Source organism: Ranitomeya imitator, chromosome 7, assembly GCF_032444005.1.
Source record: "Ranitomeya imitator isolate aRanImi1 chromosome 7, aRanImi1.pri, whole genome shotgun sequence".
Classification (NCBI taxonomy): domain Eukaryota; kingdom Metazoa; phylum Chordata; class Amphibia; order Anura; family Dendrobatidae; genus Ranitomeya; species Ranitomeya imitator.
In genome coordinates this window covers 77,699,654-77,771,742 of record NC_091288.1, presented here as the reverse complement: position 1 = coordinate 77,771,742, position 72,089 = coordinate 77,699,654, and positions in this window count along the sequence as shown.

The following is a 72,089-nucleotide window of genomic DNA, read 5'->3' as shown; positions in this document are numbered from 1 at the left end:
ACCAACTACATTGCCCAATTCTCCCATATGAAACAATGCCTTGAGAAAGCATGGCCTATACTACAAACAGATCCAATCCTCAAAAAGATTCTCCCTGAAACTCCTAGTGTGGTTATTCGGCGGTCTAAGAATCTCAAAGACTGTCTTGTTAGGAGTCACTATCAAGTTATCTCAAGGTTCAGCTTTATTGATGTCAGAGGTCCCAGGTGTGGATGTGTGCCTTGTGGCCGGTGTGTCGCCTGTGCTAACATCGATTGCATTGACACATTTACTAATTCCTCGGGAGCGAGGGTATATGAGATCAGGAAGCACATCACATGTAACACCTGTAATGTGATTTACGTCGCTACATGTCCATGCAACCTTATTTATATTGGGCTCATGACACGGCAACTTAAAGTTCGCGTGCGTGAGCATGTACTTGGCATTCAGGCGGCCGCCGGCCATGACGACACATCCACACTTCGTACCCTGCCGCGTCATTTTAAATTGTTCCACAATTGTGACAGTACCACACTTAGAGTAAGAGGGATTGATGCCATTGACCCAGGGATTCGGGGTGGTAGAGTTAGCTCCAGACTGGCACAAAAAGAAATCAGATGGATCTGGATATTGGATACGGTTTATCCCAAAGGATTGAATGAAAATATAAGTTTTGTACCATTTTTATAAACTTCAGCTGATGCAATGAAGACACATGTTCTTTGTTTTTGGTTTTAATTTCATTGTTTTTATTTAGCCCCTCTAGTCTCTTCCTATCTACGGTGATTCACGCAGAATTTCGGATGTTACCTCATTTTCTCCATATCTACGCTTCTATATGTTGATCCCTTAATCGTCATCACAAGTATTACCAGCATTCAAACAGTATATAAACTCATGGCGGATATAACATCGTATCAAGATGGATTATATTTCTGACATGTCTTCTGCACATATGCCTCTTATTTTTTATTATGCAATTACTTGAGTTGTCTTTTTCTGTATTTTATACCTACATAGAGACCCTCTGTAGCATATGTTTGATTAATGGCTTTATTGCTGGTCCTTTATTTGTTATATAGATATCTAATGTTTTTTCTGTTTGAACGCATAATATATTATATATATGCCTTTACATTAATTATTACCCTTATATTTAGCTCTGTACAGCAGCTGCTCCAAAGTATTATATATTCCATCTAGCACTCTCTGTTTGCGGGCATTTGGCTACTCTGTTACCGCAGTACGCATACGGACCATGGCCCCGGCTCCCTTGTCGGCTTGCGGCGTCTTTCTGCACCATGACTACGGTCACGTGACATCGCGTCATGCGGTGCATGATGCCGCCGCCGCCGAGGCATCCTGCTGCCATGGTACCGCATGCGTCACAGGAAGCAGTCATAACATCGCGGGATATTGGAGGTGTGCAGTGTTACACGGTGTGCATTATCCACATCTGTTGTTAATCACCTAAATCGCGTACTAGGTTCTGATTGGTTTAAGGGGCTTTTTATACCCGCACTTCCACTGTGTTGTTATCCCTTGAGAAAGGCCACACCGCCGAAACGCGCGTTGGGAAGGACGCTCACAGTTATATCTCCGGTTCCATTGGTAATTATAACAGCCTTTCGGCTATACTTCTACTTGCTATATATGGTTGCCGGATCTTTTCTATAGGCTATATGGGCTAATGTGCAATAATGTTTTGTTTACTTTAAATTAGTTTAAACCCATAGACCTTTTTATAATATATATTTCTGTGGGCGTCTGACTCTGACATGTTTGAGAGGGTGTATTTTTCTCTTTCCCTCCCCCCCTCTTTTCTCCCATGTCATCTGTATCTGATCACTTTAATAAAATTATTTTTTGCAATTTGTGGCTTTTTCTATTGGAAGTTTTTTTGTCGTGGTTTGTTCTTTGTTGCTCATTTACTGTGCGACATATTTCCAGTTCATGTCCATTGACATCACACGATTTTTATATCCCATATAGTAACTATTGTGATGTTTTCTTACATAAGGTGTGTTGAACAATCTATGGATGGAAGGCTGTTAAGTGTCATCATAAAGAGAGGTGGCTATATTGGTTACTAATTTTTGGGGGTTTTGTTTATTTCTAAATTTTGTGCAGTGATATTGGATTACCTGGTGAAAATAAACAATTAAGATTGGAATATATTTTGTTTTTATTAACCCTCCGTCACATACAACTGATCTGACAGGCGCTTCTCTTTTACTTTCATTTCTCCTTCCTCACCAGATTGTGAGGAAACCCCCTCCCTCCAGGTAGTCTCCTGTCTCTTGAAGGTCTGTGAAACCTGATATCACAGTTGGATTTCAGAGCTTCAGGGGAGAGGATATAGCTGCACAGATCTCTCAGGCTCATTGTATGTGAATACGTCACATTCAGTAAGGTTGGTATTTTATGTTTTTATTCATCACAATAGTTTATTTAGCTTGTTTTATGAATGTATAGCACAAAATGTGAGGATATTTCATAGAAATAAGGGAGATTTTATAAAAGAAAGTGTGCTGCTCAGGCATATACAGTAGTTCCCTAACATATTCCTTCTCTTGCTTCAGATTATCTGCTGAAATGGAGAGGAAAATGTACAATTTATCCAAACAACTTGATGTTGAGGAAGTAACAAACATGCTGTTAGATTATAGAGACCTCACACTGAATGAGGATTTAGGAGAGGAAAGTGAGATTGATTCTCATGATGAGGTGGAAGAATGTGTCCTGGATTCTGAAACAGAGCAAGATGGTGACAGTGGTGAGGATGAAGAAGTTGGATCATATTATATTGGAAAAGATAAAAATACTAAATGGAACAAGAAGCCATTCCAGAAAAAATGTAGGGAACCTTTAAACATTATTACTCACCTTCCTGCAGTAATAGGAACTGCACGTAATGCAAAAACTGCAGTTGAATGCTGGAACAGTATATTTACAGATTACATACTGGACTCTATTGTCACATATACCAACCAATATATAGACATTATAAAGGACAAGTACATCTGCAACAGAACCATCAAGCCCACAGATGAAATAGAACTGCGTGCTTTTTTTGGATTACTGTACCTTGCAGGAGCTTATAGGGCAAATAGACAAAGTTTGGAGGAACTTTGGGGTAAAGATGGGGATGGAGTTGAAAAATTTAGCCTTGTTATGTCCATAAACAGATTCAAGATTCTAATTCGTTGCCTTCGGTTTGACGACAGAACTACCCGAACCGAACGCAAAACACATGACCGACTTGCTCCAATTCGTGATATATTTCAAAGATTTGTTGTAAACTGTAAACAAAGTTATTACCCTGGAGAGAATCTCACTACTGACGAAATGCTCCCTGGTTTTCGTGGTAGATGTGCCTTTCGTCAATATATTCCATCAAAGCCAAACAAATATGGAATAAAAATTTATGCCCTTGTTGATGCCAGTAAGACCTACACTTACAACCTGGAAGTTTATGCAGGAAAACAACCAGAAGGTCCTTACTGTGTGAGCAACAAACCCATTGATGTTGTAAAAAGACTGGCTGAACCCTTATTTGGATCGGGTCGCAATATTACAGCTGACAATTGGTTTACAAGTTGTGATCTGATTGATTATCTGAAAATTCAGAAGCTGTCATATGTGGGAACTGTAAGAAAAAACAAAAGGGAATTGCCGCCACAGTTTGTAAGTGTGAAAGAGAGACAACAGTACAGCAGTATGTTTGCATTCCATAATGGAAAGGCTTTAGTTTCCTATGTACCACATGCCAAAAAAATCGTACTTCTTCTATCAACACTTCATGATGATGCTGCCATCGATCCTGGGACTGGGGCAGAAAAAAAACCCGGAGATAATTACATTTTACAATGCCACCAAAGGGGGTGTGGATACAGCAGATCAGATGTGCTCCACTTTCAACGTCAGCAGAAACATCAAACGCTGGCCAATGGTCATATTTTTTGCTATGTTGAATTTGGGTGGTATAAATTCACAAGTAATTTATCTTGAAAACAAGCTTGAACCACTCCGTAGACGATTGTATCTGAAAAAATTGGCCCATGAACTAGTACTTGGAGAGCTACGCAGGAGAAGCGTGATAACAATCGGTATCCCCTCTCGCCTTCAAGTTCAGCTCAAAAGGTTCCGCCCAGAAGATGATGGTGAAAAGTCACCATCTGCACCACCTCACAAAAGAAGGAGATGCACCACCTGCCAAACGGAAAGCGGAACCAGAAGGCTTTCAAATTATGAATGTCTCAAATGTCATAAAGCAATTTGCCTGACACATGCAAAAATGGTGTGTAATTCTTGCTATTTGCTCTGCAAGTGTGACTTTTCTGGGGAAACCTCAGCATCTACTTCTGATTGAATATGTTTTTAATAGTACTTAAGGTACCTTAAAATTAAGTTTGTGTTCAAAAATTTTCTTTGTACATTTTTTCGAGAGAGTCGAACTGGGGACTATTTGGCGGGAGTTTTGAAAAGTTTGTATTTCATAGTTATTAGTTTTATGTTAAGTAAATGTTTTTTTTGCAACTGATTATGTGTAGTCTCTTTTATTACATCCCTATGAAGGTCACTGATCACTTTTAGAGCACTGAAATTGCAAACATTAGATATTATAGGTATTTTTCCAGCAGGCGCCTGACAGGCACATTGTATGTGAACTCGTTAATCCGAATATTGTATGTGACGGAGGGTTAAGTTGCCTAATAATTCTGCACAGTAATAGTTACCTGCACAAACAGATATCCTCCTAAGATAGCCAAGTCTTAAAAACCCCACTCCAACTTTATATATATATTAAGCTTTAATATTTATGAGTCTTTTGGGTTGATTGAGAACATAGTTGTTGATCAATAACAAAAATAATCCTCTAAAATACAACTTGCCTAATATTTGTTACGGATCTGCAACACAGGACTAAGATAGAAGGTGGAAAACTGACCCTGCACTATGACCAGGCTGAAACCCTACAATGGAGTGGGCGACCCATTCCTTGCAATAGACCCACTGACGATCCTAGGTTAATCTCAAGTGAAGACCTATAGATAACTGCACAAATAGCACACACAGAACACAAAGCAAAGCACCAAGCTAGAGCTCAAGCAGATTAACACTGTTGTCCAGCAAGGAATGGGAGGCAGGTGCTGGTTAATAAAGGGTGATACAAACACCTGACTCAAGACAAACCCAGCACCAGAGAAAAAAGACCAGCAGCCAGAAATCCACAAGAAAATGGCGGATAGTCCCGAACTAAACAGATTCTAACAGTACCTCCCCTTTAACGAGGATCCCCCGGATCCTCTAGGCTGGGCCTTATTCGGAAATCTCATGTGAAAAGCCTTAATTAACCTGGAGGCTGAGACGTCCACAGCTTTCACCCAGGAATTGTCTTCGGGACCAAAATCCTTCCAGGATGCAAGATACTGCAACCCCCTTCTATGCCACCTGGCATCAAGAATACATGAAATCTCAAACTCGCAGTCCTCATCAATTGGAGGAGCAGACGGCATAGCCACCTTATCTGGCATGTCAATCTTCTTCAGCAAAGATACATGAAAAACTATTAATTTTCCATGACGAAGGAATATCTAATCTCACCGCTGCCGAGTTGACAATGTGAACCAGTTTGAAAGGTCCTACAAACTTTGGCCCCAACTTTTTAGAAGGGTTCTTCAAACACAGATTCCTAGAGGACATCCAAACCATGTCCCCAACAACAAACCTCGCCTCTCTTTTTCTCTTGTCAAAATATTTCTTAGACCTCCTATTAGCCTGCGTAAGATCATGGTGCACACTGGTCCAAACCTTTTCCAAATTTCCTGAAAAACTCTCCTCCCCAGGCACCGCCGCCCCAATCCTAGAAAAAGGACCGAAAGATGGATTCTACCCAGTAAAACAAAAGAAAGGAGAACACCCAGCCAATGAAGACGTATGATTATGGAGAGAAAACTCAGCTAATGGTAGATATTCCGACCACATCTCCTGATTGTCCGCTACAAAATATCTCAAAAACTGCTCAACGTCCTGGTTCTTCCTCTTGGTCTGTCCATTGGACTGCGGATGATAACCCGACGAAAATGACAAATGAACCTTAAATCTGTCACAAAAGGCACGCCAAAAGCAAGCCACAAACTGTGGTCCCCTATCAGAGACAATGTCCGTGGGAACACCATGGAGTCTGACAATCTCTATCACATATACCCTGGCAAGTGTCTTAGCGCAGGGTAATTTATTGAACGGGACAAGATGACACATCTTACTAAACCGATTCACAACAACACAGATAACAGAAAAACCCTCAGAGACTGGCAGGTCGGTGATAAAATCCATTGCAAAATGTGTCCATGGAGAACTAGGAACCTCTAACAGGAAAGCAACTCTGTTGCCAGAGCATGAGATGCCTTAGACCTAGCGCACACGGTACACTGATGCCCCCACTTGACAATTTCTCTTAGCCACCCCGGCCACCAGAAACTCTGACCAATCGACTTTCTTGTTTCGGCAATCCCTGGATGACCAGCCAAAAAAGACTCATGACATTCTGTAAACAAAGCTCTCCTTAGGGCTTTAGGCACAAATAATTTCCCATACGGAGTGTTAGTTGGTGCCGTATCCTGGGCTTTAAGAATGCTATTTTCCAACTCAGAACCCTAATGCTTCCACCACCACCCCTCTCTGCAGAATAGATTCTTCCTTTTCAGTATTAACCGCTGGGGAGAAACTTTGAGACAAAGCATCAGCTTTAACATTTTTGTCCCATTGATATGTCACGGAGAAATGGAACTGGGCAAAAAACAATGCCCATCTAGCTTGACGGGCATTCAAACGTAGATCAGGTTCTTATGATCAGTAAAGACTTGTATAGGATGTCTAGCGCCCTCCAAAAAATGTCGCCAATGCTCAAACGCAAGCTTAATAGCCCGCAATTCTCAGTTCCCAACTTCGTAGTTGAGCTCCGCCTCTGAAAATTTCTTAGAAAATAAAGCACAGGGATGGACTCCATCCTCTCCCTCCTGGGACAGAACAGCCCCCACTCCAACTGATGAGGCGTCCACCTTTACCAGAAAGGGCTTAGTCTCATCTGTCGGGATCAAAACAGGAGCAGAGCTAAACCTCTCCTTGGGATGCCCAAAAGCCTTGACATCCTCAGGGGACCATTGGACAGTATTAGAACCCTTCTTTGTAAGATCAGTAAGGGGTTTTGCGATAACAAAAAAATTCTTCATGAATTTTCTATAATAATTAACAAACCACAAAAATCTCTGAATTGACTTCAAGCATTCAGGTTTAGGCCACTCCAAAACCGCATGAACCTTCACGGGGTCCATCTCAAAACCATCACAGGAAACAAAGTACCTCAAAAAACTAATTTTCTGTACCGCAAACTTGCATTTCTCCAGTTTAGCAAAGAGTGTGTTTTCTCTCAGAATCTGCAGAACCTCACGAAATCTCTGCCAGTGCGTTTCCATATCGGGTGAATAGATCAAAATATCATCCAAATAAACAATCACACTCCTATCGATCAACGGCCTCAGGATGCCGTTAATGACATTTTGAAAGAACGCTGGAGCATTTGTAAGGCCAAAAGGCATAACTGGACACTCAAAAAACGATCTAATGTTAAAAATAATTAAAAAAATAAAAAATCATCATATACTCACCTTCCGGCGCCTTTCCCGCTCTTCGCGATGCTCCGGTGACCGGTCCATGCATTGCGATCTCGCGAGATGATGACGTAGCGGTCTCGCGAGACCGCTACGTCAACATGTCGCGAGAACGCAATGCACTCTTGAGACCGGAGCGCGCGAGGAGCGTCGGTAAACGCTTCCTGGATCCAGGGGCCAACGGAAGATGAGTTTATAACTATTTTTTATTTTAATTCTTTTTTTTAACAGGGATATGATGCCCACATTGCTATATACTACCTGGGCTGTGCAATATACTACGCGGGCTGGGCAATATACTACGCGGACTGGGCAATATACTACGTGGGTGGGGCAATATACTACTTGGGCTGTGCAATATACTACGCGGGCTGGGCAATATACTACGCGGGCTGGGCAATATACTACATGGGCTGGGCAATATACTGCGCGTGCTGGGCAATATACTACGCGGGCTAAGCAATATACTACACGGGCTGTGCAATATCCTACGCGGGCTGTGCAATATCCTACGCAGGCTGGGCAATATACTACGCAGGCTGTGCAATATACTACGCGGGCTGTGCAATATACTATGCAGGCTGTACAATATACTACGCGGGCTGGGCAATGTACTACGCGGGCTGTGCTATATACTATGCACGCTGGGCAACATACTACGTGGGCTGTGCAATATACTACGCGGGCTGGGCAATATACTACGTGGGCTGGGCAATATACTACATGGGCTGGGCAATATACTACTTGGGCTGTGCAATATACTATGCGCGCTGGGCAATATACTACATGGGCTGTGCAATATACTACGCGGGCTGTGCAATATACTACGCGGGCTGTGCAATATACTACGTGACTGGGCAATATACTGCGTGACTAGGCAATATACTACGTGGGCTGTGCAATATACTACGCGGGCTGGGCAATATACTATGTGGGCTGGGCAATACACTACATGGGCTGGGCAATGTACTACATGGGCTGTGCAATATACTATGCACGCTGGGCAATATACTACGTGGGCTGTGCAATATACTATGCGGGCTGTGCAATATGCTACGTAACTGGGCAATATACTGCGTGACTGGGCAACATACTACGTGGCTGGGCAATATACTATGTGGCTGGGCAATATAGTACGTGACTGGGCAATATAGTACGTGACTGGGCAATATACTATGTGGCTGGGCAATATACTATGTGGCTGGGCAATATACTATGTGGCTGGGCAATATAGTACGTGACTGGGCAATATACTACATGACTGGGCAATATACTATGTGGTTGGGCAATATAGTACGTGAATGGGCAATATACTACGTAGCTGGGCAATATACTACGTGGCTGGGCAATATACTACAGTATGTGGCTGGGCAATATACTATGTGACTGGGCAATATAGTATGTGACTGGGCAATATACTACGTGGTTGGGCAATGTACTACGTGGCTGGGCAATATACTACGTGGGCTGTGCAATATGCTACGTGGACATGCATATTCTAGAATACCCGATGCGCTAGAATCGGGCCACCATCTAGTACAACATACATACATACAACATACTACATACATACTACATACATGCAACATACATACTACATACATAAAGTACAATATACATACATGCAACATACATACAACATACATACATACATACAACATACATACAACATACATACAGCATACATACAACATACTACATACATACAACATACTACATACATACTACATACAATAAATTCATACATTACATACAATACATACATATAGACATACAGTACATAAAACATAGAGTACATACTCACCATCACTTGTCGCTTTGTTCCCCGAAGCCAATGTCATCTGTAACAAATATTAAAATAACAACAACCAATATACTCCCTGATCCACAGAAATCCACGAGTGTCCCACGACGATCTCCCGTGGAGAACAGCAGCATCAGCTGATGCGACGGCTCTCTAGGGGCTCCAGGAATACAATGACGGGAGGAAGGTATCCTTCCACACTGTATTCCTCCGCCACTGTAAAAAAAAGTCCCTAGGCTCACTTTTGGTGTGTGAGAAAGTTCCCACACAGCTTTTGCCATAAAGTGAGACCAGTGAACTAGAGTAACCTCTCAGTGATGCACTGCATGAGCCATTGTCTCCTGTCAGTGTGTCACTGAGGGTCATATGGAGCAGTGACATCACCCGATGTCACTGTTCTATAGGGGAGATCATCGTGGGACACTCGTTATTAATTGGACTATGGCGGACAGGTAGTATACGGTTTATTATTTTAATTTTTTGCAGGCGCTGAGATATGGTAAGTATGGTTAAATTAAGAATATTAAAATACTTTTTTCACCCGAGAGGCCCGTACTGGCCCCAGCAGGCCCACACAGACCCCCGAGAGGCCTGTACAGGCCCTGGCAGGCCCGCACAGACCCTCGAGTGTCCCGTACAGGCCCCGGCAGGCCATCACAGACCCCGAGAGTCCCGTACAGACCCCGCCAACACACACAGACACGCACAGTCTCCGCCCGTGCTCCATCTCACTTATATAGCTCCATTATTTCCACAGCACTTTATAGACTTTATTGGCACTACCCTATTGGGGCTCACAATCTAAATTTCCTATTAGATTTCCTTTGGAGTGTGAGAGGAAACTGAACTACCCAGAGGAAACCTGTTATGACCTGGTGGTCAGGACAATAATGGACCTGGTGGTTAAGAGCACACGGAATGACCTGGTAGTTACTAATAATATAGGACGAGCTCTGAGACGTGGGGACTCTGCTGACCGCAATCCCTAATCCTATCACACACACTAGAAATAGCCGTGGAGCGCTCCTGACGCTCCCTAGGTGCCTCGTCACAGCCTAAGGAACTAGCTAGCCCTAAAGATAGAAAAATAAAGCCTACCTTGCCTCAGAGAAATTCCCCAAAGGAACAGGCAGCCCCCCACATATAATGACTGTGAGTAAAGATGAAAATTACAAACACAGAGATGAAATAGATTTAGCAAAGTGAGGCCCGACTTACTGAACAGACAGAGGATAGGAAAGGTAGCTTTGCGGTCAGCACAAAAAACTACAAAAAGACCACGCAGAGGGTGCAAAAAGACCGTCCGCACCGACTCACGGTGCGGAGGCGCTCCCTCTGCGTCCCAGAGCTTCCAGCAAGCTAGACAAAAATCAAAATAGCAAGCTGGACAGAAAAATAGCAAACCAGAGAAAAACAAGCAGGAACTTAGCTTCTGCTGGGAAGACAGGTCACAAGAACGATCCAGGAGAGAACTAGACCAGTACTGGAACATTGACAGGTGGCATGGAGCAATGATCTAGGTGGAGTTAAATAGAGCAGCCAGCTAACGAATTAACCTCGTCACCTGTGGAAGGAACCTCAGAAGCCGCAGCCCCACTCACATCTACCAGAGGAAGGCCATGGACAGAACCAGCCGAAGTACCATTCATGACCACAGGAGGGAGCTTAATAACAGAATTCACAACAGTACCCCCCCCCTTGAGGAGGGGTCACCGAACCCTCACCAGAGCCCCCAGGCCGACCAGGACGAGCCAAATGAAAGGCACGAACCAGATCGGCAGCATGAACATCAGAGGCAAAGACCCAGGAATTATCTTCCTGACCATAACCCTTCCACTTGACCAGGTACTGGAGTTTCCGTCTCGAAATACGAGAATCCAAAATCTTCTCCACCACATACTCCAACTCCCCCTCAACCAACACCGGGGCAGGAGGATCAATGGATGGAACCACAGGCGCCACGTATCTCCGCAACAACGACCTATGGAATACATTATGGATGGCAAAAGAAGCTGGAAGGGTCAAACGAAATGACACAGGATTGAGAACCTCAGAAATCTTATACGGACCAATGAAACGAGGCTTAAACTTAGGAGAGGAAACCTTCATAGGAACATAACGACACAACAACCAAACCAAATCCCCAACACGAAGTCGGGGACCCACACAGCGCCGGCGGTTAGCGAAACGTTGAGCCTTCTCCTGGGACAATGTCAAATTGTCCACCACATGAGTCCAAATCTGCTGCAACCTATCCACCACAGTATCTACACCAGGACAGTCCGAAGACTCAACCTGCCCTGAAGAGAAACGAGGATGGAAACCAGAATTGCAGAAAAACGGCAAAACCAAAGTAGCCGAGCTGGCCCGATTATTAAGGGCGAACTCAGCCAAAGGCAAAAAGGACACCCAATCATCCTGATCAGCAGAAACAAAGCATCTCAAATATGTTTCCAAAGTCTGATTAGTACGTTCGGTTTGGCCATTTGTCTGAGGATGGAAAGCCGAGGAAAAAGACAAATCAATGCCCATCCTAGCAAAAAAGGATCGCCAAAACCTCGAAACAAACTGGAAACCTCTGTCCGAACCGATGTTCTCCGGAATGCCATGTAAACGAACCACATGCTGGAAAAACAACGGCACCAAATCAGAGGAGGAAGGCAATTTAGACAAGGGTACCAAATGGACCATCTTAGAGAAGCGATCACAAACCACCCAAATGACCGACATCTTTTGAGAGACAGGGAGATCCGAAATAAAATCAATAGAAATATGCGTCCAGGGCCTCTTCGGGACCGGCAAGGGCAAAAGCAACCCACTGGCACGAGAACAGCAGGGCTTAGCCTGAGCACAAGTCCCACAGGACTGCACAAAAGAACGCACATCCCGCGACAAAGACGGCCACCAAAAGGATCTAGCCACCAAATCTCTGGTACCAAAGATTCCAGGATGACCAGCCAACACCGAACAATGAACCTCAGAGATAACTCTACTAGTCCATTTATCAGGGACAAACAGTTTCTCCACTGGGCAACGGTCAGGTCTATCAGCCTGAAATTTTTGCAGCACCCGCCGCAAATCAGGGGAGATGGCAGACAAAATTACCCCCTCTTTGAGAATACCCGCCGGCTCAGGAACACCCGGAGAGTCGGGCACAAAACTCCTTGACAGGGCATCAGTCTTCACATTCTTAGAGCCCGGAAGGTACGAAACCACAAAATCAAAACGGGAGAATAATAGCGACCAACGAGCCTGTCTAGGATTCAACCATTTGGCAGACTCGAGATAAGTCAAATTCTTGTGATCCGTCAAGACCACCACACGATGCTTGGCTCCTTCAAGCCAATGACGCCACTCCTCGAATGCCCACTTCATGGCCAACAACTCTCGATTGCCAACATCATAATTGCGCTCAGCAGGCGAAAACTTTCTAGAAAAGAAGGCACATGGTTTCATCACCGAGCCATCAGAACTTCTTTGCGACAAAACAGCTCCTGCTCCAATCTCAGAAGCATCAACCTCGACCTGAAACGAAAGCGAAACATCTGGCTGGCACAACACAGGGGCAGAAGAAAAACGACGCTTCAACTCCTGAAAAACTTCCACAGCCGCAGAAGACCAATTGACCACATCCGCACCCTTCTTGGTCAAATCAGTCAACGGTTTAGCAACACTAGAAAAATTACTGATGAAGCGACGATAAAAATTAGCAAAACCCAGGAACTTTTGCAGACTCTTCACAGATGTCGGCTGAGTCCAATCATGAATGGCCTGGACTTTAACAGGGTCCATCTCGATAGTAGAAGGGGAAAAAATGAAACCCAAAAATGAAACCTTCTGAACTCCAAAGAGTCACTTAGACCCCTTCACAAACAAAGAATTAGCACGAAGGACCTGGAACACCATTCTGACCTGCTTCACGTGAGACTCCCAATCATCCGAGAAGACCAAAATATCATCCAAATATACAATCAGGAATTTATCCAGGTACTCTCGGAAGATGTCATGCATAAAGGACTGAAATAGTGATGGAGCATTGGAAAGCCCGAATGGCATAACCAGGTACTCAAAATGGCCCTCGGGCGTATTAAATGCTGTTTTCCATTCATCGCCCTGTTTAATACGCACAAGATTATACGCACCACGAAGATCTATCTTGGTGAACCAACTAGCCCCCTTAATCCGAGCAAATAAATCAGACAGCAGCGGCAAAGGGTACTGAAACTTGACTGTGATCTTATTAAGAAGGTGGTAATCAATACAAGGTCTCAAAGAACCATCCTTCTTGGCCACAAAAAAGAACCCTGCTCCCAATGGTGACGACGACGGGCGAATATGACCCTTCTCCAAGGATTCCTTTATATAACTCCGCATAGCGGGGTGTTCTGGCACAGATAAATTGAACAGTCGGCCCTTAGGAAACTTACTACCAGGAATTAAATTGATAGCACAATCGCAATCCCTATGAGGAGGTAGGGCACTGGATTTGGGCTCATCAAATACATCCCGGAAATCCGACAAAATCTCCGGGACTTCAGAAGGGGTGGATGACGAAATAGACAAAAATGGAACATCACCATGTACTCCCTGACAACCCCAGCTGGACACAGACATAGATTTCCAATCCAATACTGGATTATGGACCTGTAGCCATGGCAACCCCAAAACGACCACATCATGCAGATTATGCAACACCAAAAAGCGAATATCCTCCTGATGTGCAGGAGCCATGCACATGGTCAATTGGGTCCAGTACTGAGGCTTATTTTTGGCCAAAGGCGTAGCATCAATTCCTCTCAATGGAATAGGATACTGCAAGGGCTCCAAGAAAAAACCACAGCGCCTAGCAAACTCCAAGTCCATCAAATTCAGGGCAGCGCCTGAATCCACAAATGCCATAACAGAATAGGATGACAAAGAGCAGATCAGAGTAACGGACAAAAGAAATTTCGACTGTACCGTACCAATGGTGGCAGACCTAGCGAAACGCTTAGTGCGCTTAGGACAATCGGAGATAGCATGAGTGGAATCACCACAGTAAAAACACAGCCCATTCCGACGTCTGTGTTCTTGCCGTTCAGCTCTGGTCAAAGTCCTATCACATTGCATAGGTTCAGGTCTATGCTCAGATAATACCGCCAAATGGTGCACAGCTTTACGCTCACGTAAGCGTCGATCGATCTGAATGGCCAAAGACATAGACTCATTCAGACCAGCAGGCATGGGAAATCCCACCATGGCATCCTTAAGGGCTTCAGAGAGACCCTTTCTGAAAATTGCTGCCAGGGCACATTCATTCCACTGAGTGAGTACAGACCACTTCCTAAACTTCTGACAATATATCTCTACCTCATCCTGACCCTGACACAGAGCCAGCAAGATTTTCTCTGCCTGATCCACTGAATTAGGTTCATCATAAAGCAATCCGAGCGCCAGAAAAATTGCATCAACATCACGCAATGCCAGATCTCCTGGCGCAAGGGAAAATGCCCAGTCTTGAGGGTCGCCACGTAACAAAGAAATAATGATTTTCACTTGTTGAACAGGGTCACCTGAGGAGCGAGGTTTCAAAGCAAGAAACAATTTACAATTATTTTTGAAATTCAGAAACTTAGATCTATCCCCAAAAAACAAATCAGGAATAGGAATCCTAGGCTCTAACATCGGATTCTGAACCACAAAATCTTGAATGTTTTGTACCCTTGCAGTGAGATTATCCATACAAGATAACAGACCTTGAATGTCCATATCTACACCTGTATCCTGAACTACCCAGAGGTAAAGGGGAAAAGAGAGACAAAACACACTGCAAAGAAAAAAAAATGGTCTCAGAACTTCTCTTATCCCTCTATTGAGATGCATTAGTACTTACGGCCACCTGTACTGTTATGACCTGGTGGTCAGGACAATAATGGACCTGGTGGTTAAGAGCACACGGAATGACCTGATAGTTACTAATAATATAGGACGAGCTCTGAGACGTGGGAACTCTGCTGACCGCAATCCCTAATCCTATCACACACACTAGAAATAGCCGTGGAGCGCTCCTGACGCTCCCTAGGCGCCTCGTCACAGCCTAAGGAACTAGCTAGCCCTAAAGATAGAAAAATAAAGCCTACCTTGCCTCAGAGAAATTCCCCAAAGGAACAGGCAGCCCCCCACATATAATGACTGTGAGTAAAGATGAAAATTACAAACACAGAGATGAAATAGATTTAGCAAAGTGAGGCCCGACTTAGTGAACAGACAGAGGATAGGAAAGGCAGCTTTGCGGTCAGCACAAAAAACTACAAAAAGACCACGCAGAGGGCACAAAAAGACCCTCCGCACTGACTCACGGTGCGGAGGCGCTCCCTCTGCGTCCCAGAGCTTCCAGCAAGCAAGACAAAAATCAAAATAGCAAGCTGGACAGAAAAATAGCAAACCAGAGAAAAACAAGCAGGAACTTAGCTTCTGCTGGGAAGACAGGTCACAAGAACGATCCAGGAGAGAACTAGACCAGTACTGGAACAATGACTGGTGGCATGGAGCAATGATCTAGGTGGAGTTAAATAGAGCAGCCAGCTAACGAATTAACCTCGTCACCTGTGGAGGGAACCTCAGAAGCCGCAGCCCCACTCACAACTACCAGAGGAAGGCCATGGACAGAACCAGCCGAAGTACCATTCATGACCACAGGAGGGAGCTTAACAACAGAATTCACAACAGAAACCCACACAAACACAAGTATAACACAAGTATAACATACAAACTGCTTGCAGCTGTTGCACTGCAGCCACTGTGCTTACAATATGCTTTATGGTTGTTAACTGGGAGCCATATAGTGTGACATCTGATAAAATGGTCTGCCCTTTTGATATTTAAGACTGGAAGATGTCCATGGAGGAGCTTGTGGAGAATGTGAAGGAGGTGCACAAGCACCACGTGGTGTAAGCTGTCTCCAGCCACCACGTGACCTGCTTGCAGTAGTGCATCACTACGATCTAAAAAATGTAATTGGTGCACCATGAAAGACATGTCCTGTCTTTGGCTGTAATTGCCGGTATTGATGGTGAAGTGCACTTAAGAGCACAGAGACATTTCCAAGGAACAGACCACAGTGTTTGTCATGTGGGAATATAAAATAAGGAATGGATTTCTTCAAGTAATAATAACTAGCTATCGTATGTGAAGGCTGAGAGGGGCATATCTGGGGATGGCAGCCAAGGCATTTGCCCCAGAACAGTCAGCAGGAGCCATTGGCCAGCTTAATGTGACGGTCAAAGGTGTCTCCCAGGTGGCAACATCTTAATGCCCCTCAAGAGTTAGATTTGTTCACAAGCCGGTTGTGAAACTGCAGCTGGCTCTTTGAAAACAATTGTACTCACATCTTTCAGGTGCTAGTCCAATTGAAGCTCTGACTGCAGGCACATCTGAATCAGAGCGGTATCAGCAGTGTGATCAAGTCAGCTGATCATTCAGTTGTACTAGGCTTTCCCGCTTAGCTGTTCTGCCGCTGAAGCTCACAAACTGGTTCTTTAATTTTTGCTTATTTCAGTTTAGAGCATTCATCTCTGGTCTTCTGGGGGTAACATGATGTACGTCATTGACATGCATTGCACTCAACATGACTGCAAGAGATCTAGTAGTCAATGACATGAAGCTTAGCAACTGCTGGAAGACCCAAAGAAAAGACTGAAGACCAATGGTTGGAAGTAGATTCCAAGACTAATATTGACCTCTCAGATTCAACTTGAATCTAAAAATCTTTCAATGAACAGTATCTTTGTGAAATTTAACAAATTATTTTCTTAATACATTAACCATTCATTTAGTAAGTAAAAAAGTGAAAATTACTGACATTGTCCGAAAATATATGTTAAGCTATTTTCACGCTCCATGTTCACCTGAGGTTAGTCAGCAGAAGGTGCCAGAAGCACTGCCCCAGGGGTGCTGCACTCCATACAGAACCTCATAGACTTCACCCTGACACTCTGACAGGGCTTTTAGACACAGCTGCCAGATTGTGAAGTGTCTCTATAGAGAGTAGAACAGCTACCATAAAGCTGCACTAACTGCAAAATTGACATTGTAGGAAAAGCTATTAAGTAGGTGACACCTAATGTACCCAAGCTGTGTCATCATCCAGCAAAATTGTCCTTTTAACACAAGATATTATTATTATTATTTATTGTTATATGCGATATCCTTTGTGTATTACACAACATGTACGTCTTACATTAACGTATACATTTTTACTGCATCTAACCCAGTAAATTGTTGTGGGCCTAGTAGCAGTGTATGCACGTCAGCGGAGTAGCCCGCCTGTGACGCTAGCTACACCACCTGTGTATCTAATAATTTTTTACTGCATCTAACCCAGTAAATCGTTTTGGGCTTAGTAGCAGTGTCTGCACCTCAGCGGAGTAGCCCGCCTGTGAAGCTACACCGCCTGTGTATCTAATAATTTTTTACTGCATGTAACCTAGCAAACCCTTTTGGGCTTAGTAGCAGTGTCTGCACGTCAGCGGAGTAGCCTGCCTGTGAAGCTAGCTACAACTCCTGTGTATCTAATAATTTTTTACTGCTTCTAACCCAGTAAATCGTTTTGGGTCTAGTAGTAGTGTCTGCACATCAGCGGAGTAGCCCGCCTGTGAAGCTAGCTACACCACCTATGTATCTAATAATTTTTTACTGCATCTAACCCAGTAAATCATTTTGGACTTACTAGCAGTGTCTGCACGTCAGCGGAGTAGCCCGCCTGTGAAGCTAGCTACACCGCCTGTGTATCTAGTAATTTTTTACTGCATCTAACCCAGTAAATCATTTTGGGCCTAGTAGCAGTATCTGCACGTCATCGGAGTAGCCCACCTGTGAAGCTAGCTACACCGTCTGTGTACCTAATAATTTTTTACTGCATCTAACCCAGTAAATCGTTTTGGGCCTAGCAACAGTGTCTGCACGTCAGCGGAGTAGCCTGCCTGTGAAGCAAGCTACACCGCCTGTGTATCTAATATTTTTTTACTGCATTTAACCTAGTAAATCCTTTTGGGCCTAGTAGCAGTGTCTGCACGTCAGCGGAGTAGCCCGCTTGTGAAGCTACACCGCCTGTGTATCTAATAATTTTTTACTGTACTGTATCTAACCCAGTAAATCATTTGGGGCTTAGTAGCAGTGTCCGCACGTCAGAGGAGTAGCCCGCCTGTGAAGCTAGCTACACCGCCTGTGTATCTAATAATTTTTTACTGCATCTAACCCAGTAAATCCTTTTGGGCTTAGTAGCAGTGTCTGCACGTCAGCGGAGTAGCCCGCCTGTGAAGCTAGCTACACCGCCTGTGTATCTAACAATTTTTTACTGCATCTAACCCAGTAAATCCTTTTGGGCTTAGTAGTAGTGTCTGCACATCAGAGGAGTAGCCCGCCTGTGAAGCTAGCTACACCGCCTGTGTATCTAATAATATCTACTGCATCTAATCCAGTAAATCGTTTTGGGCCTAGTAGCACTGTCTGCACGTAAGCGGGGTAGCCCGCCTGTGAAGCTAGCTACACCTCCTATGTATCTCATAATTTTTTACTTCATCTAACCCAGTAAACCCTTTTGGGCTTAGTAGCAGTGTCTGCACGTCAGCTGAGTAGCCCGCCTGTGAAGCTAGCTACAACTCCTGTGTATCTAATAATTTTTTACTGCTTCTAACCCAGTAAATCGCTTTGGGTCTAGTAGTAGTGTCTGCACATCAGCGGAGTAGCCCGCCTGTGAAGCTAGCTACACCGCCTATGTATCTAATAATTTTTTACTGCATCTAACCCAGTAAATCATTTTGGGCTTACTAGCAGTGTCTGCACGTCAGCGGAGTAGCCCGCCTGTGAAGCTAGCTACACCGCCTGTGTATCTAGTAATTTTTTACTGCATCTAACCCAGTAAATCATTTTGGGCCTAGTAGCAGTGTCTGCACGTCAGCGGAGTAGCCCACCTGTGAAGCTAGCTACACCGCCTGTGTATCTAATAATTTTTTACTGCATTTAACCTAGTAAATCCTTTTGGGCCTAGTAGCAGTGTCTGCACGTCAGCGGAGTAGCCCGCCTGTGAAGCTACACCGCCTGTGTATCTAATAATTTTTTACTGTACTGTATCTAACCCAGTAAATCATTTGGGGCTTAGTAGCAGTGTCCGCACGTCAGAGGAGTAGCCCGCCTGTGAAGCTAGCTACACCGCCTGTGTATCTAATAATATTTACTGCTTCTAACCCAGTAAATCGTTTTGGGCCTAGTAGCATTGTCTGCACGTCAGCGGAGTAGCCCGCCTGTGAAGCTAGCTACACCGCCTATGTATCTAATAATTTTTTACTGCATCTAACCCAGTAAATCCTTTTGGGCTTAGTAGCAGTGTCTGCACGTCAGCGGAGTAGCCCGCCTGTGAAGCTAGCTACACCGCCTGTGTATCTAACAATTTTTTACTGCATCTAACCCAGTAAATCCTTTTGGGCTTAGTAGTAGTGTCTGCACATCAGAGGAGTAGCCCGCCTGTGAAGCTAGCTACACCGCCTGTGTATCTAATAATATCTACTGCATCTAATCCAGTAAATCGTTTTGGGCCTAGTAGCACTGTCTGCACGTAAGCGGGGTAGCCCGCCTGTGAAGCTAGCTACACCTCCTATGTATCTCATAATTTTTTACTTCATCTAACCCAGTAAACCCTTTTGGGCTTAGTAGCAGTGTCTGCACGTCAGCTGAGTAGCCCGCCTGTGAAGCTAGCTACAACTCCTGTGTATCTAATAATTTTTTACTGCTTCTAACCCAGTAAATCGCTTTGGGTCTAGTAGTAGTGTCTGCACATCAGCGGAGTAGCCCGCCTGTGAAGCTAGCTACACCGCCTATGTATCTAATAATTTTTTACTGCATCTAACCCAGTAAATCATTTTGGGCTTACTAGCAGTGTCTGCACGTCAGCGGAGTAGCCCGCCTGTGAAGCTAGCTACACCGCCTGTGTATCTAGTAATTATTTACTGCATCTAACCCAGTAAATCATTTTGGGCCTAGTAGCAGTGTCTGCACGTCAGCGGAGTAGCCCACCTGTGAAGCTAGCTACACCGCCTGTGTATCTAATAATTTTTTACTGCATTTAACCTAGTAAATCCTTTTGGGCCTAGTAGCAGTGTCTGCACGTCAGCGGAGTAGCCCGCCTGTGAAGCTACACCGCCTGTGTATCTAATAATTTTTTACTGTACTGTATCTAACCCAGTAAATCATTTGGGGCTTAGTAGCAGTGTCCGCACGTCAGAGGAGTAGCCCGCCTGTGAAGCTAGCTACACCGCCTGTGTATCTAATAATATTTACTGCTTCTAACCCAGTAAATCGTTTTGGGCCTAGTAGCATTGTCTGCACGTCAGCGGAGTAGCCCGCCTGTGAAGCTAGCTACACCGCCTATGTATCTAATAATTTTTTACTGCATCTAACCCAGTAAATCCTTTTGGGCTTAGTAGCAGTGTCTGCACGTCAGCGGAGTAGCCCGCCTGTGAAGCTAGCTACACCGCCTGTGTATCTAACAATTTTTTACTGCATCTAACCCAGTAAATCCTTTTGGGCTTAGTAGTAGTGTCTGCACATCAGAGGAGTAGCCCGCCTGTGAAGCTAGCTACACCGCCTGTGTATCTAATAATATCTACTGCATCTAATCCAGTAAATCGTTTTGGGCCTAGTAGCACTGTCTGCACGTAAGCGGGGTAGCCCGCCTGTGAAGCTAGCTACACCTCCTATGTATCTCATAATTTTTTACTTCATCTAACCCAGTAAACCCTTTTGGGCTTAGTAGCAGTGTCTGCACGTCAGCTGAGTAGCCCGCCTGTGAAGCTAGCTACAACTCCTGTGTATCTAATAATTTTTTACTGCTTCTAACCCAGTAAATCGCTTTGGGTCTAGTAGTAGTGTCTGCACATCAGCGGAGTAGCCCGCCTGTGAAGCTAGCTACACCGCCTATGTATCTAATAATTTTTTACTGCATCTAACCCAGTAAATCATTTTGGGCTTACTAGCAGTGTCTGCACGTCAGCGGAGTAGCCCGCCTGTGAAGCTAGCTACACCGCCTGTGTATCTAGTAATTTTTTACTGCATCTAACCCAGTAAATCATTTTGGGCCTAGTAGCAGTGTCTGCACGTCAGCGGAGTAGCCCACCTGTGAAGCTAGCTACACCGCCTGTGTATCTAATAATTTTTTACTGCATTTAACCTAGTAAATCCTTTTGGGCCTAGTAGCAGTGTCTGCACGTCAGCGGAGTAGCCCGCCTGTGAAGCTACACCGCCTGTGTATCTAATAATTTTTTACTGTACTGTATCTAACCCAGTAAATCATTTGGGGCTTAGTAGCAGTGTCCGCACGTCAGAGGAGTAGCCCGCCTGTGAAGCTAGCTACACCGCCTGTGTATCTAATAATATTTACTGCTTCTAACCCAGTAAATCGTTTTGGGCCTAGTAGCATTGTCTGCACGTCAGCGGAGTAGCCCGCCTGTGAAGCTAGCTACACCGCCTATGTATCTAATAATTTTTTACTGCATCTAACCCAGTAAATCCTTTTGGGCTTAGTAGCAGTGTCTGCACGTCAGCGGAGTAGCCCGCCTGTGAAGCTAGCTACACCGCCTGTGTATCTAACAATTTTTTACTGCATCTAACCCAGTAAATCCTTTTGGGCTTAGTAGTAGTGTCTGCACATCAGAGGAGTAGCCCGCCTGTGAAGCTAGCTACACCGCCTGTGTATCTAATAATATCTACTGCATCTAATCCAGTAAATCGTTTTGGGCCTAGTAGCACTGTCTGCACGTAAGCGGGGTAGCCCGCCTGTGAAGCTAGCTACACCTCCTATGTATCTCATAATTTTTTACTTCATCTAACCCAGTAAACCCTTTTGGGCTTAGTAGCAGTGTCTGCACGTCAGCTGAGTAGCCCGCCTGTGAAGCTAGCTACAACTCCTGTGTATCTAATAATTTTTTACTGCTTCTAACCCAGTAAATCGCTTTGGGTCTAGTAGTAGTGTCTGCACATCAGCGGAGTAGCCCGCCTGTGAAGCTAGCTACACCGCCTATGTATCTAATAATTTTTTACTGCATCTAACCCAGTAAATCATTTTGGGCTTACTAGCAGTGTCTGCACGTCAGCGGAGTAGCCCGCCTGTGAAGCTAGCTACACCGCCTGTGTATCTAGTAATTATTTACTGCATCTAACCCAGTAAATCATTTTGGGCCTAGTAGCAGTGTCTGCACGTCAGCGGAGTAGCCCACCTGTGAAGCTAGCTACACCGCCTGTGTATCTAATAATTTTTTACTGCATTTAACCTAGTAAATCCTTTTGGGCCTAGTAGCAGTGTCTGCACGTCAGCGGAGTAGCCCGCCTGTGAAGCTACACCGCCTGTGTATCTAATAATTTTTTACTGTACTGTATCTAACCCAGTAAATCATTTGGGGCTTAGTAGCAGTGTCCGCACGTCAGAGGAGTAGCCCGCCTGTGAAGCTAGCTACACCGCCTGTGTATCTAATAATATTTACTGCTTCTAACCCAGTAAATCGTTTTGGGCCTAGTAGCATTGTCTGCACGTCAGCGGAGTAGCCCGCCTGTGAAGCTAGCTACACCGCCTATGTATCTAATAATTTTTTACTGCATCTAACCCAGTAAATCCTTTTGGGCTTAGTAGCAGTGTCTGCACGTCAGCGGAGTAGCCCGCCTGTGAAGCTAGCTACACCGCCTGTGTATCTAACAATTTTTTACTGCATCTAACCCAGTAAATCCTTTTGGGCTTAGTAGTAGTGTCTGCACATCAGAGGAGTAGCCCGCCTGTGAAGCTAGCTACACCGCCTGTGTATCTAATAATATCTACTGCATCTAATCCAGTAAATCGTTTTGGGCCTAGTAGCACTGTCTGCACGTAAGCGGGGTAGCCCGCCTGTGAAGCTAGCTACACCTCCTATGTATCTCATAATTTTTTACTTCATCTAACCCAGTAAACCCTTTTGGGCTTAGTAGCAGTGTCTGCACGTCAGCTGAGTAGCCCGCCTGTGAAGCTAGCTACAACTCCTGTGTATCTAATAATTTTTTACTGCTTCTAACCCAGTAAATCGCTTTGGGTCTAGTAGTAGTGTCTGCACATCAGCGGAGTAGCCCGCCTGTGAAGCTAGCTACACCGCCTATGTATCTAATAATTTTTTACTGCATCTAACCCAGTAAATCATTTTGGGCTTACTAGCAGTGTCTGCACGTCAGCGGAGTAGCCCGCCTGTGAAGCTAGCTACACCGCCTGTGTATCTAGTAATTTTTTACTGCATCTAACCCAGTAAATCATTTTGGGCCTAGTAGCAGTGTCTGCACGTCAGCGGAGTAGCCCACCTGTGAAGCTAGCTACACCGCCTGTGTATCTAATAATTTTTTACTGCATCGAACCCAGTAAATCGTTTTGGGCTTAGTAGCAGTGTCTGCACGTCAGCAGAGTAGCCTGCCTGTAAAGCTAGCTACACCGTCTGTGTACCTAATAATTTTTTACTGCATCCAACCCAGTAAATCGTTTTGGGCCTAGCAACAGTGTCTGCACGTCAGCGGAGTAGCCTGCCTGTGAAGCTAGCTACACCGCCTGTGTATCTAATATTTTTTTACTGCATTTAACCTAGTAAATCCTTTTGGGCTTAGTAGCAGTGTCTGCACGTGAGCTGAGTAGCCTGCCTGTGAAGCTAGCTACACCGCCTGTGTATCTAATCTTTTTTTACTGCTTCTAACCCAGTAAATCATTTTGGGCCTAGTAGCAGAGTCTGCACATCAGCGGAGTAGCCCGCCTGTGAAGCTACCGTATATACTCGAGTATAAGCCGACCCCCCTAATTTTGCCACAAAAAACTGGGAAAACTTATTGACTCGAGTATAAGCCTAGGGTGGAAATTCAGCATTTACCGGTGAATTTCAAAAATAAAAATAGATCATTATTTCCCCATAGCTGTGCCATATAGTGCTCTGCACCGTTCATTATTTCCCCATAGCTGTGCCATATAATGCTCTGCACCGTTCATATTGCCCCATATCTGTGCCATATAGTGCTCTGCACCGTTCATATTTCCCCATAGCTGTGCCATATAGTGCTCTGCACCGTTCATATTGCCCCATATCTGTGCCATATAATGCTCTGCACCGTTCATATTGCCCCATATCTGTGCCATATAGTGCTCTGCACCGTTCATATTTCCCCATAGCTGTGCCCCATATAGTGATCTGCACCGTTCATATTTCCCCATAGCTGTGCCCCATATAGTGCTCTGCACCATTCATATTTCCCCATAGATGCTCCACATAAATCTGTGACGCTGCTGCTGCTGCAATAAAAAAAAAAAAAAAAAAAAATACTCACCTCTCTTGATTGCAGCTCCCAGCGTCTGGTCCCGGCGTCTGTCCGCTATGACTGATCAGGCAGAGGGCGCCGCGCACACTATATGCGTCATCGTGCCCTCTGACCTGCACAGTCAGAGCGCAGATAGACGCCGGGAAGATGGAGCGGCGCCGGGAAGATGGAGTGGCGCCCGGCGGCTGGAACGTGGACAGGTGAATATGACATACTTACCTAGTCCCAGCGATCCTGGCGCTCCCCGCCTGTCCCACGGTCTTCTGTGCTGCAGCCTCTTCCTCTATCAGCGGTCACCGGCACCGCTGATTAGAGAAATGAATAGGCGGCTCCACCCCTATGGGAGGTGGAGACGCCTATTCATTTCTCTAATGAGCGGTCCCACGTGACCGCTGAAGAGGGGAAGAGCTGCAGCACCGAAGACCGTGGGACAGGCGGGGAGCGCCAGGATCGCTGGGACTAGGTAAGTATACCTCAGCGCCCTCTCCCCCTCACCCGCCGACCCCACCGCTACCGTGACTCGAGCATAAGCCGAGAGGGGCACTTTCAGCCCAAAAATTTGGGCTGAAAATCTCGGCTTATACTCGAGTATATACGGTAGATACACAGCCTGTGTATCTAATAATTTTTTACTGTACTGTATCTAACCCAGTAAATCGTTTGGGGCTTAGTAGCATTGTCTGCACGTCAGAGGAGTAGCTCGCCTGTGAAGCTAGTTACACCGCCTGTGTATCTAATAATATTTACTGCTTCTAACCCAGTAAATCGTTTTGGGCCTAGTAGCAGTGTCTGCACGTCAGCGGAGTAGCCCGCCTGTGAAGCTAGCTACACCGCCTATGTATCTAATAATTTTTTACTGCATCTAACCCAGTAAATCATTTTGGGCTTACTAGCAGTGTCTGCACGTCAGCGGAGTAGCCTGCCTGTGAAGCTAGCTACACCACCTGTGTATCTAATAATTTTTTACTGCATCTAACCCAGTAAATCGTTTTGGGCCTAGTAGCAGTGTCTGCACGTCAGCGGAGCAGCCTGCCTGTGAGGGTATGTGCACACGTCAGGATTTCTTGCAGAAATTTTCCTGACAAAAACCGGACATTTCTGCCAGAAATCCGTATGCATTTTAACGCGATTTTACCACGATTTTGACGCGTTTTTGACGCGTTTTTGTGCGTTTTTTCCCAAATGCATAGAATTGCGGGAAAAACGCAGAAAATCCGCAAAAATAATGAACATGCTCATTTTTTTACCGCAATGCGTTTTTTTCGCGGAAAAAAACGCATCCATGTGCACAAAACATGCAGGTTGCATTCTAAATGATAGAATGCATAATGTATGCGTTTTTAATGAGTTTTTATAGCATTTTTAGCGTGAAGAAACGCGAAAAATACGCGAAAAAACCTGAACGTGTGCACATGGCGTGAAGCTAGCTACACCGCCTGTGTATCTAATAATTTTTTACTGCATCTAACCCAGTAAATCGTTTTGGGCCTAGCAACAGTGTCTGCACGTCAGCGGAGTAGCCCGCCTGTGAAGTTAGCTACACCGCCTGTGTATCTAATAATTTTTTACTGCTTCTAACCCAGTAAATCGTTTTGGGCCTAGTAGCAGTGTCTGCACGTCAGCGGAGTATCCCGCCTGTGAAGCTAGCTACACTGCCTATGTATCTAATAATTTTTTACTGCATCTAACCCAGTAAATCGTTTTGGGCTAGTACCACAGTTTGGCCTCTCAGCTCTGCTCGGTTTCCATCCATCACTTTTTGTGCCAACAACTACAGAGTTCCCAATTAGTTAAGCACCAAAATGAGTGGCAAAAGGCCTGCTGCTGGTGGAAAGGGGAATAGGCGTGTTGGAAAGGGGAAAAAAAGGTTGTGTCCGTGGTGTAGGTGTTAAAGCAACAGTAACATTTGCAGAAGAAAGACTGTGTTCCAGCCAAAGTAAGATGTCTACTTCTTTTCGTGGACATTCTGATATGATCACGTTCTTACGACCATCGCTACGAGCATCGCTGCAAAGTCCAGATGAGGAACAAAAAGAGCAGGTGTTTGAACGGATATCAAGTGCTCCTTCAAGTGGGCTCTCCTCCACCTCAACTTCAACATCACAAATACTCCAGTTCTCAGAGGTGTTACCCCAATCGCACTTGCTTTCTCACAGCTCCCAAGTCTCCAGTCTCCTGTCTGAGTATGGGGTAACACAGATGGTTGAGTCTGCAGAGCTGTTTACTCATACTATAGCCTGGGAATCAGAGGTCTGCTCCAGAGCTTCTGTGAATCCAGACGAGGAAATGATCTGCACTGATGCCCAGAATCTTTGTGAGTCGGATCCAGGCCCAGATGAAGAAGGTTCTGAGCATAATGTAGACCCTCGTTCCCAAACTGTAACTCCTTTAGGTGGAGACAATGAGGAAGATGATGATGAGACTGAGATACCTGATTGGAACAAAAATCGGTCAGGGCAGGAAGAGGTTGGCTCTTAGGACGACGGGTGTGAGAACACACAGGGTGATGATGACGAGGTTGAAGACCCTACTTACTGTCAACCCACAGTCTTCCAGTCCATGAGGTCCGCAGAGTAGCTGGAGAGGGATGCCAGTGAAGATGAGGTTAGGTTGCGCCTTCCTGGACAGAGATGGAGTACTGGAAGCACGTCAACAACTGTATCCTCAACCACAACTGTGCCTCTGAGCACAAGTCGTGGTGGCTCTTCAGGTCGCATGGGCTCTAAGCCTTGCATAGCCTGGGCATTTTTCGAGATCGCAAGGGATGATCCAACTCATTTTGTCTGTAAGATTTGTCACCAAAATCTCAGTAGAGGCCAAAAAATGAATAGTTTGAGTACTTCATGCATGAACCGTCACATGGATATGAGGCATAAGTTGCAGTGGAAAGCTCATTGTGCTACAATGCGGCCAACCACCGTCTGCTCCATCAAGTGCATCTGTGGCCTCTTCATCCTCTGTGACTGTGGGAACAGCAGTTGCACATGGTTTTGGACGCAGATCTTCCACCTCTTTACCCGCAACAGCCAGTGTGATTGGCAGGTTGTCAGTACATTTGCAAGTGGAAGCACCTGCTGGTGTTGAGTGCTCTCCGACATCGAGACCACCACATTTTGATCAAGGCAACATAAGATCTCTGCCTGCACCTTCCTCACAGACCATCAGTTTGCTAGGGACACCCTACTCAACCCTGTCTAAGCACGGCAGCCAGCCCTCGGTCCCTCAGATGCGGACAAGTAAAAGACCATTTCCTCCTAGCTATGACAAAGCAAAGAGGTTGAATTTCAACATCTGCAAGCGGTTGGCTACAGAAATGCTGCCTTTCCGCCTGGTGGACACAGGATTTTTGAGAGCTTATGTCCGTCGCAGTGCCCCAGTACCAGATGCCCAGTCGCCACTACTTCTCAAAGAAAGCTGTGCCTGTGCTACACCAGCATGTCACACACAACATCACTGCTTCCTTGAGAAACTTTGTGTGTGACAGGGTGCATTTCACCACAGACACTTGGATGAGTAAACATGGACAGGGGCATTACATGTCGGTAACTGGGCACTGGGTAACTATGGTGACAGCAGGGGAAGGGGCTGTTGTCCAAGTCTTGCCATCCCAAAGAGTTGCGCATCGATCCTCTGTATCTATAAGTTCCCCCACTGATTCTGCCTCCTCAACCTCCTCTTGGTCCTCCACCTGCACCCAAAGCCTGTCTGGTAGTGCCACCCTGTGTTCTAACTGCGCAGAAGGAATCCTGCACACCTCCTTACTATGCTGTCACCAGGACTCAAAGGCATCAGGCAGTGTTACCTTGAAATGTCTGGGAAATGTGAGTCACACAGCTGAGGAGTTGTGGTCAGCTCTGGAGACCGAGTTCCATCAATGGTTGACTCCACTTAACGTGCAGCCAGGGAAGGCTGTGTGCGACAATGCTGCAAACCTGGGTGCGGCCCTTCACCGGGGCAATGTCACACACGTGCCTTGTATGGCTCACGTTTTGAACCTGGTTGTCCAGCAATTTTTATCCCACTATCCCGGACTAGATGGACTTCTGCAGAGGGCACGGTCACTGTGTGCTCACTTCCGCCGTTTGCATCCCGCAGCTCAACGACTTACATCTCTACAGAAGTCGTTAGACCTGCCAGTTTACCAGCTGAAATGCGATGTGCTCACACGGTGGAATTCAACTCTGCACGTGTTGCAGTGACTGTGGCAGCACCGACGAGCCGTGGTGCATTATGTTATGACGTATAGCCTGGGCCAATGAGATTCAGAGGTGGGGCAAATCACGCTGCAGGAGTGATCTCAGATCAGGGACCTATGTACCCTTCTGCACAGTTTTGAAATAGCGATGAAGATGTTTAGTGCTGACGATGCCATTATCAGCATGACTATTCCAGTCATTTACATGATGGAGCACATCTTAAACAGTATTCAGAGTCAGGTGGTGGGACAAGAGGAGGAGGAACAGGAGGAGTCGTATGCGGAAGGGATAATATCTCCAAGGTCCAGATGGTCGGCAGCACCAAGGCGGCTGGCATTGGAGGGTGGGGGAGAGAGATTGCCGAGGGCACATGGTAGCAGCCAAACTGTTGAGGAAGGTGCAGGAGCCGAGGAAGAAGTGGAGGACAAACTGGCGCTGGGCATGGAAGACTCATCAGATGAGGGAGACCTTGATCAAATTTCTGTTGTGCGATGTTGGGGGGAGAGGGCAGAGGAAGGAAGCATGATTCTCACCTCGCTACCACCAAGACAACAAGGACTTGGTCCTCCTAGATGCGCAAGACACATGAGTGCCATCTTGCTGCACTACCTGCAACATGACCCTCGAATTGTCAGAATCCAACGTAATGCCAACTACTGGGTTGCCACACTCTCAGATCCCCAGTACAAAAGGAGTATCAGCAAAGACTGTTACAGAATCTTACATTTGCTTTTCCATGAGATGCACGTAGTGAATCTCTGAGTTCTAACTTGCCAAACATGGGACTGTCGAGTAGTGTTGAGCGATACCTTCCGATATTGGAAAGTATCGGTATCGGATTGGATCGGCCGATATTCAAAAAATATCGGATATCGCCGATACCGATACCCGATCCCAATGCAAGTCAATGGGACCAAAATATCGGAATTAAAATAAACCCTTTCTTTGCTTGTAGGTTCATTCTACATGAAGGAAAACAACTAAGAATAATGTAGGATGTATTTGGTGAGGTGGCGGAGACATTAAAGGCATAGAGGTTTAGCCCAATCAAATAGAATAGCATGATTTTTTTTTTTTTTTTAAAGACGTTCGGAGTGACAAAGATATTGACTATGTAAATTTTTTTTTATTTTGTCCGATATTGATATTTCACTATTCCATGCCCTTCCCCTTCTTTTTTTTTACTTTTCCCACACTTTCATCTTCATCATCATCAGCATCTTTGACATCAACTTCTTCTTCACCTTATTCATCTTCTTCTTCATCTTCTACCTATTATTTTTTTGGATTACATTCTTCATATTAATTTTATTCAACTATTATTAATCTTCCTATTCTACTTCTTCATCATATCCTCATTTGTGACAGGCATTGCCGTAGTTGTTATCTATAAAAGTTTGAAGATTACACCTTCCGTTCTGCCTGTCACAAAAGTTACATTTGTCCGCGTTCAGTTTGGCCTGCAGCATCAGACTTTATCCAGGGGCACCACGAGGAGGAACGGACTCACCCCCATACACTGCTTAGTCTTCTTCTGCATATAATTTAGATAATATCTTTGCTCTGATATTAAGTGTTATGCTTAATGTTCTTCTGCTCTTTGTTCTGCAGCCTCTTGTTCTTCTGCTTCTCGGTCTTCCATGTCGTCGTCTCCAGGGTCGTCGTCTCCAGGGTCGTTGTCTCCGCCGTCGTCGTCGTCATCTTAGGGGTGGTCTTCTGGGTCGTCGTCTTTAGGGTCTTGAACTTGGAAATGTAGCAGAAGGTACAAGAAGGCTGAGAAAATGCCGAGAACCAGCTGATGGAACTGGAACGCGGATGGCTACCCGAAGGTCAAAGAGCCAATGGAACTACCGAGGACCAGCTGACGTTACTGGAACCCGGTTACTAAGCAGGAGGTACCCATGCTAAAAAGCACTACCAAGTACCGCCTGACGTTGGCGGAACTCAGATACCCAGAAGGAGGCACCTAAGCCAAAGGCTCTGCCCGGAACCAGCTAACGTTACTGGAACCAGGATGGGGAGCAGAAGGTACAAGAGCAAAAGACACTGCCGAGAACCAGCTGACGGAACTGGAACCCGGATGGGTAGCCGAAGGTCCAAGAGCCAATGGAACTACCGAGGACCAGCTGACGTTACTGGAACCCGGTTACTAAGCAGGAGGTACCCGTGCTAAAAAGCACAACCAAGGACCACCTGACGTTGGTGGAACTCGGATACCCAGAAGGAGGCACCTAAGCCAAAGGTTCTGCCCGGAACCAGCTGATGGTACTGGAACCAGGATGGGGAGCAGAAGGTACAAGAGCAAAAGACACTGCCGAGAACCAGCTGACGGTACTGGAACCCGGATGCGTTGGCCAACTGTGCAAGAGCCAATGGCACGACCAAGGACCAGCTGACGGTGCTGGAACCCGGTTACTAAGCTGTAGGTGCCCGCGCTTAAAAGCACTACCAAGGACCGCCTGGCGTTGGCGGAACTCGGATACCCAGGAGGAGGCACCTAAGCCAAAGGCTCGGCCCGGAACCAGCTGACGGTGCTGGAACCAGGTGGTGGACCAGAAGGTCCACAGGAGAGGAGAGAACAGCTAGGCCGCGAGGCAGCCGCAGTTACCGAACCCCAACAGTCCTACAGGGGGAGCTTGGCCTACTGGCACTACAGAACCAGCCTTGACTGCCAATTCACGCAGCCCACATAGGAAGCTCCTAAATTTGAGGCACCCTGGAGTTGGCTAACCCGACCGCAACATGACGGGGCAAGCATAGGCGTCTCAGTGAGGTTGACACTACCCGGAAACAGCTGACGGTGCTGGGACCAGGCTGGGCACGAGGGAGTACCCGTGTCAAAAACACTGCCGAGAACCAGCTGGCAGTGCTGGAACCCGGATGCGTTGCCCCAGTGTGCAAGAGCCAATGGCACGACCGAGGAACAGCTGACGGTGCAGGAACCCGGTTACTAAGCTGTAGGTGCCCGCGCTTAAAAGCACTACCAAGGACCGCCTGGCGTTGGCGCAACTCGGATACCCAGGAGGAGGCACCAAAGCCAAAGGCTCTGCCCGGAACCAGCTGACGGTGATGGAACCAGGATGTGGACCAGAAGGCCCACAGGAGAGGAGAGAACAGCTAGGCCGCGAGGCAGCCGCAGTTACCGAACACCAACAGTCCTACAGGGGGAGCTTGGCCTACTGGCACTACAGAACCAGCCTTGACTACCAATTCACGCAGCCCACATAGGAAGCTCCTAAACTGGAGGCACCATGGAGTTGGCTGGCTAACCCGACCGCAACACGACGGGACAACGTATAGGTGTGTCAGTGACCTTGACACTACCCAGAATCAGCTGACGGTGCTGGGACCAGGATGCGTTGCCTATTAAAGATTGTCTTCCTACAGCCCCAACTAGCGGTGTTGGAGCAAAGGGTAAGCAGGGGGAGCAGAGTGTAGGCCGAAGCCTGCACTGGAGGCAGCTTTGTGTCTGCGTTGCGTTTGCAGGACACTTTGCCGGCTACACAGTGGGGGAACAGCTGGCGTTGCTGAACCCCACTGACACAATGGCGGGTGTTTTCTCTGTGCAGCCTGCACTTCCAGGCACCAACTGGCGGTGTTAGAGCCCAGGGTCTGAAGGAGGAGGAGAGGAGCAGAGTGTAGGCCGAAGCCTAGTTGAACCAATTTCAAAGGAAACCTTTAACCCCCCCTCAGGTGTTACAAAGTACAAGAGCCACACCTTGTGCAGCATTAATGCTGCACAAGTCAAAGGTTGCTCTATGAATTTTGCAACTTGCACACACTGACACAATGGCGGGTGTTTTCTCTGTGCAGCCTGCACTTCCAGGCACAAACTGGCGGTGTTAGAGCCCAGGGTCTGAAGGAGGAGGAGAGGAGCAGAGTGTAGGCCGAAGCCTAGTTGAACCAATTTCAAAGGAAACCTTTAACCCCCCCTCAGGTGTTACAAAGTACAAGAGCCACACCTTGTGCAGCATTAATGCTGCACAAGTCAAAGGTTGCTCTATGAATTTTGCAACTTGCACACGCTGAATGAAAGACGTACACAATTTAGTCCATTCTACAGTCAAACTGTAGTGGAGGCGTGACTTGTCTTTTTAAGGAGACGCAGCACAGGTGTCCCAAATAACGCCTTGGTGCTGGGCGCAGCTTCCTGAGCGTTGTTATTTGCTGTACAGAAGTCTGCGCTCTTATGTTATCCCTTGGTAGGGTTGAGCGACCTTGACCTTTTTAGAGTCGAGCCGTGTTTCGCGAAACCCGACTATCTCAGAAGTCGAGTCGAGTGGAATCGGCCGATTATCGCGAAAAGTCGGGTATCGCCCGAAACACGAACCCAATGCAAGTCAAGGGGGGAGCATAGTCGGCAGTGAGTGGAGGCCAGGAAAACACCTACACTGCCCATTTTAATGGCAAAAACATCCATTCTTGTTACAGAAGCTTGTCAATCGTAATTTACCTTATAATAATTGGAAGGCATTTGAAATTGGGGGTCATTTGGCTAAAGTTGTGGGGGGTAGGGCTGGTTCAAGTAATTAGTGGGCCCAGGAAATCTGGAACACGTCACGGCAGTGGAGCAGGGAGAGGTAAGTATTTCAACTTTGCAAGTGCTGAGATTCTGAGCAAGCAGGGGGGGCCCACTCGTTGGCATTGGCACTGGCACAGGGCCCCTCAAAGTACAGCAGAGTGTTTGCACGGCGGGGGCGCCTCCCACCGGCAGCAACACTTTTGCGTACTATGAGAGGCCCTGTGCCAGTGACATCGCCAACTAGTATTCCTCCCCTCACCTGATGAAGGAACCTGCACTTTCATCTGCACCTTCCTCTTTGTCCCCATGTAAGGTGGTATGGTATGCAGGAAGAGGAACCTGACTTTCAGCAGGGTCACAATCTTGCTGTGTAGCGTGCACGGTGAATTTTGCGTTATGGGTCAATGTACCAGCAGACTCATCTATCACTGGCTGGGCAATGGGCAGGATGAGGAGGAAACACAGATATAGGCCCAAAGAATAAAGTGGGCTAAATGCAGTTCAAAATTGGTAACACAGGACTAACCAGGGGGCATTGCAGTGGAGGACAACTGGAATGAGAGGCTGACACAGAGAGTAGGCCCAAATCAGTAAGTAGTCGAAATGCAGTTCAAAATTGGCAACCGTAGTAAACAGGCGGCACAGCTTTGTTCAGTGGAGGAGAACAGCAAGGAGTGGCAGACACCGATAGTAGGCCCCAACCCAACTAGTAGGCCAAATGCAGTCTAACATTAACAACTACTTAACGAGAGCCTGAAAATGGAATTTCAGGACAGGAAACCAGGAGAACAGCAAGGAGCGGCAGACACTGTTAGTAGGCCCCAAACCAACTAGTACGCCAAATGCAGTTGTTCCATTTAACCACTATTTAATAAGAGCCTGAAGATAGAAGCTCAGGAAAGGCAACCTGGAGAACACCTTGGAGTGGAACACACCATCTCTCTACACCCCACACCCAATTTGTAGGCCTAATGCAGCGTAGTTTCCAACAACTACTAAACGAGAGCATTAAGATCGAAGCAATGTGGACGAAACCTGGGGAACACCTTGGAGTGGAACACACCATCTCTCTACACCCCATACCCATTTTGTAGGCCTAATGCAGTGTAGTTTCCAACAACTACTAAACGAGAACCTGAAGATAGAAGCTCAGGAAAGGCAACCTGGAGAACACCTTGGAGTGGAACACACCATCTCTCTACACCCCATACCCAATTTGTAGGCCTAATGCAGCATAGTTTCCAACAACTACTAAACGAGAGCATTAAGATCGGAGCAATGGCGAGGAAACCTGGGGAACACCTTGGAGTGGAACACACCATCTCTCTACACCCCATACCCATTTTGTAGGCCTAATGCAGTGTAGTTTCCAACAACTACTAACCGAGAGCCAGAAGATCGAAGCAATGGCGAGGAAACCTGGAGAACACCTTGGAGTGTAACACACCATCTCTCTACACCCCATACCCAATTTGTAGGCCTAATGCAGTGTAGTTTCCAACAACTACTAAACGAGAGCATTAAGATCGAAGCAATGGCGAGGAAACCTGGGGAACACCTTGGAGTGGAACACACCATCTCTCTACACCCCATACCCATTTTGTAGGCCTAATGCAGTGTAGTTTCCAACAACTACTAAACGAGAGCCTGAAGATAGAAGCTCAGGAAAGGCAACCTGGAGAACACCTTGGAGTGGAACACACCGTCTCTACACCCCATACCCAATTTGTAGGCCTAATGCAGTGTAGTTTCCAACAACTACTAAACGAGAGCATTAAGATCGAAGCAATGGCGAGGAAACCTGGGGAACACCTTGGAGTGGAACACACCATCTCTCTACACCCCATACCCATTTTGTAGGCCTAATGCAGTGTAGTTTCCAACAACTACTAAACGAGAGCCTGAAGATAGAAGCTCAGGAAAGGCAACCTGGAGAACACCTTGGAGTGGAACACACCATCTCTCTACACCCCATACCCAATTTGTAGGCCTAATGCAGCGTAGTTTCCAACAACTACTAAACGAGAGCATTAAGATCGAAGCAATGGTGAGGAAACCTGGGGAACACCTTGGAGTGGAACACACCATCTCTCTACACCCCATACCCATTTTGTAGGCCTAATGCAGTGTAGTTTCCAACAACTACTAAACGAGAGCCTGAAGATAGAAGCTCAGGAAAGGCAACCTGGAGAACACCTTGGAGTGGAACACACCATCTCTCTACACCCCATGCCCAATTTGTAGGCCTAATGCAGTGTAGTTTCCAACAACTACTAAATGAGAGCATTAAGATCGAAGCAATGGCGAGGAAACCTGGGGAACACCTTGGAGTGGAACACACCATCTCTCTACACCCCATACCCATTTTGTAGGCCTAATGCAGTGTAGTTTCCAACAACTACTAAACGAGAGCCTGAAGATAGAAGCTCAGGAAAGGCAACCTGGAGAACACCTTGGAGTGGAACACACCATCTCTCTACACCCCATACCCAATTTGTAGGCCTAATGCCGTGTAGTTTTCTACAACTACTAAACGAGAGTCGGAAGACCGAAGCAATGTGGACGAAACCTGGGGAACACCTTGGAGTGGAACACACCATCTCTCTACACCCCATACCCAATTTGTAGGCCTAATGCAGTGTAGTTTCCAACAACTACTAAACGAGAGCCAGAAGATCGAAGCAATGGAGAGGAAACCTGGGGAACACCTTGGAGTGTAACACACCATCTCTCTACACCCCATACCCAATTTGTAGGCCTAATGCAGCGTAGTTTCCAACAACTACTAAACGAGAGCATTAAGATCGAAGCAATGGCGAGGAAACCTGGGGAACACCTTGGAGTGGAACACACCATCTCTCTACACCCCATACCCATTTTGTAGGCCTAATGCAGTGTAGTTTCCAACAACTACTAAACGAGAGCCTGAAGATAGAAGCTCAGGAAAGGCAACCTGGAGAACACCTTGGAGTGGAACACACCGTCTCTACACCCCATACCCAATTTGTAGGTCTAATGCAGTGTAGTTTCCAACAACTACTAACCGAGAGCATTAAGATCGAAGCAATGGCGAGGAAACCTGGGGAACACCTTGGAGTGGAACACACCATCTCTCTACACCCCATACCCATTTTGTAGGCCTAATGCAGTGTAGTTTCCAACAACTACTAAACGAGAGCCTGAAGATAGAAGCTCAGGAAAGGCAACCTGGAGAACACCTTGGAGTGGAACACACCGTCTCTACACCCCATACCCAATTTGTAGGCCTAATGCAGTGTAGTTTTCTACAACTACTAAACGAGAGTCGGAAGACCGAAGCAATGTGGACCAAACCTGGGGCACACCTTGGGGCGGCAGACACCGTTAGTAGGCCCTACCAAAGTTGTACCCCCAATGCAGTTTTAAAATTCCTAGAGGCTGAAAACAAGACTATTGACGCTCAGCTTTTTTCAAAGGAACACAGCTGAATTGAGTGGCGCAGACAGACACAGGTAGTAGGCCTTAAACCAAAAATTGTGGCTCACTGCAGCTTAAAAAAGGTTACAGGGGTACACAGGCAGCATTGCTCTGGGCAGTGGAGGACAATTTCAATAGTGGACCGCAGACAGACTTTGTACGCCTACTATTAAAAAAAGGATGCTCTATGCAATAAAAAATAGGTTCCAGGGGTACACGGGCAGCAGTGGTCTGGTCAGTGTAGGAGTAGTAGAAAGAAGGGACCGCAGACAGGCTTCGAAGGCCTAACATAACAAAATAGGGCTGTTGGCAATTTAAAATTGGTTCCAGGGGTACACGGGCAGCAATGGTCTGGTCAGTGTAGTAGTAGTAGAAAGAAGGGACCGCATAGAGGCTTCGAAGGACTAACATAACAAAATAGGGCTGTTGGCAATTTAAAATTGGTTCCAGGGGTACACGGGCAGCAGTAGAATGGTCAGTGGAGGCCTTGTGGAAGGAGGGACCGCAGACAGGCTTCGAAGGCCTAACATAACAAAATAGGGCTGTTGGCAATTTAAAATTGGTTCCAGGGGTACACGGGCAGCAGTAGAATGGTCAGTGGAGTCCTAGTGGAAGGAGGGACCGCAGACAGGCTTCGAAGGCCTAACATAAAAAAATTGGACAGGCTGTAGGCACTTTATAATTGGTTCCAGGAGTACACGGGCAGCAGTAGACAGGTCAGTGTAGTAGTAGTTGAAAGAACGGGCCGCAGACAGGCTTTGAAGGCCTAACATAATAAAAAGGGCTGGCTGTAGGCAATTTAAAATTGGTTCCAGGGGTAGACGGGCAGCAGTGGTCTGGTCAGCGGAGGCCGATTGTAATGAGTGTCTGCCAGTTAGTAGTCCAAAACAATAAATAAATGTGAATGTCTCGCATTAAAACAAAACGAAAACACTAAAGGGTGCAATCATTAGGTTCAGAGGTGGGATCCTCTGCGTAGTTTCAGACCTACTAATTTAGCGCAAAGTATTTACTGTGGTAAATAGAGGACACTGCCCCTGACTATGTTAAGTACCATCATACATGTCAACACAATGGTATTGTCAGTGGCAGGAATGGAAGGATGTCAGCGCATAGACTAAACATTGGTGGAACTGTGAGAGATAACTGTGGAAGTGGTAGAGCAATGTTTGACCTGGGGTTGGGTGAACTCTCTTGTGGCCGGCGGTACAGGCCCAGGGCCCCTCATGTTACAACAGTGTGTCTGATGTTGGGTGCGCACCACCACCGCCAGAGACACTTTATTGTACTATGAGGGACCCAGTGGCAGTGCCGTCGACCAAAAGCGGGCACACCCACCTCTTCAGACAAACAGCACTCTCACGGGTGCTTGCGCCAAGTCGCGATACCACGGCCCCGTGTGGGGAGTTTGGCCATTTAGGGAGGTGTAAACATGTCATATGCTGGACAATCAGCTGCAGCAAATTAGACATTCGAAAAGTAATTCACAGTAGTCCACAGGCAAGAGCTTTTCGTAGGAAAGCTAGGTGTCAGCCGGGCAAGGTGGGGCAAAAGAATTCGAAATCCTATTGTGGTTCATTTTAATGAATGTTAGATCATCAACATTTTGGGTAGCCAGACGAGTTTTTTTTTTGGTTAATATTGAACCTGCAGCACTGAATACTCTTTCTGATAGGACACTAGCTGCCGGGCAAGCAAGCTCCTGCAATGCATATTCTGCCAATTCTGGCCAGGTGTCTAATTTTGATGCCCAGTAATCAAATGGGAATGACGGTTGAGGGAGAATATCGATAAGGGATGAAAAATAGTTACTAACCATACTGGACAAATGTTGTCTCCTGTCACTTTCAATTGATGCAGCAGTACCTGTCCTGTCTGCGGTCATAGCAAAATCACTCCACAACCTGGTCAGAAAACCCCTCTGTCCAACGCCACTTCTGATGTGTGCACCCCTAACACTCCTGGTCTGCTGCCCCCTGGAGCTCGTGTGAGAACGATCACGGGCGCTGTGTGCTGGGAATGCCTGACGCAAACGGTCAACAAGAGTTGATTGTTTGGTTGCTAATATTAGTTCCAAGTTCTCATGTGGCATAATATTTTGCAATTTGCCTTGATAGCGAGGATCAAGGAGGCAGGCCAACCAGTAATCATCATCGTTCATCATTTTAGTAATGCGTGTGTCCCTTTTGAGGATACGTAAGGCATAATCCGCCATGTGGGCCAAAGTTCCAGTTGTCAAATCTGCGGTTGTGATTGGTTGAGGGGCAGTTTCAGGCAAATCTACGTCACTTGTGTCCCTCAAAAAACCAGAACCCGGCCTTGCCACGCAACCAATTTCCAGTGCCCGCGGGAAAGCTTCCTCATTAAAAATATACTCATCCCCATCATCCTCCTCGTCCTCCACCTCCTCTTCGCCCGCTACCTCGTCCTGTACACTGCCCTGACCAGACAATGGCTGACTGTCATCAAGGCTTTCCTCTTCCTCTGGTGCAGACGCCTGATCCTTTATGTGCGTCAAAGTTTGCATCAGCAGACGCATTAGGGGGATGCTCATGCTTATTATGGCGTTGTCTGCACTAACCAGCCGTGTGCATTCCTCAAAACACTGAAGGACTTGACACATGTCTTGTATCTTCGACCACTGCACACCTGACAACTCCATGTCTGCCATCCTACTGCCTGCCCGTGTATGTGTATCCTCCCACAAAAACATAACAGCCCGCCTCTGTTGGCACAGTCTCTGAAGCATGTGCAGTGTTAAGTTCCACCTTGTTGCAACGTCTATGATTAGGCGATGCTGGGGAAGGTTCAAAGACCGCTGATAGGTCTGCATACGGCTGGAGTGTACAGGCGAACGTCGGATATGTGAGCAAAGTCCACGCACTTTGAGGAGCAGGTCAGAGAACCCAGGATAAGTTTTCAATAAGCACTGCACCACCAGGTTTAAGGTGTGAGCCAGGCAAGGAATGTGTTTCAGTTGGGAAAGGGAGATGGCAGCCATGAAATTCCTTCCGTTATCACTCACTACCTTGCCTGCCTCAAGATCTACTGTGCCCAGCCACGACTGCGTTTCTTGTTGCAAGAACTCGGACAGAACACTTCATAGCCAATACAGCCTGCTGACACTTGCAAGTAGCTGGCCCATAATGGGACAACTGGTGTGCAACAGTATCAGCTGCCGATGGAGTGGTTGGCCGACTGCGGTCTGTGGAAGAGCTGTCGCTTCTGCAGGAGGACGAGGAAGAGGAGGAGGGGGTGCGAACGCCTACAGCCAACTGTTTCCTAGACCGTGGGCTAGGCACAACTGTCCCGAAATTGATGTCCCCTGTGGACCCTGCATCCACCACATTCACCCAGTGTGCCGTGATGGACACGTAACGTCCCTGGCCATGCCTACTGGTCCATGCATCTGTAGTCAGGTGCACCTTTGTACTAACAGATTGCCTGAGTGCATGGACGATGCGCTGTTTAACATGCTGGTGCAGGGCTGGGATGGCTTTTCTGGAAAAAAAGTGTCGACTGGGTAGCTCGTAGCGTGGTTCAGCGTACTCCATCAGGGCTTTGAAAGCTTCACTTTCAACTAACCGGTAGGGCATCATCTCTAACGAGATTAGTCTAGCTATGTGGGCGTTAAAACCCTGTGTACGCGGATGCGAGGATAAGTACTTCCTTTTTCTAACCAGAGTCTCATGTAGGGTGAGCTGGACTGGAGAGCTGGAGATCGTGGAACTTGCGGGTGTGCCGGTGGACATGGCAGACTGAGAGACGGTTGGAGACGGTATTGTTTCCGCCGGTGCCCTAGATGCAATATTTCCTCCTACAAAACTGGTGATTCCCTGACCCTGACTGCTTTTGGCTGGCAAAGAAACCTGCACAGATACTGCCGGTGGTGCGGAAAATGGTGGCCTTACAGTGACGGAAGGGATGTTGCGTTGCTGACTAGCTTCATTGGCCGAGGGTGCTACAACCTTAAGGGACGTTTGGTAGTTAGTCCAGGCTTGAAAATGCATGGTGGATAAATGTCTATGCATGCAACTTGTATTGAGACTTTTCAGATTCTGACCTCTGCTTAAGCTAGTTGAACATTTTTGACAGATGACTTTGCGCTGATCAATTGGATGTTGTTTAAAAAAAATGCCAGACTGCACTCTTCCTAGCATCGGATCCCTTTTCAGGGATTGCAGACTGAGCTTTAACCGGATGGCCACGCTGTCCTCCAACAGGTTTTGGCTTTGACACGCGTTTTGGGCCAGATACGGGCCCGGCAGATGGAACCTGTTGCGATGTTGATGCCTGCTGCGGCCCCTCCTCCACCTCCGCTTCTGAACTACTGCCGCCTGCACCCTGTTCCCCCAATGGCTGCCAATCGGGGTCAACAACTGGGTCATCTATTACCTCCTCTTCTAGCTCGTGTGCAACTTCGTCTGTGTCACCGTGTCGGTCGGTGGTATAGCGTTCGTGACGGGGCAACATAGTCTCATCAGGGTCTGATTGTGGATCAGTACCCTGAGAGGGCAATGTTGTGGTCTGAGTCAAAGGACCAGCATAGTAGTCAGGCTGTGGCTGTGCATCAGTGCACTCCATGTCAGAATCTACTTGTAATGGGCATGGCCTGTTAAGTGTTTCACTTTCTAAGCCAGGGACGGTATGTGTAAAGAGCTCCATGGAGTAACCCGTTGTGTCGCCTGCTGCATCCTTCTCTCTTGTTGTTGTTTTTGCTGAAGAGGACAAGGAAGCGACTTGTCCCTGACCGTGAACATCCACAAGCAACGCGCTGCTTTTACATTTACCAGTTTCAGAAGAGGAGGCAGAAGAGCTAGAGGCTGAGTCTGCAAGGTAAGCCAAAACTTGCTGTTGCTGCTCCGGCTTTAAAAGCGGTTTTCCTACTCCCAGAAAAGAGAGCGTTCGAGGCCTTGCGTAGCCAGACGACAAACCTGGCTCCACAGCTCCAGACTTAGGTGGAATATTTTTTTTCCCACGACCACCTGATGCTCCACTACCACTACCATCATTACCAGCTGACAATGAACGCCCACGGCCACGACCTCTTGCACCAGACTTCCTCATTGTTTTAAAAACTTAACCAAAGTAACTTTATTTGTTGCTGTCAAACAACTTACATGGTGACCTATAACTTCAGTATGATTTCAATATCCCTTTACAGGTTGGTGAGACCACAAGGAAAATCAGGCACAATGTTACACACTCTGTTTTCTGTGGCACCAAATCACAGAGATGCCACACACGCAGGACTGTCACTCAAGCACAAATGTCAATATTAATCTCCCACTGTTTTATTTATTTATTTATTTTTCAGGGAGACTTTAGAAACAAAATTAAAAAAAATGATTTTTTCAGGAAGAATTTAGAAACCAAATAAAAAAACAAAAAAAGGCTTTCTATGGCCCACTGAGTGAGAGATGGCACACACAGGAGTCAAGACTGGCACACAAGCAGAAAGGGCAATATTAATCCCCCACTGTTTTATTTATTTATTTTTTTTTCAGGGAGACTTTAGAAACAAAATAAAATAAAATGATTTTTTCAGGAAGAATTTAGAAACCAAATAAAATAAAATGATTTTTTCAAGGACAATTTAGAAACCAAATAAAAAAAAAAATAAAGGCTTTCTATGCCCCACTGAGTGAGAGATGGCACACACAGGAGTCAGGAGTGGCACACAAGCCCAGAGGCCAATATTTTTCTCCCACTGATTGATGTAGTGATTTTTTCAGGTAGATTTTGGAACCCAAATCAAGCAAAAAAATAAATAGGCTTTCTATGGCCCACAATTTGAGAGAGAGAGAGAGAGATGCCACACCCAGGAGTCAAGACTGGCACACAAGCAGAAAGGGCAATATTAATCTCCCACTGTTTTATTTTTATTTATTTTTTTCAGGGAGACTTTAGAAACAAAATAAAAAAATGATTTTTTCAGGAAGAATTTAGAAACCAAATAAGAAAACAAAAAAAGGCTTTCTATGGCCCACTGAGTGAGAGATGGCACACACAGGAGTCAAGACTGGCACACAAGCAGAAAGGGCAATATTAATCCCCCACTGTTTTATTTATTTTTTTTTTTTTTCAGGGAGACTTTAGAAACAAAATAAAATAAAATGATTTTTTCAGGAAGAATTTAGAAACCAAATAAAATAAAATGATTTTTTCAAGGACAATTTAGAAACCAAATAAAAAAAAAAATAAAGGCTTTCTATGCCCCACTGAGTGAGAGATGGCACACACAGGAGTCAGGAGTGGCACACAAGCCCAGAGGCCAATATTTTTCTCCCACTGATTGATGTAGTGATATTTTCAGGTAGATTTTGGAACCCAAATCAAGCAAAAAAATAAATAGGCTTTCTATGGCCCACAATTTGAGAGAGAGAGAGAGAGATGCCACACCCAGGAGTCAAGACTGGCACACAAGCAGAAAGGGCAATATTAATCTCCCACTGTTTTATTTTATTTTATTTTATTTATTTTTTCAGGGAGACTTTAGAAACAAAATAAAATAAAATGATTTTTTCAGGAAGAATTTAGAAACCAAATAAAAAAGAAAAAAACAAAAAAAAAAAAAGGCATTCTATGCCCCACTGAGTGAGAGATGGCACACACAGGAGTCAGGAGTGGCACACAAGCCCAGAGGCCAATATTTTTCTCCCACTGATTGATGTAGTGATTTTTTCAGGTAGATTTTAGAACCCAAATCAAGCAAAAAAATCAATAGGCTTTCTATGGCCCACTGAGTGAGAGATGGCACACACAGGAGTCAGGAGTGGCACACAAGCCCTGAGGCCAATATTTTTCTCCCACTGATTGATGTAGTGATTTTTTCAGGTAGATTTTAGAACCCAAATCAAGCAAAAAAATAAATAGGCTTTCTATGGCCCACTGAGTGAGAGATGGCACACACAGGAGTCAGGAGTGGCACACAAGCCCTGAGGCCAATATTTTTCTCCCACTGATTGATGTAGTGATTTTTTCAGGTAGATTTTAGAACCCAAATCAAGCAAAAAAATAAATAGGCTTTCTATGGCCCACTGAGTGAGAGATGGCACACACAGGAGTCAGGAGTGGCACACAAGCCCAGAGGCCAATATTTTTCTCCCACTGATTGATGTAGTGCTTTTTCAGGTTGATTTTGGAACCCAAATCAAGCAAAAAAATAAATAGGCTTTCTATGGCCCACAATTTGAGAGAGAGAGAGAGAGATGCCACACCCAGGAGTCAAGACTGGCACACAAGCAGAAAGGGCAATATTAATCTCCCACTGTTTTATTTTTATTTATTTTTTTTTTCAGGGAGACTTTAGAAACAAAATAAAATAAAATGATTTTTTCAGGAAGAATTTAGAAACCAAATAAAATAAAATGATTTTTTCAAGGACAATTTAGAAACCAAATAATAAAAAAAAAAAAAGGCTTTCTATGCCCCACTGAGTGAGAGTTGGCACACACAGGAGTCAGGAGTGGCACACAAGCCCTGGGGCCAATATTTTTCTCCCACTGATTGATGTAGTGATTTTTTCAGGTAGATTTTAGAACCCAAATCAAGCAAAAAAATAAATAGGCTTTCTATGGCCCACTGAGTGAGAGATGGCACACACAGGAGTCAGGAGTGGCACACAAGCCCTGAGGCCAATATTTTTCTCCCACTGATTGATGTAGTGATTTTTTCAGGTAGATTTTGGAACCCAAATCAAGCAAAAAAATAAATAGGCTTTCTATGGCCCACTGAGTGAGAGATGGCACACACAGGAGTCAGGAGTGGCACACAAGCCCTGAGGCCAATATTTATCTCCCACTGATTGATGTAGTGATTTTTTCAGGTAGATTTTAGAACCCAAATCAAGCAAAAAAATAAATAGGCTTTCTATGGCCCACTGAGTGAGAGATGGCACACACAGGAGTCAGGAGTGGCACACAAGCCCTGAGGCCAATATTTATCTCCCACTGATTGATGTAGTGATTTTTTCAGGTAGATTTTAGAACCCAAATCAAGCAAAAAAATAAATAGGCTTTCTATGGCCCACTGAGTAAGAGATGGCACACACAGGAGTCAGGAGTGGCACACAAGCCCATAGGCCAATATTTTTCTCCCACTGATTGATGTAGTGATTTTTTCAGGTAGATTTTGGAACCCAAATCAAGCAAAAAAATAAATAGGCTTTCTATGGCCCACAATTTGAGAGAGAGAGAGAGAGAGAGATGCCACACCCAGGAGTCAAGACTGGCACACAAGCAGAAAGGGCAATATTAATCTCCCACTGTTTTATTTTATTTTATTTTTTTTTTCAGGGAGACTTTAGAAACAAAATAAAATGAAATGATTTTTTCAGGAAGAATTTAGAAACCAAATAAAATAAAATGATTTTTTTCAAGGACAATTTAGAAACCAAATAAAAAAAAAAAAAAAAAAAAAAGGCTTTCTATGCCCCACTGAGTGAGAGATGGCACACACAGGAGACAGGAGTGGCACACAAGCCCTGAGGCCAATATTTTTCTCCCACTGATTGATGTAGTGATTTTTTCAGGTAGATTTTAGAACCCAAATCAAGCAAAAAAATAAATAGGCTTTCTATGGCTCACTGAGTGAGAGATGGCACACACAGGAGTCAGGAGTGGCACACAAGCCCTGAGGCCAATATTTATCTCCCACTGATTGATGTAGTGATTTTTTCAGGTAGATTTTAGAACCCAAATCAAGCAAAAAAATAAATAGGCTTTCTATGGCCCACTGAGTGAGAGATGGCACACACAGGAGTCAGGAGTGGCACACAAGCCCTGAGGCCAATATTTTTCTCCCACTGATTGATTTAGTGATTTTTTCAGGTAGATTTTAGAACCCAAATCAAGCAAAAAAATAAATAGGCTTTCTATGGCCCACTGAGTGAGAGATGGCAGACACAGGAGTCAGGAGTGGCACACAAGCCCTGAGGCCAATATTTTTCTCCCACTGATTGATGTAGTGATTTTTTCAGGTAGATTTTAGAACCCAAATCAAGCAAAAAAATAAATAGGCTTTCTATGGCTCACTGAGTGAGAGATGGCACACACAGGAGTCAGGAGTGGCACACAAGCCCTGAGGCCAATATTTATCTCCCACTGATTGATGTAGTGATTTTTTCAGGTAGATTTTAGAACCCAAATCAAGCAAAAAAATAAATAGGCTTTCTATGGCCCACTGAGTGAGAGATGGCACACACAGGAGTCAGGAGTGGCACACAAGCCCTGAGGCCAATATTTATCTCCCACTGATTGATTTAGTGATTTTTTCAGGTAGATTTTAGAACCCAAATCAAGCAAAAAAATAAATAGGCTTTCTATGGCCCACTGAGTGAGAGATGGCACACACAGGAGTCAGGAGTGGCACACAAGCCCTGAGGCCAATATTTTTCTCCCACTGATTGATGTAGTGATTTTTTCAGGTAGATTTTAGAACCCAAATCAAGCAAAAAAATAAATAGGCTTTCTATGGCCCACTGAGTGAGAGATGGCACACACAGGGATGGCACTCTAGCAGAAATGCCAATCTTAATCTCCCACAAAAAAAAAAAAAAAAAAAAAAACAGGGACAGTCCTACAATTACTATCTCCCTGCAGTAATCTCAGCCAGGTATGGCAGGCAGCAATAAGGAGTGGACTGATGCACAAATTAAATAAAAAGTGTGGACAAACAAACAAGATAGCTGTGCAGAACAACAGGATTTGTGCTTTGAAAAAAGCAGTTGGTTTGCACAGCGGCGTACACACAGCAATGCAGCTATCAGGGAGCCTTCTAGGGCAGCCCAATGAGCTACAGCGCTGAGAAAAAAAAAAAAATGTAGCTTCCACTGTCCCTGCACACCGAAGGTGGTGTTGGGCAGTGGAAATCGCTACAGCACAAGCGGTTTGGTGGTTAATGGACCCTGCCTAACACTATCCCTGCTTCTGACGAAGCGGCAGCAACCTCTCCCTAAGCTCAGATCAGCAGCAGTAAGATGGCGGTCGGCGGGAACGCCCCTTTATAGCCCCTGTGACGCCTCAGACAGCAAGCCAATCACTGCAATGCCCTTCTCTAAGATGGTGGGGACCAGGACCTATGTCATCACGCTGCCCACACTCTGCGTTCACCTTCATTGGCTGAGAAATGGCGCTTTTCGCGTCATTGAAATGTGACTTTGGTGCGAAAGTCGCGTACCGCATGGCCGACCACGCACAGGGGTCGGATCGGGTTTCATGAAACCCGACTTTGCCAAAAGTCGGCGACTTTTGAAAATGAACGACCCGTTTCGCTCAACCCTATCCCTTGGCAATGCCCTGTTAGCGCTGCCCGTCTTATGACCTCATTTCATGTTGGCCGGTGCGGTTAACGATGGCCATGAATCCCAGACCCACAGTGCCTTTTCATAAAGTCACACTGCGGTGCTGGGATTCGTGGCCTTGAGCAGTAAATATTTTCGCCGCTCACACACGTCCTTACACCTGCTTCAGACTGGGCGGCCTCTGCTGATCCCTTCTCGCATGCCGCGGCCATGAGGCCGCACAGTCTGAAGAAGGCGGAAGGAGATGAGTGACGACAGGCGAACATATGCACTGCTCGTGCCCATAAACCACACCCTCGCTGTCAAAATAAATAAGACAATGAGGGGCGTTGTTTCGAGCAGGGCAGACGCACAGGCGCAGCCAGCTAACCAATGATGTCAAAAGACGGGCAGCGCTACCAAGGGTGGTGCTGCGTATCATTAGAAAGGAAAGTCACACCTCAGGGACAGTGGAATGGTCTCAATGAGACACATTTTGTACGTGTTGAGTTCCACGTGGGCAAGGAGAAAAAGTCAGCCACCTTGTACAAATGCAGCATTACTGCTGTACAATGTGGCTGTTATACATAGAAAAACCTGGGGGTGGTGGGCAGGCTCCCTTCAATTTCAGTTCATGTGCCTGCGTGGCGTTTGCAGGTCACGTTGCCGGCTACACAGCAGGGGAACAGCTGGCGGTGCTGAACCCCACTGACACAATGTCGGGTGTTTTTCTCTGTGCAGCCAGCACTTCCGGGCAAAAACTAGCGGTGTTAGAGCCCAGGGTCAGCAGGAGGAGGAGAGGAGCAGAGTGTAGGACGAAGCCTGCACTGGTGGCAGCTTTTGTTCGGTTGTGCCAGCGTGGCTTGTGCTGGACACGTTGCCGACTAAACAGCAGCGGAACAGCTGGCGGTGCTGAACCCCACTAACACATTGGCTGGTGTTTTTCTCTGTGCAGCTAGCACTTCCGGGCAAAAACTAGCGGTGTTAGAGCCCAGGGGCAGCAGGAGGAGGAGAGGAGCAGAGTGTAGGCCGAAGCCTGCACTGGTGGCAGCTTTTGGTCTGTTGTGCCAGCGTGGCTTGTGCTGGACACTATGCCGGCTACACAGCAGGGGAACAGCTGGCGGTGCTGTACCCCACTGACACAATGGCGGGTGTTTTTCTCTGTGCAGCCAGCACTTCCGGGCCCCAACTGGCGTAGTTAGAGCCCAGTGTCTGCAGGAGGAGCAGAGTGTAGGCCGAAGCCTAATTGAACCAATTTCAAAGGTAACCTTTAACCCACCCTCAGTTGTTACAATGTTGAAGAGCCACACCTTGTGCAGCAGTAATGCTCCACAAGTTAAAGGTTGCTCTTTAAGTTTTGCTCATTGCACACGCAGAATGAAAGACGTACACAATTTAGCCCATTGTACAGTAGAACTGTATTGGAGGCGTGACTTGTCTTTTTAAGGAGACGCAGCACAGGTGCACATAAATAACGCCTTGGTGCTGGGCGCAGCCTCCTGAGCGTTGTTATTTGCTGTACAGGAGTCTGCGCTATTGTGATCCCTTGGCCATGCGCTGTGAGCGCTGCCTGTCTTCTCACCTCATTTCATGTTGGCCGGTGCGGTTAGCAATGGGCATGAATCCCAGACCCGCAGTGTCTAATAATAAAGTCACACTGCAGAGCTGGGATTTGTTGCCTTGCGCAGTAAATATGTTCGCCGCTCACACATGTCCTTACACCTGCTTCAGACTGGGCGGCCTCAGCTAATCCCTTATCGCCTACCACGGCCATGAGGCCGCACAGTCTGAAGAAGGCGGAAGGAGATGAGTTAAGACAGGCGAACATATGCACTGCACATGCCCATCAATCACACCCTCGCAGCCAAAATATATGAGACAACGAGGGGGGTTGTGTCTGGCAGGGCGGACGCACAGGCACAGGCAGCCAACCAATGATATATATTTACAGGATTTGCTCAGTAGTATTACTAAATGTCCCTCAAAACAGGGGACCCTGTACCATACCATCCTGAAGAAGCGGTGTGAAACGCGCGTCGGGGCAGAGGGACGCCGAGGTTCACCCCCCCTTATGTGATCAACTATCAGGTATACTTTTCTATTCATTGCGTGTCTATGCCTTTTACTTGGGGGAGCATAATTCATCTGGGATACCTAGAATATAAGCGTTTAGCTATCTAGATCCATATATCACTATAGCCAGGTGGACATGTGTACCTCAGAGCACTTTCAGGCATGTCATCGCTGTGAGATACTATTTTTATGCATGTGATAGTTCACAGTATATTTGCGGGTAAACCTATGGTAGAAAAGTCCTTCGTTTTTGTGGTTCCAGTACCCTTGTTTGTTTTCTACATATGTTGTTTTTAATAATTTTTTCAATAAATGTGATTTTACATTGTACCATGGTGAGGTCAAGTCATTTGTTTGTGATCACACCTTGAGTGATATAGCCAACCAATGATGTCAGAAGACGGGCAGCGCTACCAAGGGTGGTGCTGCGTATCATTAGAAAGGAAAGTCACACCTCAGGGACAGTGGAATGGTCTCAATGAGACACATTTAGTACGTGTTGAGTTCCACGTGGGCAAGGAGAAAAAATCAGCCACCTTGTACAAATGCAGCATTACTGCTGTACAAGGTGGCTGTTATACATAGAAACACCTTGGGGTGGGTGGCAGGGTCCCTTTAATTTCAGTTCATGTGCCTGCATGGCGTTTGCAGGTCATGTTGCCGGCTACACAGCAGGGGAACAGCTTGCGGTGCTGAACCCCACTAACACATTGGCTGGTGTTTTTCTCTGAGCAGCTAGCACGTCCGGGCAAAAACTGGCGGTGTTAGAGCCCAGGGTCAGCAGGAGGAGGAGAGGAGCAGAGTGTAGGCCGAAGCCTGCACTGGTGGCAGCTTTTGTTCTGTTGTGCCAGCGTGGCTTGTGCTGGACACGTTGCCGACTACACAGCAGGGGAACAGCTGGCGGTGCTGAACCCCACTGACACATCAGCTAGTGTTTTTTCTGTGTAGACAACACTTCCAGGTGGCAACTGACAGTGTTGAAACCCAGGGAATCAAAGAGGAGCAGAGTGTAGGCCGAAGCCTGCAGTGGAGCAAGTTGAAAGGGAACCTTTAACCCTTCCCCCCAGGCATTTGTTGCTGAAAGAGCCATCTTGTACAGAAGTAATACTGCACATGGAAAATGGTGGCTCCTAAAATTATGCTCCTTGCAAACGCTGAAGTACACACTCATATAATGTGTCCCCTCACACCGTAAAACCGTCACGGAAGTGGGACTTTCCTTTGTAATGTGACACAGCACAGCCGTCATTCCAACCCCCTTGGTGCCGTGCGCCACCTCCTCAACGTTGTTTGGTTCTGTCACGGAGCCCGCGCTGTAATGTTATCCCTTGGCCATGCACAGTTAGCGGTGCCCGTCTTCTGACATCATTTAGGTGTCAGGCTGGCAGTGCCTGTGCGTCAAAGCTGGCCGAGATCCAACCTCGCAGTGTCATCTAATGTAATCCCACTGCGGGCCAGGGATCCATGGGCATGCGCAGTGCATATCATCGCCTCTCACTCACCTCCTTCCTGCTTCTTCAGACTGTGCGGCGTCACAGCCGTGGCATGCTATTAGGGATCAGCTGACGCCGCCTAGTCTGAAGAAGCATGAAGAAGGGGAGTGAGAGGCTAGTATATGCACTGCGCATGGCCATGGATACCAGGCCCACTGTGGGATCACATTAGACGACACTGCGAGGTGGCATTTCGGGCAGCGTGGACGCACAGGCACAGCCAGGACGACAACAAATGATGTCAGAGGACGGGCAGCGCAAACTGTGCATGGCCAAGGGATAACATAACAGCGCAGGGTCCATGACGGAATCAAACAACGCTAAGGAGGCAGCGCACGGTGCCAAGGGGGTAGGAATGACGGCTGTGCTGCGTCACATTACAAAGGAAAGTCCCACCTCCGGGACGGTTGGACGGTGTGAGAGGACACATTACATGAGTGTGTAGTTCAGCGTTTCCAAGGAGCATAATTTCAAGAGCGACCTTTTCCTTGTGCAGTATTAGTGCTGCACAAGGTGGCTCTTTCAGTAACAAACGCCTAGGGGGAAAGGGGACAGGTCCCCTTACATTTTAGTTGTGCCAGCGTGGCGGTCGCATGACACGTTGCCGGATACACAGCTGGGGATCAGCTGACGTTACTGAACCCCAATAACAGAGGAGCGACTGTTGACTGTGCACACAGAACTTCCAGGCACCAACTGGCGGTGTTAGAGCCCAGGGACAGCAGGAGGAGCAGATTGGAGGTATTGCCGCACACACAGCTGGGGATCAGCTGACGGTACTGAACCCCAATAACAGAGGAGCGACTGTTGACTGTGCACACAGCACTTCCAGGCACCAACTGGCGGTGTTAGAGCCCAGGGACAGCAGGAGGAGCAGATTGGAGGTATTGCCGCACACACAGCTGGGGATCAGCTGACGTTACTGAACCCCAATAACAGAGGAGCGACTGTTGACTGTGCACACAGCACTTCCAGGCACCAACTGGCGGTGTTAGAGCCCAGGGACAGCAGGAGGGGCAGAGGAACAGAGTGTAGGCCGAAGCCTGATTGGAGCAAGTTGAAAGGGAACGTTTAACCCCCCCCAAGACGTTTGTAGCTGAAAGAGCCATCTTGTGCAGCACTAAGGATGCAAAAGGAAAAGGTTGCTCTTTTAATTATGCTCCTTGGAAACACAGAAGTAAAAACTAAAAATGTGTCCCCTTATACCGTAAAACCGTCCCGGAGGTGGGAATTTCCTTCGTAATGGGACGCAGCACAGCTGTCATTCCTATCCTCTTGGTGCCGTGCGCTGCCTCCTCAGTGTTGTTTTAAGCTGTCACGGAGCCTGCGCTGGTCTGTTATCCCTTGGCCATGCCCAATTTGCGCTGCCTGTCTTCTGACATAATTTGGTGTCAGGCTGTCAGTGCCTGTGCGTCCACGCTGCTCCAGATCTCACCTCGCAGTGTCGTCTAATGTAATCCCACTGCGGGCCTTGGATCCATGGGCATGCACAGTGCATATCCTCGCCTCTCACTCCCCTGCTTCCCTCTTCTTCAGACTGTGCGGCGTCACGGCCGTGGCATGCTATTAGGGATCAGCTGACGGCGCACAGTCTAAAGAAGGTGGAGGGAGAGGAGCGAGAGCCCGAGGTGAAGATATGCACTGCGCTTGCCCATGGATCCAAGGCTCGCAGTGTGATTCAATCAGAAGACACTGCGAGGCGGGTTCTCAGGCAGTGCGGGCGCACAGGCGCAGCCAGCCTGACACCAAATTATGTCAGAAGACAGGCAGCGCAAATTGGCCATGGCCAAGGCATAACAGAAGGAGCCATGACGTCACCGAAGGTCCTTCAAGCGCTGATTCTTAGGAAGGAAGGCTGTCGGAAAGAAGCAGGGCGCCTCCGAGGGTGAGTATATACCTAATAGGAATATACTCACCCTCGGACGCGCCCTGCTTCTTTCCGGCAGCCTTCCTTCCTAAGAATCAGCGCTTGCAGGACCTTCGGTGACGTCGCGGTGACGTCACGGCTTCTGATTGGTCGCGCGAGCGGTCACATGGGCGGCCGCGCGACCAATCACAAGCCGCGACGTCACCGCGACGTCACCGCAAGGTCCTGGAAGCGCTGATTCGAAGGAGGAAGGTTCCCGGTTAGTACCAGGGCGCGTCAGAGGGTAAGTATTGCGATATTTTTTATTTTAATTCTTTATTTTACACTAAAATATGGATCGCAGGGCCTGAAGGAGAGTTTCCTCTCCTTCAGACCCTGGGAACCATGGAAACCCAATGCACTGCATTGGGTTTCGGGTTTCGGCCGACCCCGACCCCGACTTTTTTATAGGATCGGCCGATTTCACTCGACCCGACTTTTGAAAAAGTCGGGTTTCATTAAACCCGACCCGATCCTATAAAAGTAAAGGTCGCTCAACCCTAGTGAACACATTTTATAAGTGTTAAGTTCTGCGTGTGCAAGGAGCTAAACTAAAAGAGCTACCTTTTCCTTGTGCAACATTACTGCTGCACAAGATGGCTCTTTCAGTAACAAACGCCGAGGAGGGGGGGGGACAGGTTCCCTTACATTTAGGTTGTTGTGCCAGCGTGGTGGTCGCAGGACACATTGCCGGCTACACAGCTGGGGATCAGCTGACGTTACTGAAACCCAATAACACTGGGTCATATGTTTTGACTGTGCAGCCTGCACTTCTGAGCCGCAACTGGCGGTGTTGGAGCCCAGGAATAGCAGTTCAGGTGGTAGAAAGATGAAAACATCAGGAGACCTGGATGACACCCAATTACTTAATCAGGCAGAGGAGTGGCAAATTCCTGCGAGATCCAGGCCTGGTTCATTTTCAGGAAAGTAAGCCGGTCAACGTTATCGGAGGACAGTCGCTTGCGACGGTCTGTTAGTACACCACCTGCGGCACTAAAGACACGTTCCGATAAGACACTAGCCGCAGGGCAAGCCAGCACCTCCAATGCATACTGGCTTAGCTCTGGCCATGTATCCAGCTTAGAGACCCAAAACTTGAACGGGGAAGAGCCGTCTGGGAGTACAGTAAGAGGGCAAGCCATGTAGTCTGTCACCATCTGACGGAACCGTTGCCTCCTGCTGACTGGAGCCGCCGGTGATGGTGTAGACATTTGGGGCGGGCACACAAAAGTTTTCCACAGTTGTGCCATACTGGTCTTGCCTTGGGCAGAGGCACTGCTTCTGCTCCCTCTTTGTGCAGAGCCTCCTCCACTGCCTCGATGCACTGAGCTGCTTTGTAAAGCACTAGCAGCACTCCTCTCAGTTGGACTGGAGAAGATGATGGAATTCACCAGTGTGTCGTGGTACTCCCGCATTTTACGCTCCCGTGTCAACGCCGGGATGAGGTTTTGGACGTTGTCACGGTAGCGAGGAACGAGGAGGGCGTACACCCAATAATCAGGCACGTTGAGAATTTGGTCGATGCGGCGGTCGTCTCTCAGGCACTGCAAAATGAAATCAACCATGTGCTGCAGACTGCCAACTGGCCCAGAAACGCTGTCCCCTGCTTGAGACATGATCTCTGCCCGCTCTTCATCACCCCACCCTCGCTGTACACACTGACCACTGGACAATGGTGTAACTCCCTCCTCTGGATGTAGCTCTTCCTTGACCATTGACTCCTCCTCATCCTCCTCACAAAGGGTCCCCTGCCGACCCCTTTGTGAGGAACCACGTGGCGCTGACTGTCCAGAAGCTGATGGAAAAGGTGACTCCTCATCCTCCACCTCTTCCACATCATCCCTTATCCCTTGCAGGGTTTCTTGAAGCAGGCAGATAAGGGGGACAGTCATGCTGACTAGTGCATCATCTGCACTTGCCATCCGCGTGGAATAATCGAAAGGACGCAAAACCTGGCAGACGTCCTTCATAGTGGCCCACTCTGTGGTTGTGAAGTCTGATCGGCGCTGACTGCGACTTCTTTGCGCCTGATGCAGCTGGTACTCCATTACTGCTTGCTGCTGCTCACACAACTGCTCCAACATATGTAACGTGGAATTCCACCGGGTAGGTAGGTCACATATGATGCGATGTTCAGGAAGGCGAAACAGACGCTGCAGAGCAGCAATGCGGGATCTTGCCAAGCTGGAACGCCGCAAGTGAGCACACTCTAGGCGGGCCTTGTGCAGAAGTGCATCAAGATCCGGATAGTCCCTCAGAAAACTCTGCACAACCAAATTGAGCACATGTGCCAGACATGGGATGTGAGTGAGGTTGCCAAGGGCTGAAGCTGCCACCAGATTTCGGCCATTGTCACACACTACCATGCCTGGCTGGAGATTCGCTGGCACAAACCACACATCGCTCTCCTGCTTTAGGGCATTCCAGAGCTCCTGAGCTGTGTGGCTTCGATTCCCCAAAGAAACTAATTTCAAGACGGCCTGCTGACGTTGGGCCACGGCTGTGCTCATGTCAGTCGTAACAGGTAAACGTTCACGGGTCCATGTGGAGGTGGACTGTGATGGATCCTGCAGCGATGAATCTGAAGAACTTGTGTAAGAGGAGGAGTCAATGCGTACAGACTGGATTCCTGCAATCCTTGGAGTGGGCAGGACACGTCCTGCGCCACTCGTACGATCTGTACCTGGCTCAACAACATTAACCCAATGGGCAGTGAGGGAAAGGTATCGCCCCTGTCCATGTTGACTGGTCCACGCATCGGTGGTGAGGTGGACCTTGCTACTGACGGCGTTCAGTAGCGCGTGTTAAATTTGTCCCTCCACATGCTTGTGCAGGGCAGGGACGGCTTGCCTGCTGAAGTAAAAGCGGCTGGGCACCTTTTACTGTGGGACTGCCAATGCCATCAAGTCACGGAAGCTGTCAGTCTCCACCAGCCTGAATGAGAGCATTTCCAGCGACAGAAGTTTGGCAATGCCTGCATTCAGAGCCTGTGCTCGGGGGTGGTTTGCCGAGAATGCCCGCCTTTTCTCCCATGCCTGTACTACCGATGGCTGTAGACTAGGCTGGGAGTGTGAGGATGACTGGGAACGTGGTGCTGTGGGTGGAATTACACTAGGTCTCTGGACAACAGTGCCAGAGGTTCTTCCATGGCGATCCAAGGAGGAAGCCGAACCAGCTGTGCATGAGCTGGAGGAAGAGGCAACACGAGCTGAAGAGGTGGTAGCTGCCGCTGTTGGTTGGCCTAGGTCTTCAGTGTGTTTTGGTAACTCCACCGCGTGCCTGGTCCGCACATGTTTCCACATATTTGTGGTATTGAGGTTGCTGACACTTTTCCCTCTTTTGACTTTCTGATGACACAGCTTGCATTTGACAAAACAAATGTCATCTGCAACTGTGTCAAAAAAGGACCAGGCACTGCAAGTCTTGGGAGCGCCCTTTTTGGCTTGTGGAAGAGACAGGCTCCTAACGGGTGCCAAAGTGGAGGCTACAGGCTCCGCAGTCTTCCCCCTCCCTCTCCCTCTTTGGCCCGTTTGGGGAATCTCTTCCTCAGAGCTGCTCCCACCACCTTCCTGTTCCTCACGCCACGATGGGTCAAGGGCCTCATCATCTCCACTACCCTCTGCCACCAACTGCTCCTCCTGGGTAGTCTCGGCAGCACAGTACGCATCAGAAAGCGGCACCTGAGTTTCATCATCAGATGCGTACTGCGCTGTGGTCACCGGAGGCACTGGCCCACCTGCCTCTTCAGAGTCAGAGAGAAAAAGCTGTTGGGCATCACTGCACACTGCCTCTTCTTCCATTTCTCCAATGCTGCTTGGCTGGCCCCCTGTTTCCAAGCCAAGAGATTCAGAGAACAGAAGTAGAGACGGCTCCTGTCCTGGGCTCTCTGACTGCCTGGCCAATTTGGCAGGTGGTGAAGAGACAGATGGCTGCTCTCCAGTGGTCTGTGCCTGAGAGGATGTGGCACTAATTGAAGTCGATGCGTTAGCTGCCATCCATCCGACAACGGCTTCAATTTGATCTTCACGCAGCAGCGGTGCACGGCTCTCTCCGACAAAGATGCGCATGAAGGACTGTTCCCTGCTGAAACTGGGTGATGATGAGTCACAGGTGCCCGCAGCAGGCACAGAATCACCACGTCCTCTCCCTGCTCCGCGCCCACGCCCACGCCCCTTACTCCCTGCCCTCTTCATCTTGGTTGACAGATAAAGATAAGCAGAAAAGTACTAAGGCCTTAGTGTGCTTATTCCTGAAATGCTCCTCCTAACAGGTGTAAGAAACACTAATGTTGTAAAGTGTGGACTAGACTTTATTATTGATAAAATGTGGCCTACACAAGTGTTAAGTGGTGTTTGGTGAACTTTACTTTTTTTTTTTTGTGCAGATCGGGCTACAGAGCGAGTTTAACTCACACGGGGACCGTGCAGACAGTCGTAAACGGCGCTGCAAGGCCCAAAAACCCTCCTCTAGGTTATCCTATGTAGTGTTTTTCCACTATTTTGCTGGAGACGGGTGGAAAGACACTAATAGGAATTTAAAAAAAAAAATTTAAACAGGCTGCACTAGTTGAAAAAAAGGACAAGTTATTTAACGGTATGAGGCAGTGACAAACCCTGAGCTGAATACAACCGGCTGTAGCTGCACACAGACTACAGGGCGAGCTGCGCTCACACGAAGACCGTGCAGACAGCCGTAAACGGCGCTGCAAGGCCCAAAAACCCTCCTCTAGGTTATCCTATCTAGTGTTTTTCCACTATTTAGCTGGAGACGAGTGGAAAGACACTAATAGGAATTTTTAAAAAAATTTTTAAACAGGCTGCACTAGTTGAAAAAAAGAACAAGTTAGTTAACGGTATGAGGCAGTGACAAACCCTGAGCTGAATACAACCGGCTGTGGCTGCACACAGACTACAGGGCGAGCTGCGCTCACACGGAGACCGTGCAGACAGCCGTAAATGGCGCTGCAAGGCCCAAAAACCCTCCTCTAGGTTATCCTATCTAGTGTTTTTCCACTATTTTGCTGGAGACGGGTGGAAAGACACTAATAGGAAATTTTAAAAAAAAATTTCAACAGGCTGCACTATTTGAAAAAAGGACAAGTTATTTTACAGTATGAGGCAGTGACAAACCCTGAGCTGAATACAACCGGCTGTGGCTGCACACAGACTACAGGGCGAGCTGCGCTCACACGGAGACCGTGCAGACAGCCGTAAACGGCGCTGCAAGGCCCAAAAAAACCCCTCTAGGTTATCCTATGTAGTGTTTTTCCACTATTTGGCTGGAGATGGGTGGAAAGACACTAATAGGAAATTTTAGAAAAAATGTGCAGCAGGCTGCACTATGAGCAAAAAAGGACAATGGATAGAACTGTATGAGGCAGTGTGAACCCCCCCTGAGCTGAATACAACCTGGTATATGGCTGCACACAGACTACAGAGTGAGCTGCACACACACACACACACACAGACCTTGCAGAACGCTGTTAAAACAGCGCTGCAAGGCAAGAGCAAGGTGAACTGAACAATGAACACAGCGTTTGCTAAATTAGCTTTGGAAAAGCAAAATAAAGCAATTAGCTATCTCAACTGGCCCTCAGTTAGAACACAGCATCCTGTCCCTAACTGAAATCACAGCAGAGTGAGCGCAAAATGGCGGCAACGTTTTTTATAGTGCAGAGTGACATCATTTCAGCAGCCAATCACAGCCTTGCCAGTACTGACATGCCCACCATGCTAAACAGGATGTGCCCACACTTCCATTCATTCCTCATTGGCTGCTGCGTGCAGTTTGAATTCTGGGAACTTCCGATTCCGGTATCCGATACGCGGGAAGTATCGGAATTCGGTATCGGAATTCCGATACCGCAAATATCGGCCGATACCCGATACTTGCGGTATCGGAATGCTCAACACTACTGTCGAGTCATCACTCAAACTGTAACAGTAACATCTTATCTGGTGGTAACAGCAATTTTTTCCAATCGTTTCAACAATTTTTTAGACCATCCTTTGCAAGGCCACAGGAGACAAGAAGAAGTCTGACGCATAGCCAATGCCTAGAGAGGATGGTACAGGAGTATCTCTAAGTTAACATCGATGCCATGACTGTGGAACTGGACCCTTGCTCATTTTGGGCTTCCAATCTGGAAAAATGGCCTGAGCTCACCACTCATGCCTTGGAGATCTTGTTGTGCCGCGCAGCCAGCGTTCTCTCTGAACGTGTGTTCAGCGCTGCTGGTGGTGTGCTGACAGATAAGCGCACGCGGCTGTCCAGTGAGAATTCAGACAGACTAACGTTCATCAAGATGAACAAATCCTGGATCCGCAAGGACTTTTTTACCCCTGTGTCATCCTGGGGAGACTAAAAGCTTGATGATTTTCTTTAAATCACCTCACCAACCATTTTAAGAAACTCTGGGGAAATTGATGCCACTTGCGTGGTGTCTGTGGCCCAATTTTTGGATAAAATGGAGACTCTTTTTGGAGTCCCATTGCTGTGTTTTACATTATGTTGGCAACGTCAATTCCAGGTGGGTGGGGTTGCTCCCCCCTTTTAACCTTTAGAAACTATATACACTATGGCTTGGGGTAACAGATGGTTGAGTCTGCAGAGCTGTTTACTCATACTATAGCCTGGGATTCAGAGGTCTGCTCCAAAGCTTCAGTGTCTGCTAGTCAGCAGAGTAGCCCACCTATGAAGCAAGCTACTCCGCCTGTTTATCTAATTACTAATTTTTAACTGCATCTAGTCCAGGCAATACTTTGGGCCTAGTAGCAGTGTCTGCTACTCAGCAGAGTACCGCACCCATAAAGCAAGCTACACCGCCTGTTTATCTAATTACTAATTTTTAACTGCATCTAGCCAAGGCAATACTTTGGGCCTAGTAGCAGTGTCTGCTACTCAGCTGAGTACCCCACCCATGAAGCAAGCTACATCGCCTGTAGATCTAATCACTAATTTTTAACTGCATCTAGCCCAGGAAATCCTTTTGGGTCTAGTAGCAGTTTCTGCTACTCAGAAGAGTACCCCACCCATGAAGCAAGCTACACCACCTGTTAATCTAATTACTAATTTTTAACTGCATCTAGCCAAGGCAATACTTTGGGCCCAGTAGCAGTGTCTGCTACTTAGCAGGGTACCCTACCCATGAAGCAAGCTACACCGCCTTCTTCCTTTCTCAATCTAACCCGCCGGCTGTGGGGTGTCCGCTCTCCCTCCAGCTCTCTCCTTCTCACAGGTGGACTACCGCGTATATTCACACTGTGGCGAATCTTTTGGGTCCAGGCATAAGAAGTCGTCGAGGTAATGCAGAATATGTGCCCCCTTAGAAACGTCCATGATGACCCATTCGAGGAAGCAACTAAAAGCCTCAAATAGTGAGCAGGATATAGAGCACCCCATGGGCAAACAGCGATCTATGTAGTATGCTTCTTCACAGAAGCAGCCCAATAGGCGGACACTATTCGGAGGCACAGGTAGTAACCGGAACACCCCCTCAATGTCTGTTTTGGCCATTAGGCTGCTCCTCTCCAACTTCTTGACCCACCTGATTGCCTCGTCAATGGAGGTACAGTATATAGTACTGTACTTGGTTCCACGTCGATGTTGTCATTTACTGACCTGCCCCTTGGATATGACAAATGGTGGATTAGTCTGAATGTATTGTGTTCGTTTTTTGGCACGACTCCCAACGGGGATACCACTACGTCTTCTAAGGAAAGTGTTCTGAATGGACCCGCCATTCTACCTAAAGATATATTTTTTTTTTTTTGTCACGACGTCTGGGTGTTGGTAGGCTGATTTTAGATTTTTACTCCAGCCTTTCTTGATTTTAGAAGGGCATGACATGCCTATATCTGTGTCTCCTCCTCCTTTTACTCCAACACCTCTTTTCTTTTCACATGACTATATGTATTTGTGACTTTTCCATGTGTTTGTTGAGTCTTCTGAGCAGTTTTTCAGCTTTTGGACACCTTTTAAGGTGTTTTCTATGTGTTTGCCTGCCATTGGTTTCAATGGGGTTCGACGGTGTTCGTCGAACGTTCGCCGAACATTCGTCGAACGTTCGCTGAACATTCGTCGAACATGTCCTAATTTGACGAACCGAATTTGAACACTAGGGGGGTGGCTCAACACTAAGTGTAATGTCAAGGTCAGATTTATATATTCTACATTGGTTGGTATGGTCAGAAAAGACTGAGGCTGCCGTCACACTAGCAGTATTTGGTCAGTATTTTACATCAGTATTTGTAAGCCAAAACCAGGAGTGGAACAATTAGAGGAAAAGTATAATAGAAACATATGCACCACTTCTGCATTTATCACCCACTCCTGGTTTTGGCTTACAAATACTGATGTAAAATATTGACCAAATACTGCTAGTGTGACGCAGCCTGACACTTCAGGCTGTGTGCACACGATGCGGAATTAGTGCGGATCCGCCACGGATTTTTCCGTGCAGAAACGCTGCAGTTCCGCAAAGTGATTAACAGTACAATGTAAATCAATAGAAAAAAAAAATGCTGTGCTAATGGTGCGGAAAGATCCGCATGAAAACGGCTGCAGATCAAAAGAAACTGCGAAACTGCAGCGTTTCTGACCCCATCCATTATAGAAATCCACAGGGGCAAAAAACACAGAAAATCCGCATCAATTCCGCAACAAAAACGCACAAAATCCGCACCAAATCTGCACCTGCGTTTTCTGCCAGGAGATGCAGATTTTGTGCGGGAAATTCTGCACCCCAATCCACACCATGTGCACATAGCCTTACTCTTAATACCATCCACAAGGTCATTAATAAAGAGGCTAAAAAGAATCGGCCCTAGCACAGATCCTTGTGGTATTCCACTGCTGACTATATCCCATTTAGATAACGTAAATTTATTTATGACGACTCTTGGTTTTATGTCATTTAGCCAATTCCTTACCCATCTGCATATAGTTTCCTCCAATCATTGCTTCTTTAGCTTCAGTATAAGCCTGCTATGGGATACAGTATCAAATGCCTTTAAAAAGTCCAAGATACATCACATGTGCTGCATTTCCAACATCTTTGGATTTGTGCTTACCTCTTCATAGAAACCCAACATGTTGGTTATACATGACTTATTCTTCAGGAATCCATTTATTATAATATTCTCTGCAAAATATTTCTGCAGGTCAGCTCTTTTTGTGTCCTCAAAAACTTTGCACACTTTTGATGTCAGACTTACTAGACTCTAGTTGTCTGGATCCACCTTCTTACATTTCTTAAATATCGGTACCACATTAGCCATCCTCAAATCCTGGGGCACCACCCCTGTTACTAGAGAGTCTAAGAATATGAGATACAGTGGTCTGTCAATTACTGAGATCAATTCCCTCAATATCCATGGATGAATGCCATCTCGATCAGGGGATTTGCCAATGTTTAACCCCTTAGCGACCGCCGATACGCCTTTTAACGGCGGCCGCTAAGGGTACTTAAACCACAGCGCCGTTAATTAACGGCGCTGTGGAAAAAGTCCATAGCGCCCCCCAGAGGCCGATTTTCTCCGGGGTCTCGGCTGCCGAGGGTAGCCGAGACCCCAGAGAACATGATTCGGGGGGTTTTTAACCCACCCCGCATTTGCGATCGCCGGTAATTAACCGTTTACCGGCGATCGCAAAAAAAAAAACAAAACGCGATCTCTTTTTAATTTCTCTGTCCTCCGATGTGATCGCACATCGGAGGACAGAGAAAAGGGGTCCCAGGTGGCCCCCCAATACTCACCTAGCTCCCCCGATGCTCCTCGTGTCTCCCGGTGGGCGCCGCCATCTTCAAAATGGCGGGCGCATGCGCAGTGCGCCCGCCGGCCGGCACCGGGAGAATCTTTGGGGTCTCGGCTGCCGGGGGTAGCCGAGACCCCAAAGAGCATGATCGGGGTCGGTATTACCGACCCCTGTTTTGCGATCGCCGGTAAGTAACTGTTTACCGGCGACCGCAAAAAAAAAAAAAGTAAAGTGTAATTCTCTGTCCTCTGATGTGATCGCACATCAGAGGACAGAGAAATAGGGGGATTCGGGGACCCTAGCATACTCACCTAGGTCCCTGGATCCTCTTGCTGCTCCTCCTGGCCGCCGGCAGAAGAACATGGCGGACGCATGCCCAGTGACCCCGCCATCTGTCTCCATCTGCCGGCCGGCAGGAGAAGAGCAGTTGGGGCTAAAATTAGGGTTAGGGGTAGGGTTAGGGTTAGGGTTAGGGGTAGGGTTAGGGGTAGGGGTAGGGGTAGGGTTAGGGGTAGGGGTAGGGTTAGGGGTAGGGGTAGGGTTAGGGTTAAGGTTAGGGGTAGGGTTAGGGTTAGGGGTAGGGTTAGGGGTAGGGGTAGGGTTAGGGTTAGGGTTAGGGGTAGGGTTAGGGGTAGGGTTAGGGGTAGGGTTAGGGGTAGGGTTAGGGTTAGGGGTAGGGGTAGGGTTAGGGGTAGGGGTAGGGTTAGGGCTAGGGTTAGGGCTAGGGTTGGGGCTAAATTTAGGGTTAGGGTTGGGGCTAAATTTAGGGTTAGGGTTGGGGCTAAATTTAGGGTTAGGCTTCTTTCACACTTACGTCGGTACGAGGCCGTCGCAATGTGTCGGCCCGACATACCGACGCACGTTGTGAAAATTGTGCACAACGTGGGCAGCAGCTGTAGTTTTTCAACGCATCCGCTGCACAATCTATGTCCTGGGGAGGAGGGGGCGGAGTTACGGCCACGCATGCGCGGTCAGAAATGGCGGATGCGACGTACAAAAAAACGTCTCATTGAACGTTTTTTTGTGCCGACGCTCCGCCAAAACACAACTGATCCAGTGCACGACGGATGCGACGTGTGGCCATCCGTCACGATCCGTCGGCAATACAAGTCTATGGGCAAAAATCGCATCCTGCGGGCACATTTGCATGATCCGTTTCTTGTCCAAAACGACGGATTGCGACGGAATGCCAAACGACGCAAGTGTGAAAGTAGCCTTAGGGCTAGGGTTAGGGTTGGGGCTAAAGTTAGGGCTAGGGTTGGGGCTAAAGTTAGGGTTAGAGCTGGGATTAGGGTTAGGGTTTGGATTAGGGTTGGTATTAGGGTTAGGGTTGGCATTAGGGTTACGCTTGGGATTAGGGTTAGGTTTGGGATTAGGGTTAAGGTTAGGGTTGTGATTAGGGGTGTATTGGGATTAGGGTTAGGTTTGAGGTTAGGGTTGAGATTACGATTAGGGGTGTGTTGGATTTAGGGTTTTGATTAGGGTTATGGTTAGGGTTGACATTAGGGTTGTTTTGGGGTAAGGGTTGTGATTATGGTTAGGGTTAGTGATTAGGATTATGGATCAGGTTGGGATTAGGGTTAGGGGTGTGTTGGGGTTAGGGTTGGAGCTAGAATTGGGGGGTTTCCACTGTTTAGGTACATCAGGGGGTCTCCAAACACGACAGCCAATTTTGCGCCCAAAAAGTCAAATGGTGCTCCCTCCCTTCTGAGCTCTGCCGTGCGCCCAAACAGTGGGTTACCCCCACATATGGGGCATCAGCGTACTCAGGATAAATTGGACAACAACTTTTGGGGTCCAATTTCTCTTGTTACCCTTGTGAAAATAAAAACTTGGGGGCTACAAAATCTTTTTTGTGAAAAAAAAATAATATTTTTTATTTTCACGACTCTGCATTCTAAACTTCTGTGAAGCACTTGGGCATTCAAAGTTCTCACCACACATCTAGATAAGTTCCTTGGGGGGTCTAGTTTCCAAAATGGGGTCACTTGTGGGGGGTTACTACAGTTTAGGTACATCAGGGGCTCTGCAATCGCAACATAATGCCCACAGACCATTCTATCAAAGTCTGCATTCCAAAAAGGCGCTCCTTCCCTTCCGAGCTCTGCCGTGCGCCCAAACAGTGGTTTACCCCCACATATGGCGCATCAGCGTACTCGGGATAAATTGGACAACAACTATTGCAGTCCAATTTCTCCTGTTACCCTTGTGAAAATAAAAACTTGGGGGCTACAATATCTTTTTTGTGAAAAAAAAAATATTTTTTATTTTCACGACTCTGCATTCTAAACTTCTGTGAAGCACTTGGGCATTCAAAGTTCTCACCACACATCTAGATAAGTTCCTTGGGGGGTCTAGTTTCCAAAATGGGGTCACTTGTGGAGGGTTTCTACTGGTTAGGTACATCAGGGGCTCTGCAAACGCAACATAATACCCGCAGACCATTCTATCAAAGTCTGCATTCCAAAACGGCGCTCCTTCCTTCCGAGCTCTGCCGTGCGCCCAAACAGTGGTTTACCCCCACATATGGGGTACCAGCATACTCAGGACAAATTGGACAACAACTTTTGGGGTCCAATTTCTCTTGTTACCCTTGTGAAAATAAAAACTTGGGGGCTAAAAAATCTTTTTTGTGGAAAAAAAAATATTTTTTATTTTCACGGCTCTGCATTCTAAACTTCTGTGAAGCACTTGGGCATTCAAGGTTCTCACCACACATCTAGATAAGTTCCATGGGGGGTCTAGTTTCCAAAATGGGGTCACTTGTGGGGGATTTCTACTGTTTAGGCACATCAGGGGCTCTCCAAACGCGACATGGCATCCGATCTCAATTCCAGCCAATTCTACATTGAAAAAGTAAAACGGCACTCTTTCTCTTCCAAGCTCAGCGGTGCGCCCAAACAGTGGTTTACCCCCACATATTGGGTATCGATGTACTCAGGAGAAATTGCACAACAACTTTAGTGGTCTAATTTCTCCTGTTACCCTTGTGAAAATAAAAATTTGTGGGCAAAAAAATAATTTTTGTAGAAAAAATGCAATTTTTTTTCTTCACAGCTCTACGTTATAAACTTCTGTGAAGCACATGGGGGTTCAAAATGCTCGCCACACATCTAGATAAGTTCCTTAAGGGGTCTAGTTTCCAAAATGGTGTCACTTGTGGGGGGTTTCCACTGTTTAGGCACATCAGGGGCTCTCCAAACACGACATGGCGTCCAATCTCAATTCCAGCCAATTCAACATTGAAAAAGTAAAACGGCACTCCTTCTCTTCCAAGCTCTGCGGTGCGCCCTAACAGTTGTTTACCCCCACATATTGGGTATCAGCGTACTCAGGAGAAATTGCACAACAACTTTTGTGGTCTAATTTCTCCTGTTACCCTTGTGAAAATAAAAATTTGTGGGCAAAAAATCATTTTTGTAGAAAAAATGCGATTTTTTTTTTCACGGCTCTACGTTATAAACTTCTGTGAAGCACTTGGGGGTTCAAAGTGCTCGCCACACATCTAGATAAGTTCCTTAAGGGGTCTAGTTTCCAAAATGGTGTCACTTGTGGGGGGTTTCCACTGTTTAGGCACATCAGGGGCTCTCCAAACGCGACATGGCGTCCAATCTCAATTCCAGCCAATTCAACATTGAAAAAGTAAAACGGCGCTCCTTCACTTCCAAGCTCTGCGGTGCGCCCAAACAGTGGTTTACCCTCACATATGGGGTATCGACGTATTCAGGAGAAATCGCACAACAACTTTTGTGGTCTAATTTCTCCTGTTACTCTTGTGAAAATAAGAATTTGTGGGCGAAAAGATCATTTTTGTGTAAACAAAAGCGATTTTTTATTTTCACGGCTCTACGTTATAAACTTCTGTGAAGCACTTGGGGGTTCAAAGTGCTCACCACACATCTAGATAAGTTCCTTAAGGGGTCTAGTTTCCAAAATGGTGTCACTTGTGGGGAGTTTCCACTGTTTAGGCACATCAGGGGCTCTCTAAACGTGACATGGCATCCGATCTCAATTCCAGCCAATTCTGCATTGAAAAAGTCAAACGGCGCTCCTTCACTTCTAAGTTCTGCGGTGCGCCCTAACAGTGGTTTACCCCCACATATGGGGTATTGGCGTATTCAGGAGAAATTGCATAACAAAATTTATGGTTACATTTCTGTTTTTACACTTGTGAAAATAAAAAAAATGGTTCTGAATTAAGATGTTTGCAAAAAAAAGTTAAATGTTCATTTTTTCCTTCCACATTGTTTCAGTTCCTGTGAAGCACGTAAAGGGTTAATAAACTTCTTGAATGTGGTTTTGAGAACCTTGAGGGGTGTAGTTTTTAGAATGGTGTCACACTTCATTATTTTCTATCATATAGACCCCTCAAAATGACTTCAAATGTGATGTGGTCCCTAAAAAAAAATGGTGTTGTAAAAATGAGAAATTGCTGGTCAATTTTTAACCCTTATAACTCCCTAACAAAAAAAATTTTGTTTCCAAAATTGTGCTGATGTAAAGTATACATGTGGGAAATGTTATTTATTAACTATTTTTTGTGACATATCTCTCTGATTTAAGGGCATAAAAATACAAAGTTTGAAAATTGCAAAATTTTAAAAATTTTCGCCATATTTCCATTTTTTTCATAAATAATCGCAAGTAATATCGAAGAAATGTTACCACTAACATGAAGTACAATATGTCACGAAAAAACAATCTCAGAATCAGCGGGATCCGTTGAAGCGTTCCAGAGTTATAACCTCATAAAGTGACAGTGGTCAGAATTGCAAAAATTGGCCTGGTCATTAAGTACCAAATTGGCTCTGTCACTAAGGGGTTAATTTGCTCACATGTATGTGTACTTCGTCTTGTGTTAAACTAGTTATATCAGGTGGTGAACTTTGATTTTTTTGCCTTGTTGAAAGATCCCTGAAACAGTCAGTCTATTGGTGAACATGGATGAAAAGTGCCTGTTTAATATCTGAGGCCGGTGTCACACTAGCGAGTTTTACGGACGTATGAGCGCATAAAATACGTCCGTAAACCACGCCTAACAAACGTCCCAATTATTCTCGATGCCCCTGCTCCTATCTGCCGTATTTTACTGATCAGTATTATACGGCTTTCTACGGACGTAGAAAATCGCAGCATGCTGTGTTTGTCAGCGTATTGCGCAAAAAAACGCCAATGAAAGTCTATGGAAGCCAGAAAAATACGGATTACACTCGGACCAGCAGTGTGACTTGCGAGAAATACGCAGCGGTGTTAGAGAGAAAAGCCGGCAATTCAGTGCGGTGTACAGTAAAATCACACTGACAGCTTACAGTAGAAAAGGTAGAATAAATGTGTACGCATAGAATAGTTATATATATATATATATGTCAGTGAGACACATATACAGTATGTATATATATTATTACTTCATACAGCGCTTGATAGCTTTAAAGCCGGTAATTCAATTACTGGCTTTTGCTATCTCCTTCCTAAACCCGACATGATATGAGACATGGATTACATACAGTAAACCATCTCATATCCCAATTTTTTTGCATATTCCACACTACTAATGTTAGTAGTGTGTATATGCAAAATTTGGGCGTTCTAGCTATTAAATTAAAGGGTTAAATGGCGGAAAAAATTGGTGTGGGCTCCCGCGCAATTTTCTCCGCCAGAGTAGTAAAGCCAGTGACTGAGGGCAGATATTAATAGCCTGGAGAGGGTCCACGGTTATTGCCCCCCCCCCCCCGGCTAAAAACATCTGCCCCCAGCCCCCCCAGAAAAGGCACATCTGGAAGATGCGCCTATTCTGGCACTTGGCCACTCTCTTCCCATTCCCGTGTAGCGGTGGGATATGGGGTAATGAAGGGTTAATGCCACCTTGCTATTGTAAGGTGACATTAAGCCAAATTAATAATGGAGAGGCGTCAATTATGACACCTATCCATTATTATGCCAATAGTAGTAAAGGGTTAAAAAAAACACAAACACATTTAAAAGTATTTTAATGAAATAAAAACAAAGGTTGTTGTAATATTTTATTCTACGCTCAATCCTTCTGAAGACCCTCGCTCTGTAACAAATAAAAAATAATAAACCAACAATATACATACCTTCCGAAGATCTGTAAGGTCCCACGATGTAAATCCATCTGAAGGGGTTAAAATATTTTACAGCCAGGAACTCTGCTAATGCAGCGGTGCTCTTGGCTGAAAAACCCCGGGGAATGAAGGTAAAGTAGGTCAATGACCTATATTTACCTTCATTTGCGGTGAGGCGCCCTCTGCTGGTTGTTCCTCGAGCGTGGGAACTTTCCTAGAAAGCTCCCAGGCTCGAGTTCATATGAGGACAACCAGCAGAGGGCGCCTCACCGCAAATGAAGGTAAATATAGGTCATTGACCTACTTTACCTTCATTCCCCGGGGTTTTGCAGACAGTAATATAGACAGTATATATGTTTTTTTTTTTTAACACATGGATCCGTTGTATATCCTTGTATGTCGGTTTTGCAAGCCTGCGAGAAAAGCACGCAGTACGGATGCCATACGGATTACATACGGAGGATGCCATGCGCAAAATACACTGACACACCCTGCCTACGGAGAAGCTACGGACCACTATTTTGGGCCGTAATATACGGACCGTATTGTCTTACGCCGAGTGTGACGTCGGCCTTAGCCTTTTCTTTTTCCTCTACAATTATCTTGTTATTATCGTCTTTTAAGGGGCTTATACCATCTTTTTTAACTGTTTGGCATTGCTGTATTTATAAAAAAAAATTTGGATTAATTTTAATGTCGTTAGCGACTTCTTTCTCTGTAGATAACTTTGCTAGCTTGATTTATTTTTTTACATTTCCTATTGAGATTTTTATACTCATGAAATGCTATTTTTGTATTCTGTATTTGAATGCCCTTTGTTTTTGTCTTATTAAACTTTATATAGTCTTATTTAGCCACAATGGTTTATTTTTATTCCTGGACATTTTATTGCCAGAGGGTATAAGTTTTCTAAAGGATTCTAGTAGTATATCCTTAAGCAAGTCCCATTTATGTTCAGTATCCCCAGCTAACATGACATAGTCCCAGTCTACATGATTAAGCTCTTCCCCTAATTTGTTGAAATCAGCTTTCCTAAAGTTCTAGATTTTTCCATTTCCCCTTTAGAATGTTTGATTTAAAATTAAACTGAAATTTACCATATTATGCTCCATGACCTATAGATCTGAAATCTATTTGACAGAGCCAGATCCAGCAGATTACCTCCCATGTTTAGTTCATCTACCAGCTGAGAGAGGTAATTGTCTTGAATTGCAGATAAAAACTTGCAGCTTTTAGCACAACCAGAAGATTCCATGATCCCATTGAATGTCTGGATAGTTAAAATCCCCCATAATAAGCACCCTATTATTATTTGCTGCCTTTTTAATTTGTTGCAGTATTTCATCCTCTACCTGTTCTGCTATATTAGGCCGGGGTCACACTGGCGACTTAAATGGATGAGTGCAATGCGATTAAAAATCGCATTGCACCCGGACCAATGTTAATCTATGGGGCAGCTCCCAGCAGCCGATTTTTTTATGCCCGTTTTTTTCGGGCCAAGACAATCGCAGCATGCTGCGATTGTCACTGATTATCGGATCGGACTCGCCTATGCAGATCTATGGGTGCGATGAAAAATCGGATTACAAACGGATCACAAGTGTGACTTGCGATTAAATCGCAAGACTTCTCCAGGTGACAGGAAATTGCATCAGGCATTGTCAGGAAGCTATGGCATGCAAAATACCCAGGAACAAAAAAAAAAACAGGAATAACACTTCCACGGATTCCTACAAGCATGTCGACGCTTATTAACGTCGAGATGCTCATAGTTCAGGTCCAAGAGAGGCCTGAACTATGGGACCAGAGAGATGCCCACTATGCCGACTGGGCATGCAAGGAGGCAACGTGGAGAAGAATTTGTTGCCAAATGTTCCCAGGATATCTTTTTATAACAAATACCGACCAAGCGGATGTAATCATCAATATCACATACCCTCCTACTCGAAGTATCCATTATACTTCGTTGGGGATAATGGGGGACAACAACTCCCTCATGAATATAAACCTATAAGCTACTAGGAGCATATTGCCCCCAAACAGAAACACATACCAACAACAAATTCATCTAAAACATATAAATTTTATTAGAACACAGTGACAACAAAAAACGTATGCAAAAATCAACACATAAGTAAAAGAGGTGAGATGACTCAAGAGGAACACACCAGAATAAGGGGCACTAACACATATCTCAATAAATAAATGCGGGTACACTACCAGGGCTAAAGGCCTAATGTGGGGGTGTGTACATACACCGGGATGGGCTGTACATAAAAAGCACAGTGTACCCTATGCTGAAACAGCTATAAAAATCCCCCCACCTATTGCAACCTGCCCATAAAGTGCAAAAGTACTGGCTCAATGTAGCCAAACCACGGGTCCAGTGACACGCTTACCCATATGTGTGCAGTCCCCTCTCTGGGGTGTCCTCCGGATAGCCCCGACGCGCGTTTCGCGTATTGCAGGCTTCCTAGGGGGGCCGTGTGGGCACTGAGTACCAGGGGGGTTTTTAAGTCATGTTCACAGCTGCTGCTGATTGGCGTCCAGTGACGCGGCGCATGTGGGCGGAGCTACCCGCTGGCACCGCATCTCTTCCGGCTATCCCAGCGGCGCGCAGACAGGGAGAAAAACTCCGATGACGTCATAGGTCTGCGCGTCGCTGTATAAGGATGCCATAGGAGGCGCGGCCCGGCCTGGAGTCCACCGCGCATGCGCACTACCGGAGCGGCCACTTTGGATCAGGGAACACAGTGTGGGCAACAAGACAATACAAAAGCAATCATAATACAAACACATTGTGACCTAAATAGACATAATTTAAACCGGAATACGATACAAATGTACATAGATGCTTCACAAAGGCCATGGCAGGGTATCTTCTTCCAGGATTGCGATTTTATGGCAACCGCCAAAATCTTTATGCATATTTTCTGATGTACAGTGGGGCAAAAAAGTATTTAGTCAGTCAGCAATAGTGCAAGTTCCACCACTTAAAAAGATGAGAGGCGTCTGTAATTTACATCATAGGTAGACCTCAACTATGGGAGACAAACTGAGAAAAAAAAATCCAGAAAATCACATTGTCTGTTTTTTTAACATTTTATTTGCATATTATGGTGGAAAATAAGTATTTGGTCAGAAACAAAATTTCATCTCATTACTTTGTAATATATCCTTTGTTGGCAATGACAGAGGTCAAACGTTTTCTGTAAGTCTTCACAAGGTTGCCACACACTGTTGTTGGTATGTTGGCCCGTTCCTCCATGCAGATCTCCTCTAGATCAGTGATGTTTTTGGCTTTTCGCTTGGCAACACGGACTTTCAACTCCCTCCAAAGGTTTTCTATAGGGTTGAGATCTGGAGACTGGCTAGGCCACTCCAGGACCTTGAAATGCTTCTTACGAAGCCACTCCTTCGTTGCCCTGGCGGTGTGCTTTGGATCATTGTCATGTTGAAAGACCCAGCCACGTTTCATCTTCAATGCCCTTGCTGATGGAAGGAGGTTTGCACTCAAAATCTCA